At 43.6% G+C, this 72,089-nt stretch overlaps 1 protein-coding gene across 1 annotated transcript; it reads right to left on the reverse strand.

Annotated features, from left to right (window-relative positions):
- Positions 1-34,924: 34,924 nt before the first annotated feature.
- Positions 34,925-35,455, reverse strand: LOC126456527 (uncharacterized). Its single transcript, XM_050092275.1, has one exon. The coding sequence runs from the start codon at positions 35,453-35,455 to the stop codon at positions 34,925-34,927; it is 531 nt and encodes a 176-aa protein (XP_049948232.1).
- Between the last annotated feature and the right edge of the window lie 36,634 nt (positions 35,456-72,089).

Below are 72,089 nucleotides of genomic sequence, written 5' to 3' on the forward strand. Positions count from 1 at the left end.
TCCTTGATATATATATATATATATATATATATATATATATATATATATATATATATATATATATATAATTCAACCTACAGTGCGTGGTGCCCCGTATCGTCGTACCTGCCAGTCTTATGTTTGCATTTAAAACGAATTCACCTCTCTCCAATCTGTAGGTTTTAAATGATTTATTACAGGAGAGAGTTGATGCTGTGCACATTAACGAGTCGTGGGAAAGAGCTAAGAAAAAATATTAAGATCAGTCATCAAAGACTCGCTCTGCACTGTAATGTGGAGAGAATAGGAGGCCCACTGACTTGAACACAGGGGATAAGGTATTTGTTAAGAACTCTGGGGGAGTAAGAAAGGATGCCGAGAAGGTTGCGGTGAAATTGTTGCCTTGCTTTAAGGGGCCGGCTGCAATTTTCAGATCTCTCACTCCATTTACCTCACTAGTGAGGGACCCAGTAACCGAATGTATCTATACAGTTCATATTTCTCAGATAAAACCATATCAACCGAGCGAGGTGGCGCAGTGGTAGCACACTGGACTCGCATTCGGGAGGACGACGGTTCAATCCCGCGTCCGGCCATCCTGATTTAGGTTTTCTGTGATTTCCCTAAATCGCTCCAGGCAAATGCTGGGATGGTTCCTTTGAAAGGGCACGGCCGACTTCCTTCCCCATCCTTCCGTAATCCGATGAGACCGATGACCTCGCAGTTTGGTCTCTTCCCCCAAACAATCCAATCCTAAAACCATGTCGGAGTAGGATAGGCCATTAATTATATAAGTTGTCTTGCATAGTAATTAGTGTTTAAGTATGTTAGAAGGACCTTTGTATCTTTTTTGCGATGATCGAAGTGGTGTACAAAAGTGCTCGACGTTGCTTTGATGTTGTCCGCTAGTTTTGGAGACCTATGACACCTCCCCCAGTCCTCAGAGCTCAGACGTCACAAGACGTCACGCAGCTGCCACACGTTAAAAGCCGCGCTACTCCGCTGCATACGTGTTTGAGCAGCTCGGTGGTGGCGGTGTGACGCGTGCATCGCGACGCAGGCGCCACCGAGCGTACCTACGTAGAACAGAGAGCAGTGCAAGGAATCGGGTTATGAGCAGTCAGCGAGTACGTACCAAGGTCAGAGCTCAGTAGCGGAAGCGGCCGTCGGATTTAACCTGCTGTGTCTCTCACTTGAGTTGGCGTTACTTCCGCGTTACGACGTTTGGGGTCGAATGGCGACCAGCACGGCATTTGGTGAGCCAAGATGGTCGGTTGTATCTTGACGTTGGTTCTGTGTTTACACGGTGTTTTCGTGCGTAGGAGTCGCGACTGGTGCGAGGCGGGCACACCAGACGCGTACGGCGCTGCTTCTGGCGACTCAGCGGAGAGCGATGTAAGTCTGCGGCGCAGCTTAACGTGGAGAGGCCGTGCAATGCACCGTGTTCCACATCAAATGGACCAACAGATGTAATTAGATGGCTACCCGGAAGGCAACAGTGGAGGCAGACAAAGCTAATTCAAATGATAATGCCGAAGGGAAAACTGCAACAATTAGAGAAGCAGTGAATACACAACAGCGGTACGAAGACTTGATGACATTTGTTGAAAATGCATGTGCTGGACTTAAGATGGAACAGGAAAGAAGCAGCGTAATGAAAGTGGAATTAAAGAAGAAATTATCGCAATGGGAGACAGAGCAGGCGTTATTATCTGGCAGGTTGGAACAACTACAAAAGGAAACAAAAGTTATAGAGAAGATTCAGAAAAACCACCGATAACATAACAAGTGCGATGCTAACGATGCCACCTACTAGAGGTGCAACGAAAGGAGCTCCTGCAGCTAAAGTCGCAACAGTGCAAACAATGCAACAAAATACTTTGTTCATGAAAATCAAGACCAAATAAAGAGGCAATGATAGTTCAACAAAAAATAACGACCTCAATAAACCCCAACAAAGAGAAAATTTTATAAGGAAGATCAAGCAAACCAATAGTCACTCTGGAAACAGACACGCAAGGTGACACCGAAAAGATCATGAACAACAAAAAGGTGCAAGAGACACTGATGTGTGAACAGTCTAAGAAAAAGAGAGCTCTAATGATACTGTACGACATCCCAGAGGACACAGATGCAGAGCCATTAAAAGACACAATATACACTCCTGGAAATTGAAATAAGAACACCGTGAATTCATTGTCCCAGGAAGGGGAAACTTTATTGACACATTCCTGGGGTCAGATACATCACATGATCACACTGACAGAACCACAGGCACATAGACACAGGCAACAGAGCATGCACAATGTCGGCACTAGTACAGTGTATATCCACCTTTCGCAGCAATGCAGGCTGCTATTCTCCCATGGAGACGATCGTAGAGATGCTCGATATAGTCCTGTGGAACGGCTTGCCATGCCATTTCCACCTGGCGCCTCAGTTGGACCAGCGTTCGTGCTGGACGTGCAGACCGCGTGAGACGACGCTTCATCCAGTCCCAAACATGCTCAATGGGGGACAGATCCGGAGATCTTGCTGGCCAGGGTAGTTGACTTACACCTTCTAGAGCACGTTGGGTGGCACGGGATACATGCGGACGTGCATTGTCCTGTTGGAACAGCAAGTTCCCTTCCCGGTCTAGGAATGGTAGAACGATGGGTTCGATGACGGTTTGGATGTACCGTGCACTATTCAGTGTCCCCTCGACGATCACCAGTGGTGTACGGCCAGTGTAGGAGATCGCTCCCCACACCATGATGCCGGGTGTTGGCCCTGTGTGCCTCGGTCGTATGCAGTTCTGATTGTGGCGCTCACCTGCACGGCGCCAAACACGCATACGACCATCATTGGCACCAAGGCAGAAGCGACTCTCATCGCTGAAGACGACACGTCTCCATTCGTCCCTCCATTCACGCCTGTCGCGACACCACTGGAGGCGGGCTGCACGATGTTGGGGCGTGAGCGGAAGACGGCCTAACGGTGTGCAGGACCGTAGCCCAGCTTCATGGAGACGGTTGCGAATGGTCCTCGCCGATACCCCAGGAGCAACAGTGTCCCTAATTTGCTGGGAAGTGGCGGTGCGGTCCCCTACGGCACTGCGTAGGATCCTACGGTCTTGGCGTGCATCCGCGCGTCGCTGCGGTCCGGTCCCAGGTCGACGGGCACGTGCACCTTCCGCCGACCACTGGCGACAACATCGATGTACTGTGGAGACCTCACGCCCCACGTGTTGAGCAATTCGGCGGTACGTCCACCCGGCCTCCCGCATGCCCACTATACGCCCTCGCTCAAAGTCCGTCAACTGCACATACGGTTCACGTCCACGCTGTCGCGGCATGCTACCAGTGTTAAAGACTGCGATGGAGCTCCGTATGCCACGGCAAACTGGCTGACACTGACGGCGGCGGTGCACAAATGCTGCGCAGCTAGCGCCATTCGACGGCCAACACCGCGGTTCCTGGTGTGTCCGCTGTGCCGTGCGTGTGATCATTGCTTTACAGCCCTCTCGCAGTGTCCGGAGCAAGTATGGTGGGTCTTACACACCGATGTCAATGTGTTCTTTTTTCCATTTCCAGGAGTGTATATATGCAGAACTTAAAGATGAACTGGCTAAGGAGAGCTTCGAAAGCGATTCAGGACAGGAGCAATGGGAAGAAAAGTGGTCCATCAAATTATTGAAGTGAGCCCTGAGATTAGAACAGCTCTCATGAAGCGACCAAATTATATTTTGGGTTTCGTTCGGTTGCTGTGAAAGACTGTCTAGTAGCGAGGTGGTGCGTTCAGTGCCAAGACCTTGGTCATTTGGCAAAACATTGTGTTGAACAGGCAGTAATTTGTGGAAGTAGTGGGGATGAAGGCCATATCATAACAGACTGCAATAAAATCAAACAAGAGGCAGTGTGTGTGTCAGGTAAAAATAGGGGTAAAAAGTCCACGGAGAACAGCGATGAATGTCACACAGATCAAACCCTCCTTACAAGGCAGATGTTAAGCGCGAATTTTGGGCAGGTGTCTCATAACATTAGAGAGCAATGAGGACACTAATGACACCATGACGTGCCGTCTACGTAAGAAACATTAATCACCATCGAGGATGAGGAGGGATGCCGAAAGAGCGAGGAATTTCTGGCAAAATGTGAGGAGTAAGTACCATAGAAAAGAGCGTGCAACACAGACCGTAGAGCATCATACACTTACGAGAAAGCAGGAAAGAAGTTTTTGGCGTAAACTCAGAACTATGTGCTATAACAGAGAAACTAGATCAGAAGCGGATGTAGGAGTGACATGAAACAGGGGATCAGGATTTGATGGTACAAATTTGACAGTTCTACGTAGAATGCGACAGCACACTTTCTGAGGAATACACAGCGCTGCCTAATGGACCATTGCAGGACGTGAATCTACAACAAAAATGGTACAAGACTCAAGGCCAGTTCGTACAGGAAAAGAAAACAACTGTTATCAACAGGCAGACAATAAAACACAGACCGGAACAGATACGTGACAGATATGTGAAAGCATAGAGAACGTTATGCAATACATAGACCGGAAGAGCCGATAACGCTTACTACAGCGATAAGACGTCTAGTAAGGTATGAGTATATTACTTTTTCTGGACGTGATTTCGTAGATAAAAATGAATCATTCTCCTTATTTACGTTGTACAAGCACTTTGTGGTGCCATTTCGTCGCATAGCATGGGATTACAGGCGGGTAGGGCAAGATTATAACACTAATTTGTGTGGAAATGGTAACCGGAAGGGAGAGTTACAGCTTGCTGTCCATGTACTTTCAGTTTAGAGATGAGATCGACAAATATCTGCTAACACTAAAGGACATTAGTCACCTATGACGAACTAAGCCCTTGTGTACTCCACTGATGCAAATTGGAAGTCAGTATTGTGTCACAGCCACCTGACTGATGACTGGAATGACATTAAGTGACCACTATATTGTATACTATATCATCACTGGGAGGAAAATCCAAGGCGCCACAGAAAACGTGCACATAAGGCCCAAATACAACATAAGGACGCTAACTGGGAAGAAGGGTGTTTCAGTGTCCGGGAAGTCCATCGCTGGGTGATAATGCAGATGTTAAATACCAAGAATTGACAGTGGTTATACATAGAGCAATGGACGCACCGATACCTGTGAGCAGAGGTCATTCTAAAGGAGAAGCATGCATCTGGAACGAGGCGCTGCAGAAATGTGAAATAAAAAGATCCATGAAGCTATACCAGAGCAGCATGACCCAAGAAGAGAGAGTCCGAAGATTGCATAGATACAGGTATTTTAAACAACGTTTTAAGGAAGAGTTGTGGAAAACGAAACTGGAACGATGGAAGCATTTCGTGAAGGCTAACTTATAAACTGATCCCTGGTGTGTACCATATAAAATAGCCTACGAGAAAATACGATCACCAACAGTCTTATTCAAGCTCTAAAGGAATGATGGCATGGTGACAGAAAGTGGGGAACAGTGAGCTGCCCCGCTAATGGAAGCACTATTTCCAGAAGAAGGCGAGCCAGATAATCAGCGAAAGGCGAGACATAATTAGCGTACGTTACGAAAACTGTTATGGTAAGAATACAGAAGCAATACACTTCGCACAAGACGTAATTGTGTAAATAATTTTAACACTGAAAAAGAAAAAAAGACCCCAGGACCTGACGGGCTCCCTGTCGAAGTAATACAAGCATTACGTGGCCAGTTAGACAGTAACTTGCGCGAACTGTACAACGAACGTCTGTTGCAAGAAAGGACCCCCGCACCGTGGGAGAACGTTGAAGTGCTAATAATTAGAACTTTGAAATGATAATATTTAGTAAAAGGCAATAAAGGATCCAGTGATACCCAATTACTACAGACCGATTTGTCCTTTGTACGTTCTCAGCAAGATATTGAAAAACTATTATGCAAAAGATTACAAGATCATAGACTTCTACACGGGATGAGAGGAAAGTCAACCGAAGACGCAATTACACTCCTGGAAATGGAAAAAAGAACACATTGACACCGGTGTGTCAGACCCACCATACTTGCTCCGGACACTGCGAGAGGGCTGTACAAGCAATGATCACACGCACGGCACAGCGGACACACCAGGAACCGCGCTGTTGGCCGTCGAATGGCGCTAGCTGAGCAGCATTTGTGCACCGCCGCCATCAGTGTCAGCCAGTTTGCCGTGGCATACGGAGCTCCATCGCAGTCTTTAACACTGGTAGCATGCCGCGACAGCGTGGACGTGAACCGTATGTGCAGTTGACGGACTTTGAGCGAGGGCGTATAGTGGGCATGCGGGAGGCCGGGTGGACGTACCGCCGAACTGCTCAACACGTGGGGCGTGAGGTCTCCACAGTACATCGATGTTGTCGCCAGTGGTCGGCGGAAGGTGCACGTGCCCGTCGACCTGGGACCGGACCGCAGCGACGCACGGATGCACGCCAAGACCGTAGGATCCTACGCAGTGCCGTAGGGGACCGCACCGCCACTTCCCAGCAAATTAGGGACACTGTTGCTCCTGGGGTATCGGCGAGGACCATTCGCAACCGTCTCCATGAAGCTGGGCTGCGGTCCCGCGCACCGTTAGGCCGTCTTCCGCTCACGCCCCAACATCGTGCAGCCCGCCTCCAGTGGTGTCGCGACAGGCGTGAATGGAGGGACGAATGGAAACGTGTCGTCTTCAGCGATGAGAGTCGCTTCTGCCTTGGTGCCAATGATGGTCGTATGCGTGTTTGGCGCCGTGCAGGTGAGCGCCACAATCAGGACTGCATACGACCGAGGCACACAGGGCCAACACCCGGCATCATGGTGTGGGGAGCGATCTCCTACACTGGCCGTACACCACTGGTGATCGTCGAGGGGACACTGAATAGTGCACGGTAGAAGGTGTAAGTCAACTACCCTGGCCAGCAAGATCTCCGGATCTGTCCCCCATTGAGCATGTTTGGGACTGGATGAAGCGTCGTCTCACGCGGTCTGCACGTCCAGCACGAACGCTGGTCCAACCGAGGCGCCAGGTGGAAATGGCATGGCAAGCCGTTCCACAGGACTACATCCAGCATCTCTACGATCGTCTCCATGGGAGAATAGCAGCCTGCATTGCTGCGAAAGGTGGATATACACTGTACTAGTGCCAACATTGTGCATGCTCTGTTGCCTGTGTCTATGTGCCTGTGGTTCTGTCAGTGTGATCATGTGATGTATCTGACCCCAGGAATGTGTCAATAAAGTTTCCCCTTCCTGGGACAATGAATTCACGGTGTTCTTATTTCAATTTCCAGGAGTGTAATAAGCTCATTTCGCTGGCAACAGACTCTCACTCAAGGTACGCTAGAGCGATGATGGTTGATGTTGCTGGTGCTTTCAATAACCTATTGTGGCCGTCTTTCTTTGGTCGCCGTAGGGATTTGAAGTGGCCCTTCTTTAACATGCCCAGGAAATATACGACTACAATAACACTAACAAAAGGCTATCGCAGGGATTAGTTTGTGGTCCAGGATTTTGGGATGAAGCACTGGAGCCCATGCTACAGGAGTTACATGGCAGTGGTAACATAAGCGGACTGGTAGCATTTGTAGATGCGCTAATCGTTGTAAGTGATGACTCCAGAAAAATTGTAGAACACAAGATAATGTGGCGCTCTACGAACTTGAGCGCTGGTGTCAAAGTGTTAAATTGTCACTAGCACCTCACAAAACAACGTACCTTCTGCTGAAAGAGAACTTAGTAAGCAGCCCTAAAATAAAATTAAATGATGTAACGATTAGGAGAAGCGTAGTAACGAGATGTCTAGGGTTTTTCTGGACGAACGTCGTAACTTTACGCATCATAAAGAGGAAGCAGGCATAAAAGCTACGAACGTGATGAATAAAATTATAAGCACCTCAAATAGGCAATTTGGGCTTCCCTTAAAAACAATCAGAGCATGACACGAATCTATATTTGCATCAGTCAAAGGTAATGGAGCGAGCGTTTGGGCTCATAGATTGCAGCTAGTGAAGCCAGCCTCATTAGTAAGAACTCAACAAGGAGTGCTACTAAGATTAATGGCCGCCTCCTGCACTACCCCGAATGATGCATTTTAGTAATTGTAGGAATATGCCTACTGGACTTGGAAATTATGAAAAGGGAGCCTTTTACTGGTTAAAAAAAAGGCAATCAATGGAACTACGAAGGGTGCTTGGCACTGAGGCCAGTTCTAAAAAGGCAATAAAAGATTGTATATTACCACTGTGACAAAATGAGTGTAACTCTTCAGGAGAATACACGAATTTCTCCCTGACACCTGGGAGATTTCTTAACCCACTGAGTGGATTGACTGGCCATGGCTCATAAGCTACGAATATACACAAAATCAGAGGACAGATGAATGGTAGCTGCGTCTGCAGCACTGTGGACACACCAGAACACACATTGTGGGTCTGCGCATTCGATGAAGATGCAACGGGTAATGGACGTCAGGTATCAAGGATGTTGGATCCGAAAGCAGCATCAAGGATCGAGTCGATTTGGCGCATCTTGGACGATACTGCAGCCACAGTATCCAGGAAGTCCGAGGAAGACTTCACGAGGCAATCAACCATGTCATCATGCTGCCATGTAGGTGGACGATATACTCTGCAGATGGAGAGAAGATAACTGAGGTCGGCGACCACCGAATGAAATAGTACCCCAAAAAGCTACATTGCGCTGGTGCAAGTGATCATGGAAGTGTGGACTTTTAAGACGTTACAGTGAGGGTAAATTACTTGCTATAGTAGAAACGCTGCTGAAATGCTGCCCGACGCCGAAGGAATCCAGCAGACGATGGCTGTTGACCGGGGTAGAATGAAAGCGAGCCCAGTAGCAGAAACAGCCATCTACAAGTTACATGCACCAAAATAAATGAACAAACATAGAACAGATTCTGTAGTGGGGTAAATCGTTATAGGTTTTATTGTAGTTTGTAGTAGCAGAAGCAGTTCTAGTATTTTAAAAATTAAGTATCAGAAATAGTTTGTACATAATTCATTACTACACAAGAACGTGTGATTTGTACGGGCAATTTTAGGTTCTCATGTAATAGGCTGTAATTATGAAGAATAAATAAATAAATAAAGTTTGGATTACGATTCAAAAACGGTAGTTTCCGGGAGACGGGCTGCCCCACACACATTATCCATTCTCCGATGAATGTCTACGGTATTTGCCCTTCGATACCCAAGAAAAGAATAATGGCACTGGTCTTATTTGGACGCGTTTGGTATTATTGTTAACATAGTTCGCTTTTCCACATCTACCCCACGCCCCTCGGAAAGACAGGAATGCGACACTAATCCGTCGCCTACATGTCGGTGCTCATACACCCGCATCGGAGACGCGCTGCTTTGCACGTGTACTGCAGCCAGGCTCGCAAACGGAAACTTCTTTGTCACCCCTTATAATTCTGTAGATCTTCTTTTCTAGGTAATGATACTAACACAATCCCAAGAATTTATTAAAGAGCCGCCTACGTATTACTTCTTCATCGCATGGCAGATTATGTAAGTACGCCAAAACGTGAGGCTTGGGACACGTTAATACAGAAAAAAAAAAAACGATTTGTTAGCGCAAAAGTGGTTAGCTACCTTTGTACCTGTAATTTTCTTTGAGTCAACCGTGTTCTAGTTTGATGTCCCGCCACGAATTCCTCTCCTGCGCCATCTTTTTCATCTCAGAGGAGCACTTGCGACCTACCTCCTCAATTATTTGCTAGGTGTATTCCAATCTTTCTTACGAAAGACGACAAAGAATGGTAAGAGGATATGGAACGGTTAAAAGTTAATTAACTGTATACCTTAAAATTTGCTGACGACACAGGTAAGGAAAAATGAAATGAAATTATCTTGTGGCATTGTTGGCCGGGAGGTTGCTTCCAGGGAAGTTCGGCTGCCGGCTATCAAGTCTTATTTCGGGTGACGCCACACTAGGCGATATGCGCGTCGCTGATGATGACATGAGTTTGAGGACAACACTACACACAGTCCACGGGCGGAGAAAATCTCCAACCCGGCCGCGAATCGAACCTGGGCCCGCTGCATAGTAGGCAAGCACATTACCACTTTTTTTTAGATCTCATTTTGTTCGGTATTGTTTGTTGCATTTGTTCCCTGTGTACGTTCTATGACAACCGTTCAAGTTCATCGTTGAACAGTTCATTCAGTTTTTCTGTTATTACAGAGGGCAGTTAATTCTCTGACCGAACACGCTGAGCTACCGTGACGGAACCCAGCTAATCAGGCGCATAGAGCGAAGGAGAACGAAGAGAAGTGCATAAAACGGTAGGAAGAACATAAACAAGTTAGCAAGGATATATTACGCAGAAAATTAAACATCTTTAACTAATTAGAAAGAAACTAAACTCAGATGTCAAACGTTTAGCCGAGTAAAAAAGCAAAGCCCAGAGTTTCACAGGTAAAGGCAATTTATTACAAGAATGCTTAGAAAAAGGCACCTATACAGAGTGTCCCACGGGGAGCGGGCAATATTAAAGGGTAAGACAGGAATGATCATTCGAAGCAAAAAAGTCTAGTAAACAATTGCTGCAAAGTGTACGCTATGAGAGCTATTAGCACTTGTTCATGTTCGCTACTGTGAAATACCTTTCTACTACTGGACGAGTGCTCTTAGCAGTAGCTGTTCGCGTATGGACATTACAATAGATGTGTACCAGACTTTTTTTTCCTCAATAGCGCTTCCCGAAATATAGAAATCAAAGAGCTTGCAGTAGGAGAGATTTGTTTCAAAATATCGAAGATGAATTAGTTTTATATCCAATGTTTACTAAACATTATTGCTTCCAACGATCGTTTCAGTCATATCTCTGGATACTGACCATTCCTCCTGGTACATCCTGTACAAGGTGATCAAAATGGGATTTGTGAAGAGATTTGGCTGTATTGCAGCATTGTGTGATTCGGAAACATGTACTATTGGCTACACGTGACAACAGATTGAAGTATTTGCAGTGTACTGCTAGTGGCGCTAGGTACTACCGAGGACCCGATCTTCTACTACGGACGCTGAAATCAGCTTATTATGAGTTGAGCGACGGTGTAAAACCAGTTGATAACCACTTGTATAACCGTACTGAGTCGGTATGGCATTAATTTAGTCTTCTAATTTCTCACAAAATACTAATAAACCAAGATTCTCATCCAGAGCGGTCGTATTACTGTATTAAGCTCTATTAATGGTGATTAAAGTTCTACCTGTGCTGCTACAGGAACATGACACCGCTCACATAATTCATCTTCAAATTGCAAATGAAACCGTTTTGGAATTATTTTCATCAAGTTTCAATAGACATCGATCGTCCGTTAGCCTTATTGTTTCAACAGGACATGAACACTGCCCAATAGCATTAATCCTCGCATGGTGTCTGGGATCTTTTTAGAACCCAAGGCTCGTTTAGCTGCAAAGAAACAGTTTTAATGTGGATATAGACTTTTAATCCACCGGATATGTTTTTAAGGCCTTTTTAAAATATTATTCATTGTATAACAGTCCTTAGTACAATAATTTGTAATTCTTGCAGTGGGTTCAGAAGGTACCCCAGGTATACAGTTATGCGATTTTCAGTGTTATACTGCAACTTCATTACGAAAATAAAAGCTTGGCGGCAATGCATCTTCTAAACCGACATTTATATGTCCATTTTTGTAAACAATTTGTAGAAAATACAAACATATGCATTGTTATGACAAATTCACAATTAGGAATTGCGTTTTGTTGAAGTAGGACGTAGTGTTATATTTCGTTATGGATGATGAGACACGTTTTGAAAGGAGCGATGCTATCGAGCAGGCTTTAGCTTTAGATAATGAATCAATTTTATGAAATGAGGATGAGAATGATGCTGAGGTAGATGCGATTGAGGAAGATATACAGGTCGGAGATGAAATTGATGTGAATGAATGTCATGAAGATGATAATGATATTCAGCAAACTAGTGCTCCAGACTTGTATCTAGAAGTTGACAGATAACATATGAAATAGCACCGCCTGACGTGCGCAAGCAGGGTTAAAGGAATTTAGTACGTGATACAGCACGTATTTCACGTCATCTTGGACCGCAGTTAAACATAACGGGAGATTGTCTAAGAATTTTTACTGTTAATCTGATGCAGAGTGTAACAGTAATGTATACCAGTAACCTTGTACATGACAGTGAAATCCTATACCCATATCTTGATCGCTGTATTGAGCTTGACTCTATAGAATTGCAGACATTATTTGGTCTACTAATAACAACTAGCTTACACAAGGCGCGTGAGAAACCTTTGGATCAGTTTTGGTTGGATGAATCTTGGTTACCTGTTTTCCCAACCACAATGAACTGTCCAAGGTTAATTAATTACAGTATTGTTATCTAGTGTGAGGTACATGAACATCTTGTATTAAAATAATTTTAGGATTTAGTTCGTTTAGTCCCTAACACAACTCCCACGCACTTCCCTCTTGATGGCAATTCTCAGCCGCACTCTGCAGGGGCAGTGAAGACGCTCCTGGAGCCTTTACGATGAGAAGTGTTCGATCACCCACAACACAGCCTTAATTGGCTAGTTTTGAGTATCATCTCTGTTAACATGAAACGCTGAATACGAAGACAACACTTGGGCGTAGGCTAAGCGTTACAGACCAGCGTAGAGAATTTTCGGAAAGCACAGGCGACTGCCTTCTGTGACGATGGTGTTGGAAATTTCGTACAACGCTCCAACAAATGTCTAAGTGGGATCGACGACTATGTAGAGAAGTATCTGAAAAGTGTAGCTAATTCTTGCAAATAAAACGTTTCTGGTTTTCACTGTGGTTTTCATTTAGCGACTGATAAGAACTTACTTTCTGGACCACCCTCGTATTTTTCACTTGATTTTTCATGTCGGTTATATGAAGTGATTTCCAAATATTTTCCCTAAATTCGATTTCCCTGATTATTTACTTGTTATATAAACGCATTAGTGTGACTGTCGCTTTGCAAGCATTCTGTGATCGCACAATGCAATATACAACCTTGGGCTGTTCTAATTGATACATAGCACGATTTTCTTATGATATTTTACATCGAAGATAGCGTCCACTATTCTAAAAATTACGTATTCCTTTCCTTGCATGTTCTTTTCCGCAATTTGCAAAGACTCTGTAATTGGTTCTGTGGAAGTATATATGTTTAATGTATCATATTTTGTGGTTGTTATTATTACGGAACGGGGTTCACAACCACAGAAAAATTTCAGTCTCCAAGCGATATGCCTGCTCTTTGCCTTTATGTTCTTTAAGCAAGTGTAAACTGATCAGGTAACTTTCATTGACCTTTTTTTTAGTTAGACTGGGTTCGTAAATTAACTGCGTGGTTCATAAATTTCTATGCGGTTGGGCATAGCTTTCCAAATCAAGACATGTTAAGATTTAATTGCACTAGTAATCCATCTCTGAATCGAGCAATCCGCTTACATGGTAAAGGAGAATAAATTACACCAACGACCACATACTATATGTGTAATGCAGAGACTACACGAAAGACAAAATAATGTGAATGAGAAGCGAAAAAGAAGCGGTGAACCATTAGGATACTTCTCCGTCACGCGACTTGTTGAACGTCTTTAAGCAGGGTGTCAACGAGATTCATTGATTCATGTATGACAAACCATTACAACAGAAAAATACGCATCATTCATATTCTCTCATGCATTAAAACGGCACCACTTGGCTTCAGTATCTTTATACGTCGTTTGTCGGCACTTCAGTACATTTGTCTCAAGAGTGGGAACAGTTGGGCCTTTGCTAAGGCAATTTCCTCTTAACTTCTGGTACCGTATTTTTAGACATGTTACTTTAGATTTCATTTAAAGGACACAGTTAATACGAGGGTTGCTCTGAAAATAGTGCACCGCATTCTTTTCCTTCAACAATTCTTTATTGAACATAGTGAGAATTACACACAGGAAAGTATGATGTTTTATCTACACACCCTATTTTTACACGTCATCTCCATACCGTTCTGTGGCCTTCCTCCAGGGCAAAACAAGGGCGTGTTTGCCCTGTCAGTACCAATCCTTCTCCTGGTGGCGGAGCCAGTGCTTCGGTGCGTGAATCACCTCCTCATCGTCCTCCTTCAATGGCCGAAACAAGTGGAAGTCCGAGGGGGCTCGATGCAACATGTCAGGTGAGACAGCCGTGGATGGTCTCCCCGACGTATGCAAATCGTGGAGCTGGAACTCCGAAGGACCGCCTTCTGATGACCTCGCCCTCTGTTCCCAGCGACTTACTTCTGTCGACACCAGATGCTCCACAGACTCTGCACAAGCTTTTGTTAATATTCCCCACAGTTTCTTTCTCTGCAGTGAGAAATTAAATGACGACGCGTTGCTTGTAGCGCACATCACCTACAGACGCCATTTTGAAACAGTCCTGCAGCTACGTTGTCAGTAAGAAGTGACGGAAACTTGGCGAACTCACTCAGAAGACTTAAAATAATACATACATAACGTTTCGCACTTGTAGCATTGTTTTCGGCTGAGAAAAAAATGATGCGGTGCATTACTTTCTGGGCAATCCTCGTAAAATGTCGAACTCCATATACCAATCCACAAGTATGAGCATACGTCAACCTATTTTCATATTCATTATATCCGCGACGTTCGTCCCGAGAGGATCAGCAACTGTATTGATTTTTAAAACCATTCTCATTTATCCTTCAGTCTCAGTTGCACATTTTTAATTACATGACATGTTTCGATTACCCTGGATCATCTTTAAACTTAAGTATTTGCGTCAGCAACGCGTCTTCATTGCGTCAGAACCTCATACGTAAATAGTGGAGTACTGAGTAGTATTATGAGGTTCTGACACAAAGAAGACAGATTTATGACTCAATTACTTACATCTGGAGATGATCCAGCGTTGTCGAAACCTGTCATGTAATTAAAAATGTGCAACAGAGACTGAGAAATAAATGGGAATTGTTTTAAATTTACGACTTAATAGTCCCCAAGAGAGCATGGATAAAAGATTGACGGATATTCCTATGTCACTGAAAATCACGTCCTGGGTGTCCTAATCTGACAAGACAGTACCCACAATATATTCAGGCGTTGACCAGGTCCTAATAAAATAGAAACTGACCTGAAAATTTCCAGTCGGAATCGAGATACCAAAACATAAAATTTCTTTTCCTGCTGGTAATCTTTCTTATCCAACACAGTTGGAATTCCTAGCTATACGTATTGTGGTATCGTACAAAGTTCGCTGCGCCACACCGCAGTCGGCAACGCGCATCGATACCACGGTCATTAGTGATGTCTTGCTGGAGTCCACAACTACGAATAGGAGAGACTGAAGAAGACACGCCCACGGTCTCAGCACGGTAGGGACCTCGCTTGAAGATCAGTATAGAGCCTAACATGAAAACGTTCTGCCCCATTTCGTGACCTCAGCTGATGCGGTATCATTATCACCATCACCATCGTCGTGAACGTCATCATCAAGTAGGACTGAAGAGTTATTCAAGTCTCAGGTGAAAATTTACTTTTGTAAATGTTGAACATATATTTCAAGAGAACTGTTGTTGATTAGTGCATCAAAAAATGGTTCAAATGGCTCTAAGCACTATGGGACTTAACATCTGCGGTCATCGGTCCCCTAGACTTAGAACTACTTAGACCTAACTAACCTAAGGACATCACACACATCCATGCCCGAGGCAGGATTCGAACCTGCGACCGTAGCAGCAGCGCAGTTCCGGACTGAAGCGCCTAGAAATGCTCCGCTACAGCGGCCGGCGATTAGTGCATCAACTGATGCTATAATTGTCGGTGACAGCGGTAAATGATCAAGCACTCCTATGGCAAAGCATTGTATCAAGTTAAGTGAAGCTTTTTATTCATAGTATTTCATATATTGTAGTCCAAAGAGCGATCTCCGAGATAAATCAAAGAATCCACAGTTGGGACATGATGACTCTAGTCCTGTGTGGTCATAACACACATAAAATTATAGAACGACATGGGAGTTTTACAAAAATCTCATATTTGGACTAAAAACAAAAAAAGGAAAAAAGATATATGTTGCAGTCCACGGAAATATAGACAACTAAAGCACATTAACTGATCAATACTAATAATGCTAGAAAGGCACCAAAGAGTGGAAAAATTGTCAATCATGAGCGAAAGAACTAATCCGGAAGAGATGGCGTTTATAATTCAATAGGTGCGATTCACTGTTAACGAGAAAGATTAAACAACGAGGCGAGTGAGTGAGAGAAAGATTGATGGGTAACGGTTCTAAGGCAGCAGAATATTTTGGTGGTTACCTGAGCGGCAGCGTAGCTCATTTCGAGGCCAGGTGGTGATAACCAGCTGCCACAGCCATCGTTAAATTGGCAGGTGGGTTATCATGACTCACAAATAATAAATCGTAATAAACGCTCTGATGAACCACAAAGTTATGTCTGTGTGCTTAATGCAGCGTTGGTCTAGCTTTGTAACGCAATATAGTAGCGATTTTGCGTGGCATGGATGCAACAAGTGGTTGTGCAGGTCATGCAGTTACCCCAAATTCCAGGCCGGTGATTTGTGGGACAGCCAATACCGTCACTGCGCGATAGCGATGGAAATGTTATCGATCATGGTGCCACTAAAGTGGAGTTACTAAATACAGTTTTCCGTAATTCCTTCACGAAAGAAGACGAAGTAAATATTCCAGAATTCGAAACCAGAACAGCTGTTAGCGTGAGTGACATAAAAGAAGATATCTTAGGTGTTGCGAAACAACTCAAATCACTTAAGAAAGGCAAGTCTTCCGGTCCAGATGGTATACCAATCAGGTGCTTTCACAGTATGCAGATACAATAGCGCCTTTCTCAGCAATCTCATACTACCGCTTACTTGACGAAAGATCTGTTTCTAAAGACTGGAAAGTAGCACAGACCACACCAATATTCAAGAAAGAAAATAGGAGTAACCCATTGAATTACAGACCCATATCACTGACCTCCATTTGCAGTAGGATTTTGGAGCATATACTCTACTCGAACATATGAATCACCTTGAAGAAAAGGACTTATCGGTACATAACCAACTCGGATTCAGAAAAAATCGTTCTTGTGCAACACAGCTAGCTCATTATTCCCATGAAGTAATGATTGCTGTCGACAAGGGATCTCAGATCGATTCCATATTACTGGATTTGCAGAAGGCTTTTGATACCGTTCCTCACAAGCGACTATTAATAAAAATTGCGTGCATATGGAGTATAGTCTCAGCTGTGTGACTGGATTCGTGATTTCCTCTCAGAGAGGTCACAGTTCGTAGTGATAGACGGTAAATCATCGAGTAGAACAGAAGTGATATCTGGCGTTCCGCGAGGTATTGTCATAGGCCCTCTGCTGTTCCTTCTTTATATAAATGATCTAGGTGATAATCTGAGCAGCCCCCTTAGAATGTTTTCAGAAGACTCTGTAATTTACCGTCTAGTAAAATCATCAGACGATCAATTCCAATTACAAAATTATCTAGAGAGAATTTCTGTATGATGCGAAAAGTGGCAACTTTGAAAAGAACACATAGATAATATTGTGTGGAAGGCGAAACCAAGACTGCGCTTTGTTGGCAGAACATTTAGAAGATGCGACAAACCCACTAAAGAGACAGCCTACATTACACTTGTCCGTCCTCTGCTGGAATATTGCTGCGTGGTATAGGATCCTTACCAGGTAGGATCGACAGAGGACATCGAAAAAGTGCAAAGAAAGGCAGCTCATTTCGTGTTATCGCGCAATACGGGTGAGAGTGTCACTGATATGATAAGCGAGTTGGGGTGGCAGTGACTGAAACAAAGACGGTTTTCTTTGCGGAGAGATCTATTTACGAAATTTCAATCACCAACTTTCTCTTCCGAATGCGAGAATATTTTGTTAGCACCCACCTACGTAGGGAGAAATGGTCATCATAATAAAATATGAGAAATCAGAGCTCGAACGGAAAGATTTAGGTGTTCCTTTCTCCCACGCGCCATTCGAGAATGGAATGGTAGAGAAGTAGTATGAAAATTGTTCGATGTACCCTCTACCAGGCTCTTAAGTGTGAATTGCAGAGTAACCATGTAGATGTAGATGCAGAGCTGGATCCCGATTCCGCCCGAGATACGTTCCATTTGGGTTCAGATTCGGCGAATATGGTGGCCAAAATACCGAAGTGATTTCTGTGGTATCATAGATCGATACCACTCTCACCGGTGTCTCACAGTTGGTAACGGAAACGCACGATTGTGACAGATGCCAAGAACAGTCGCATGCGGATCCGGTGGGTCCAGTGATGCGCGCGGGCTGCGCAACGCATCGCGCAGCTCCGACTATCGGGCAGCTCCGACTACGAGCGCCCTTTGCTGCCGCGTTAGAGGATGGCCGGCGCCAGCTACACGCCCCAGTCTCAGTTACTGCCTTCGGCAGCCTTCAGTCTTAGCCTTCGAAAGTTTGTTCATGCATAAGCAGCAGGAGCCTCACACTGCACATAACTCTTTAGTTTGCTGCTTGTAATAGCTGGATTTTATTGCCGTTTGTTTTATTGTACAGTTTTTCATACCGTTTGGAGAAAGCTGCAGGTTGAGTTAAGATTCCTGTTCACTGTATTTCTGTGTCTCCTAATCATTTCTGCGCCTGTCCAGTTTCCCTACGACGACAGCTGCTGCATCACATTGTAGTCCATCTCTTTATCGCTGCGTAGGAAGTAGTAGACAACAATTTCCCTATCTTGCTTCTCAAAGCACTGCAGTATGATTCCGGCCATATGACACGATCAGTTACCCTTCTGGAAGATGCCATTATTGTCGGTGAAGACATCAAGCATGAAGGGATGCAGTTGCTCCTCACTTGTCAGTAATATTCACCTAGTCCACAGCTGTCATGGCGCTTTCCGTTACAGCCACAGGTCCCGTTGAAACTCAGCTGAATGTCCTCCACAACACAGTCCAATACATATCCACCGCCCTATGACCGTGGCGCTGTGCGTGTTTCTAGCAGCGGTTCGGATAATTGATGGCGTATCCGGACGTGACCAACGACCTTGTGTAACAAGCAACTTGATTCATGCGACCAGGCAACATGTTCCCATTGATCTACGGTCCAATCTCGATGGACCTGTGTGCACTACGAGGGTAATCCCAAAAGTAAGGTCTCCTATTTTTTTATCAGTACATAGACCTTAGACCTGTTTATTTCTGCCATGCGGGATTAGCCGAGCGGTCTAGGGCGCTGCAGTCATGGACTGTGCGGCTGGTCCCGGCGGAGGTTCGAGTCCTCCCTCGGGGATGGGTGTGTGTGTTTGTCCTTAGGATTATTTAGGTTATGTAGCGTGTAAGCTTAGGGACTGATGGATTTTTGCAGTTAATTCCCATAAGATTTCACACACATTTGAACATTTTTGTTTATTTCTACATTAGTTTACATCAGTTTACAGCTTGAACATTTAGCTATTTTTCGACATAGTCACAATTTCTGTCGATGCATTTTTGTAGACGTTGTGGCAGTTTTTGTATGCTCGTGTCATACCAGCTCGCCGCCATCCTATTCAGAAAGTTATGGACCTCTTCTTTCACCTAGTCGTCGGAACTGAATCGCTTTCCGGCCAAATGTTCTTTTAACCTAGGGAACAGGTGATAGTCACTGGGCGCCAAGTCAGGACAATAGGGTGGGTGGGTGATTATGTTCCACTGAAACTGTTGCAGGAGAGCAACGGTTTCCCCAGCGATGTGTGGGCGAGCGTTGCCATGTACGCCCTTGCTCAACATTCCTCTTCTCCGGTTCTGAATTGCCGATTTGAGTTTTTTCAGAGTCTCACGGTACCTGTCAGCGTTAACTGTGGTCCCAGCGATTCAGCTTCGACGACAGGTGAAAGAAGAGGTTCATAACTTTCTCAACAGCAAGGCGGCGAGCTGGTATGACATGCGCGTACAAAGACTGCCACAGCGTCTACAAAAATGAATCGACAGAAATGGTGATGATGTCGAAACATAGCTAAATGTTAAAGCTGTAAACTGATGTAAACTATTATAGAAATAAACAGGTCTATGTAGGCCTACTTATAAAAAATAGGAGACCTTACTTTTGGGATTACCCTTGTACAATTGTGGCTGACAATGCCATTTTGTCACCTGCGGAGCATGTAGCCGTTGTCTGCTGTGGAGAATCAGGTTTAACAATTTGCATCAAATGGTGCTCTCCGAAACATTTGAGCTGCACCAACATTTTAGTCTGTCTTCAGATCTGGCACTGTTTGCCGCTTATCCTGATTTACAGAAAGAGCAAGGTGATGAGGCGTGTACGCCCAGCACTTTGGTCATTACTGTTTTTTGAAAGTCCTTTAACCACTCTCCATAGATGCTGCCGACAGTAGTATATGAATAGTCACCAGCTTCCCTGTTTTCGAGAAGCTCGTTCCTAGACTCCAGGCTACAACAATCTATCCTTCTCCAAAATCACTTGTATCAGTAGATTTCCGTGTTTGCGTCCTGTATCGTTGTTAGAATGATTCCCACTTTCGATGTGTCATAAGCCCACAACGCCCCTGGCCGGAATTCAATCTCGTTGTGGGCCGTGATCACAATTTTTTGAGTCATCACTGTAATTGCTTATCGTATTAGTTGCTTCTCTTTTTCTTCTGAGGCTTCGGTGCTCAGTTAGCACTCTTACCACCATAATGTCTGAACCAGGCCTGTGCGAGATCTGCACACCTAGAGCGCGCTCTCGCTCTGCGAGTGCAGCTGTGTCCGCTCAATACTCTGGCTTCCTCCACCACTGTACTATTCTGGGCCGCTGTGTGAGTGTGACGGCTATATGCTGTATGCTCCACACGCGGGAAACTTTGGAAGACGTGTTTACAACACGCTATTACTGCTAAGAGCGAAAATTGTAGCTTACGATTATAACCAGTATATTATCACGTGTGTACCTGCAGACGCCAAGCCGAGAGGACGCTCCTGTAGTGGTAACAGGAGCATCATCATCAGTTGTCTGACACACAGTAATTTAGTTCTTTTTATGTACTTCTGCGAAGAAGTGAACTATACGTTTGTATTTTACTGTATGGACTAAAGGTTAGCAAATTACTCAAAGTTCTTGTTTTTGCGGAAGTCTTGGCGCCTGTCCTTGTGTAAGGCGGCTTCCCTAGTGTAATTTTCACACCACCAGAAGCTCCACGTCTCGCCACTAAACTTAAATCTCGTGCTAGCACACAGCATATAGCTTAAATCAATGCATCCTAGTTTGCAAACCCATCTCGTGCAGTAGCTTCTGGGTACGCAGAGTTTCTCTATGCAGACTTTCTACACTACTGTTCATTAAAACTGCTACACCAAGAAGAAATGCAGATGATGAACGGGAATTCATTGGACAAATATATTATACTACAACTGACATGTGATTACATTTTCACGCAATTTGGGTGCATAGATCCTGAGAAATCAGTAACCAGAACAACCACCTCTGGCCGTAATAACGGCCTTGATACACCTGAGCATTGAGTTAAACAAAGCTTGGATGGCGTGTACAGATACAGCTGCCCATGCAGCTTCAACACGATACCACAGTTCATCAAGAGTAGTGACTGGCGTATTGTGACGAGCCAGTTGCTCGGCCACCATTGACCAGACGTTTTCAGTTGGTGAGAGATCTGGAGAATGTGCTGGCCAGGGCAGCAGTCGAACATTTTCTGTATCCAGAAAGGACCGTACAGGACCTGCAACATGCGGTCATGAATTATCCTGCTGAAATGTAGGGTTTCGCAGGGATCGAATGAAGGGTAGAGCCACGGGTCGTAACACATCTGAAATATAACGTCCACTGTCCAAAGTGCCGTCAATGCGAACAAGAGGTGACCGAGACGTAGAACCAATGGCACCCCATACCATCATGCCGGGTGATAAGCCAGTATGGCGATGACGAATACACGCTTCCAATGTGCGTTCACCGCCATGTCGCCAAACATGCATGCGACCATCATGATGCTGTAAACAGAACCTGGATTCATCCGAAAAAATGACGTTTTTCCATTCGTGCACCCAGGTTCCTCGTTGAGTACACCATCGCAGGCGCTCCTGTCTGTGATGCAGCGTCAAGGGTAACCGCAGCCATGGTCTCCGAGCTGATAGTCCATGATGCTGCAAACGTCGTCGAACTGTTCGTGCAGATGGTTGTTGTCTTGCAAACGTCCCCATCTGTTGACTCAGGGATCGAGACGTGCCTGCACGATCCGTTCCATCCATGCGGATAAGATGCCTGTCATCTCGACTGCTAGTGATACGAGGCCGTTGGGATCCAGCACGTTCCGTATTACCTCCTGAACCCACCGATTCCATGTTCTGCTAACAATCATTGGATCTCGACCAACGCGAGCTGCAATGTCGCGATACGATGAACCGCAATCGCGATAGGCTAAAATCCGACCTTTATCAAAGTCGGAAACGTGATGGTACGCATTTCTCTTCCTTACACGAGGCATCACAACAACGCTGGTCAACTTCTGTTTGTGTATGAGAAATCGGTTGGAAACATTTCTCATGTCAACACGTTGTAGGTGTCTCCACCGGTGCCAACCTAGTGTGAATGCTCTAAAAAACTGATCATTTGCATATCACAGCATCTTCTTCCTGTAGGTTAAATTTCGCGTCTGTGGCACGTCATCTTCGTGGTGTAGCAATTTTAATGGCCAGTAGTGTACTAACTATAGATCTATCCACTTCAGCAGAGAAATTTATTTTTGCTTAACAGCTTGCCGCCTCATGCTATAGTAAGAAATCTGCAGAGCAGTTTTTAGTGTTTCTTTATTCTCCTCGTTATATCCTGCGTACATTCCAGACTGAGTAGCGCCATTTGAGATGTTATATCTATTTTTACACAGTAAAATATGGCCTAGAGACTGTGCTTGTTGTGAGTGGGCCCAAGGAAAACTGGCTGCTGTCTATAAAACGCTGGAAGCTGCGTTGTCTACGTCGACATGCTTCTGACTAATGTTATGGCTATGTCGAGGCGCTAGTGGCGAGAGCTGCGACACCTTTGTTGTCGTTGGAATCTCCTGGTGACCAGGGTGTCGCTGCATCGTCTGATATGCAACACCTGACCGGTACGTCTTCACTCGAGAGTGGGTGGCAGACAATGGTGGGTTCGCGTGTCACTGGGCGGAAGGTGGAAAAAGGACCAGGTAGCGCGGCTTGCTCCCTACGCCTTAGTAACTGGTACTAGGTGCTACTCGGTGTTGATGATAATTCCGAGCCAGCACGGGATGCCTCTCCTGTTGTGCCAGCGGCCGATTTTCCTGCTGAATCCGGACAAGTGCTGGGTATGCTTTCCATTGGTAGCTCCAAAGTTAGGCGGTTGATGGAACCTCTCAGGGAAGTAGCAGGCAAGGTCGGAAAGAATGCCAGTATGCACTCGGTATGTTTGCCGGGAGGTCTCGTCCGTGATGTGGAGGAGGCAATGCCGGCGGCTATCGACCGCACTGACTGCGTATAGTGGCACATGTCGGCACGAACGACAACTGTCTCTTGGGATCTGAGGGCATCCTCGGCTCCTTTCGACGGATGGCTGATTTGTTGAAGGCAACAAGCATCGCACGAGGGGTGAAGGATAAGCTGTCTATTTGGAGCATCGTACCCAGGGTTGATCACGGTCCTCTGGTTTGAAACAGGCTCAGAAGACTCTGAGACGTATCAAATGCAAATTTCTCGACCTCCGCTATCGGGTGCAAAATTGTACACTACTGGCAATTAAAATTGCTACACCAAGAAGAAATGCAGATGATTAACGGTGAAACCTTCCCGTCTCCTCTATATTTCTTTTGTTACGCAACCTTCGCTTCTACAATAACCTATGAAACCTTCGCTTAGGATTTCTATCTCTTGCTTAATAATAACAAATGAAATCTTCCCTTTGAAATTTATTCTTTCTCAATCTTCGCATACAAATTTAATTGCTGCTTATTAAAAGTGATTTTCTGATTATTTCGACGAAACATAGAATGTGTCGTCGTCGTGGCCATCAGTCGTTATCTGCAATAACCCAAAACTGTTCCTTACCTTTTTTGCTGTAAGTGGATCGTCATCTGACTGCTACATCGAACTGCGACATGAATATACTTACTCTGTTTTACTATACTCTATTAGCTGCTGGTGGGCTGTCATAATAAGTGGCTGTATTTATTACCAAAGCTGACGTTATTCTTTAATAGCAGAGGTAACGTTATTCTTTAAATAATTTGACTGACGTTACGTAATTCATAGTTCAACCTTTTCTTGACAATAATAAAATTTTGCAAAGTTTTACGTTGATGGTTTTTGGGATGGGTTATAATCAGTAAAGCAATATTGCTGGCAAAAGTTAATTATGTTGTGAAGGAAATGATTTTACAAACGTTCAAATGGGACTTACTTTTTACAATACTCTTACAACAACCATTGCGCAAACATTCCCTCAGTGGTCTTGAGTTTCTCAAAAAAATAATTCAATAATATTAATTCCTCTTATAATAATAGTTTGCTGATGTCTCTGTACATCCGTTTATAATCTCTTGTAAATCATAGCTGGTGGCTGGCAGACACACCGCTACTCTCAACCTCTCGCTTCAGACCTGCTACCGACTCGCTTCACATCTCGCTTACTACTGACATCCTACGAACGCTAAAGTGCGGTCTCTCCTGCCGACAATACTTTCTGGTGCAGACAATCCCTGCTACAATTACAAAATGTATCAATGCGCGGTCTTTCCCGCTCTTTTCTTAAAATGTATCCATACGCGGTCTCTCCCGCCCTTTTTAAAATTATATCAATGTGCGGTCTCTCCCGCCAACAATACTTTGGTGCAGACATTCCCTGCCACCACAATTATATCCAACATGACAAATATTAATTATTCCTACTTAATCCTATTAATAAAGTGTAAACATCTTTCATAAATTGTGGTTTGATAATAGACAATAGAAATATACACGTCTTACAACGGGTATTCATTGGACAAATATATTATACTAGAACTGACATATGATTACATTTTCACGCAATTTGGGTGCATAGATACTGAGAAATCAGTACCCAGAACAACCACCTCTGGCCGTAATAGCGGCCTTGATACGCCTGGCATTGAGTCAAACAGACCTTGTACAGGTACAGCTGCCCATGCAGCTTCAACACGATACCACAGTTCATCAAGAGTAGTGACTGGCGTATTGTGACGAGCCAGTTGCTCGGCCACCATTGACCAGACGTTTTCAGTTGGTGAGAGATCTGGAGAATGTGCTGGCCAGGGCAGCAGTCGAACATTTTCTGTATCCAGAAAGGACCGTACAGGACCTGCAACATGCGATCGTGCATTATCCTGGTGAAACGTAGGGTTTCGCAGGGATCGAATGAAGGGTAGAGCCATGGGTCGTAACACATCTGAAATGTAGTTTCCATCGTTCAAAGTGCCGTCAATGCGAACAAGAGGTGACCGAGACGTGTAACCAATGGCACCCCATACCATCACGCCGGCTGATACGCCAGTACGGCGATGACAAATACATGCTTCCAATGTGCATTCACCGCGATGTCGCCAAACACGGATGCGACCATCATCATGCTGTAAACAGAACCTGGATTCATCCGAAAAAATGACGTTTTTCCATTCGTGCACCCAGGTTCGTCGTTGAGTACACCATCGCAGGCGCTCCTGTCTGTGATGCAACGTCAAGGGTAACCGCAGCGATGGTCACCGAGGTGATAGTCCATGCAGATGGTTGTTGTCTTGCAAACGTCCCCATCTGTTGACTCAGGGATCGAGACGTGCCTGCACGATCCGTTCCATCCATGCGGATAAGATGCCTGTCATCTCGACTGCTAGTGATCCGAGGCCATTGGGATCCAGTAGAGCGTTCCGTATTACCCTCCTGAACCCTCCGATTCCATATTCTGCTAACAGTCATTGGATCTCGACCAACGCGAGCAGCAATGTCGCGATACGATGAACCGCAATCGCGATAGGCTAGAATCCGACCTTTATCAAAGTCGGAAACGTGATGGTACGCATTTCTCCTTCTTACGCGAGGCATCACAACAACGTTTCACCAGGCAACGACGGTCAACTGCTTTTTGTATATGAGAATCGGTTGGAAACTTTCCTCATGTCAGCACGTTGTAGGTGTCGCCACCGGCGCCAACCTTGTGTGAATGCTCTGAAAGCTATTCATTTGCATATCACAGCGTCTTCTTCTTGTCGGTTAAGTTTCGCGTCTGTAGCACGTCATCTTCGTGTTGTAGCAATTTTAATGGCCAGTAATGTAGTTACCCCCTTTAAAGGTCTGATGTGCACTACACAACGTTTCACCAGGCAACGACGGTCAACTGCTTTTTGTATATGAGAATCGGTTGGAAACTTTCCTCATGTCAGCACGTTGTAGGTGTCGCCACCGGCGCCAACCTTGTGTGAATGCTCTGAAAGCTATTCATTTGCATATCACAGCGTCTTCTTCTTGTCGGTTAAGTTTCGCGTCTGTAGCACGTCATCTTCGTGTTGTAGCAATTTTAATGGCCAGTAATGTAGTTACCCCCTTTAAAGGTCTGATGTGCACTACACGCAGGAAGCGGCTACTAGCGTAGCAGAGTATTTGTGGCGTGCACGTGGGGCTTTTTTAGTTTATAGATCAAAGACGATTTGCCTGGTAGATTTGCCACAATGTCCTCAGAGAATGTTTGTCGTCTCAGATCAGAGTTAGGAAAGGTTAATATGATGTTAGTAAACTGCAAGAGCATCCAAGGGGAGGTCTCAGATTAAGTATGACATATTGGAGGTTATAATGCACTGACGGTATTAAAATAAGATAGTTGGTTCAAACCGGACATAATGGAAACGACAGCGTAAGTTCAGATCGGAGTATTTATCGTAAAGACAGGGTAGTCACCCATGGTGACGGCTTGTTCATTCATAAAATCTAGCGAGTTAATCGTGAATTCCAATTGTGAATTAATATGAGTGAAGTAAAGTATCAAACATCGGTCAATAATGGTAATCGGATGCTTTTATAGAGCGCCTAGCTCAGGTGCTCTATTGGTAGAGCACTTCTGACAGAACTATCAGAATATCGTTAGTAATTCTCGTGATCATGATGTTGTAATAGGGGGTGATTTCAACATGCCAAGTATAAACTGGGAGTGTCATTTTAGTAAAACTGGTGCCAAAGACAGCGATTTGTGAAACTTTTTCTGGATATCTTGTCCGAAAATTACTTTGAGAAGATAGATAACCAACTCGTGAGCGTAACATCTTAGTTCTCCTGGCAACAAACGTATCTGAACTTATTGAACCAGTTAGCGTAGAGGAAGGTATCAGTGATCATATGCTGTGACAGCGTCTATGACAAGCGGTCTCACAAAAAAATATTACGAAACGTTGGAAGATATTTTTGCTTAGCAAGAGTGACAAGATACAAATTTCAGAGCATCTGAGCAGTCAACATCAAATATTCGATGATGAGGACGAAGATGTGGAAAACAAATGGAAAAACTCAACGTCATCGTGCAAATATACACTAGACGAGTATGTTCCGAGTAAGGTCTTAAGAGATGGGAAAGACCTAACATGGTTTAACTGCCATGTTAGAAAACTTACATAAACAAAGAGAACTTCAACTCAGATTCAAGAGAATTAAAAACCTATCTGACAAACAAAAGCTGAAGTAAGCGAAAATGAGGGTAAGGAGAGCAATGAGAGAAGCGTTCAATGGCTGAAAGTAAAGCTTTGTCGACCAATTTGTGTAAAAACCCTAAGAGATCCTAATCGTATGTAAAATCAGTAAGTGGGTCAAAATCATCTATTCATTCACTCAATGACCATACTGGCACCGGAACGGAAGGTAACAGAGAGAAGGCTGAAATACTGGATTCGGTCTTCCGAAATTGTTTTACCGCGAGCCCTGATTTCAGTCGTCGTACGAACGTTGAAATGACAGATATTGAGACAACCGATCGCAGGATAGAAAAACAACTACAACCGCTTAGTAGTGGAAAGGCGCCAGGACCAGATGAGATACCTATGAGATTCTGCAAAGCTTATGCGAAAGATCTTGCTCCGTTTCTAGCACTAATTTATCGTGTAGATCGCTTGAGCAACGAAGGTTACCTAGCGACAGGAATAAACTGCAGGTCATTTCCTTTTTTAAGAAAGGCCGTAGAACAGATGCACACAATTACAGACCAATAACGTTGACGTCAGTGTGTTGTAAAATTTGTGCTCAAGAATTATGACATTTTTGGAGAATCTCTTCCAAAAAAATGAGCATGGGTTCCGCAAGCAGACATCTTGCGAAACTCATCTCGCTCTGTTCTTCCATGAGATACACAGCACCGCAGACAACGGCGCTCAGGTTGATTCCGTGTTCCTTGACTTCAGGAAGGCATTTGACACCGTCCTGCAACGCCATTTAGTGAAAAAAAAAAACGAGCTTATCGAATATTGGAGCAAATTTTCCACTCGATTCAAAATTTCCTTGAAGATAAAACTCAGCATATTGCTCTTAACGGAAGAAAATCAACAGTCGTAAAGATAACTTCCGGAGTACACCAAGGAAGTGTGATAGGACTGTTACTGTTTACAATACATACAAATGTTCTAACAGAAAGGATCGATTGCTCTATAAGGCCTTTCTCAGATGATGCGGTTATTTATAACAAAGTAGCAGTGCTAGAAGATAGTAACCATTTGCAGAATGACCTCCACAGAAATGATGAATTGTGCAGGCTCTGGCAGTTGGAAACCGTATCTACCGCAACGTATGTAGGAGTGAGTGGAATGACCAAATAAACCAAATAATGGGATAAGCAGATGCTAGACTCAGATTCATAGGAAGAATCTTAAGGAAATGTAAATCCTCGAAGTATGTTCGTCCGATTCTTTTGTTCATCTGTCTGGGATCCCTACCAGGTAGGACTGACAGACAGGTAGAGAGCGACAAGTTTTGTCAAGCGATCGTTTAGCCGGCACGGCAGGGTCACTGAGGTGCTTAACATACTCCATTGGCAGACGTTACAAGAGGGGTGTTGTGCATGATGGAGAGATTTACTATTGAAATTTTGACAGAGCACTGACAGGAAGAGTCAGACAACATATTATTGTCCGTCCCTGGTAGATGAGTGGTCAGCGCGACGGAATGTCAAACCTAACGGCCTGGGTTCGATTCCCGGCTGGGTCGGAGATTTTCTCCGCTCAGCTACTGGGTGTTGTGTTTTCCCTTATCGTCATCATTTCATCCACATCGACACGCAAGTCGCCGAAGTGGCGTCAACTCGAAAGACTTGCACCAGGCGAACGGTCTACCCGACGGGAGGCCCTAGCCACAGGGCATTTCCATTTCCAACATACGTATCGTGTGCTGACCATGAGGAGAAAATTCGGGAAATTAGAGCCACTACAGAGGCTTACTGACAATCATTCTTCCCACGCGCTATTCGCGAGTGGAATAGGGTTGGAAGACTCATTTAGTGGTACAGAAAGTACCCTCCCCCACACACCATTAAGTTGCTTGCGGAGTTTGGTGCAGGTGTAGATATGTTTATTTTCAACTTATGATTGCTCTGCCAAAACCACAACTTTTATTACTTGATTAAAGAAATACGTTAGATAGTGGTAAGTTCGTGAGAAGACAGCTTTTTTATACAGAAATTTATAAATTTATACGCATTTATATTGTATACAATGTAATATATCTGGAATTCGTGATACAGTCAGACACACAGAGTTAGGAAGATTAAAAACTGTCACACCTCAACGTTAGCGCGATATTTAAATTTCATAACAGAAAAAGAAGTTCACACAAGTGTGTTGGACCAAATATTGAAATAACTTTCGCGGTTTGTATGTGCAGTCGAGGATATTGCTCCTGGGGTCATATTTTATAAAAGCCTTGTAAAGACCTGGATTGGACAAATATATCGTTCAGGTATTTGTTACACTATACGGCTATCAGCTCAAGTTGGCAGCAGTGAAAACGCGAGAACGATCTGACAATCATGATGAAATGTTCCAAGTACTAAAACGTAGTCAGCCATGTCTGGTCCACAAATGACTGTCTTTCATTATGGGAAATGTTCCATATCATCAACTTGCAGCTGATTTTTCCATAGGATTGCTTCTTGTTTAATGTTATCAATCGTACCATCTACATGTCACCAAATAATTCTCCCCCTTGCATTGAGACACTTGATGAATTCATATAATACGTGGTCCTTTTCACCACTCTACCTACCCTTAACTCAGTTTTTTCTCTGATGACCGCTTTCACTTGAGCCAGAATTCAGTCATTCGTCAGAAGACAAGTGCGTCACACCGTCTTTCTGGTGGATGTTGTAATGGCGACTTAGTGTTTATCCAGCCCATGGTTGTGCGATGTGATATTAAACACTTCGAAAGGCCTTTAAACGATACAAAAAGTAAGGCAATTCCCATTCGGCGTTGAACGATGAGACTACTCGACCTTTTATTTTTTAGGCAAATGTGTAGTCGCCCTAATATTTCTAATGCAGAAGATAAATCTAACACAAGTTGTATCGCCATCAAAGTTCTTGGCGTCTGACAGGGTGGAAGCTTTACTCAAACGGCGTCTGGCTGGAGCCTTCATTTTTCTCTTCCTTCTTACCCCTCATCTCCATTCCCCGCAGCGCTAGGAGTGCTAGGTAGGACAGCCGGAGCGCTATTTGGCCAGGCCTGGACTAAATTGGGGCCCTTTGGTTTGCCTACGGACTACAGCGATAATGTAACGGCATTGTGCCTTTAAAGACTGAATGTCTCTCAGTCATACTTCAAGAACGCTACCTACGGAAAAATTGACGACTGTCGAAAGTGGAAGTAGTTTTTTGTAAGCAGCCAGTAATCTTTGCAGCAAGCTGTGAATCCACCACTGTGATTTGTTAACTTGCTGGGTTCTTCCTACTTTCTTACTGCCAGTTTCAAATGGTTCATACGGCTCTGAGCACTATGGGGCTCAACTGCTGAGGTCATTAGACCCCTAGAACTTAGAACTAGTTAAACCTAACTAACCTAAGGACATCGCAAACATCCATGCCCGAGGCAGGATTCGAACCTGCGACCGTAGCGGTCTTGCGGTTCCAGACTGCAGCGCCTTTAACCGCACGGCCACTTCGGCCGGCACTGCCAGTTTCATCTTGCACGTTGAGAACTGTGCTTGAAAGCTGGATTTATTTTCCCACACTTCTTACTGAAAATTTTGTAGTGTATTAATGCAAATACTCACTGAGTTCAAACATCTGGTGAAATTATTGGTGTACCTTGCGACCACGTTTATGTTATAATCATCTTTGTCTTGGGAAAATCTATAGATAAATATCCAGCGATCACAGACCCAGCGATCAAAGGCCCTGCAGACCACGCGCTGCTTCCACAAACTGACTCGTGTTTTGTTCCCGGTTCCTCCAAGTGTCTTCATCCCCAGGGCTGCTAGGTCCTTCGCCAGGTCGTCCGTCCAGCGCTGCATTGGTCGTCCAATGGGACGTTTGGTGTTTAGTTTGCCCTCTAGTGCCACCTTCGCCTGTCTTCCGTCTGGCATATGGGCTACATGGCCCACCCAATGTATTCTTTTGCTCTTTATCTTCTGTAGGATATTTGGCTGTCGCATCATAAGGTAGATACCCTCATTTTTCCTCCTCCTCCATTCTCCGTTATCTAAAGCTGGTCCCCATATCTTCTCTTCTTTCAAATATTAATAGTTTTTTCCTTTTCTCGCTTAGTCATGCTCCATGTTTCTGAACGGTACATTACTGCTGGCCATATCACTGTGTTGTAGATTGCGAGCTAACATCCCATAGATGTTCGGGCTCACATACGGTTCCTCTTCGTCGAAATGTCTTGGCTCAAACTCGTCTGGGGGTTGAACCACACGTGTCGCATTACAGGCATTAATTAGACACTTGTGACCCTTTGGTTAAATTGTCTGGCTGATGGCAAGTTTGCGAAATACACAGTTAGTATAACATATAACAACCGTAATAATAATATCGGGAATTAAATTAACGACCCATAAATGATGTAGGCCGCACAGTTCCGATTTGGTTAAAATAATGTTTATTCAGAAAGAAAACTAAAAGCGAAAATTGTCGTATTTAGAATTACTATTACACTTGAGCGCATATCCATTTGACACAGTTCGATCATTCGCAATCTCATTGCGAAACAAATCCGATACTCCACCTCCATATTTGCACGAAAAGTTAGAGTTTACTCCAGGCGTGCTCACCGCTCAGAGGCTAAGTCCCGCGATGCCACACAACTCGAAATTTTCTAAGTCGTTTCACTTCCTAGCTGCTTAAAGACCGACTGTCCGCTATCGCCTCTCATTCCGAACTGTACCCTTTGGTGTCTCCAGCCGAACTGTACTCTTTGGTGTCTAGACCAGAACTGCCCTCTGCCCGTCTCCGATCGCGTTTTCCGCACGCTGAACATCTTCGCTCAACTGGCTAGTGCAGTTCTCTTTCCTGAAGCCGTCCATCTGATTGGGTGCAGCTTATTCTACATTACTTTACGTTTTAACTTATTGAAATAATCAAAGCTTGACCACTTTCTCGTTCTAAATAAAGTAACAATAATATCCATTACATAATAAACGTTAAATTCTTGTACATAAAACCAATACAATTTCCTTCTTAACTTTGAATGTCACGGCCAGTAGCCTTGCACCAATGTGCTTTCTGATAAATTAGTAAGAACAAAAGTAACTATTGTGCTCTAAACTTAACAACAAATATTCTATTACGAAATGATTCAACAAGGTGTCACACTGTCGTTGTTCAATGTGTTTTGTGTGGAGGAAATGATGATCTGATGCTTAACTGAAAATACTGGAAATTTAAATTTACTATATCTTTCAAACAAATAAAGTCACAGAGTTGATATTTACAACGTTACGATTCTATATGAAATGTCGATCGTTAAGATCGATCAAAGAGTTCAGATTTTAGCATTCAGGTCTTTGTTACAAAATTTGTTAATTTCACTTTAACAGTGAATCCTAAACTAGTATAGATATGATCAATATTCAAGTTTTATTGGGATCACCTAAAATTTTATGGAGGATGGCAGATTAAAATTGATGTAGCTTGATTCCCTGCACTACTACAGAATTAAATAGTTTTCATAAATGTTTCCTCTATGGCCGATCTTAGGTCCGCCATATTTAACATTGCTACGTCTCCTTTGCTACAAAAGCCTTCTACTGGGTTTCTCTATGACGTAAGTTCTCGTCTGTCTCACTCGCGCACTACAGCGCTTAGGTCGGTCTCAATAGACAACAGACACCTCTCAGTTTCCCCATCTCGTGGTGAATCTGCGCTCTTTGTGGCATCTGGTCCTGGACGACAGGGTTCGTTTCACAATTCCTGAAGGCAGACTCTTTCAGCCATAAACTTAAAAGAGAACGAAATGCTCGTTGTCTCAGAAGATTTTCATCTTAGCGTTCACTGAGATCGATTTAGAGCCGAGCGTCTCTCTGAGGAAATGCATGCATTTCTTTCCCACTGCTATTCTTTCCTTGATGTCCATTTTTACGTTGTTGTCCACGGTAAACCAAGATCCCAAGTACTGGAACTGGTGTACTCTCTTGAACCTCTTGCTGTCTATCTCAAGAAATTCTTCCTATCCTTGTCTTCTTCCTAATTGCATGAACTCTGTTTTTTCTTGATTCACTTTGAGCCCTACCTTCTGTGGATAATTGTCCATTTTATGATACATTCCTTTCAACTCGTACTTTGATTCACTTAGTAGTACTATGTCATCTGCATATGCGAGACAATTGAAGTTACCGTCCACCTGTTCTCCAGACCACTCCAGTTGCCTACAGTCTTTCATTACTTTCTCTAAGATGACATTGAACAGTACACATGAGAGAGCATCCCCTTGTCTGAGGCCTGTCACAATCTCGAATGTTTCTGTTGTGGCTCCTCGGAAACGTACTGCTGCCTTTGACCCTTCCATACAAGCTTGCACCATTCTTACTAGCTTCTCAGGGATTCTGAAGTCACCCATTGCATTGTATAAGCTATTCCTGTGGATGCTGTCATATGCACGATGAAGATCGACGAACAGGCTGTAGATATCTTTATCTTATTCCCCGTGTTTTCCAAACAATTGTCTTAGTGTGAATATTTGATCTAGTGTCGAACGGTTTAATCGAAAGCCAGCTTCACTAGAAGAAGGGATCGGTTGGTAGGACATGTTCTGCAGCATCAAGGGATCAACAGTTTAGTATTGGAGGACAGCATGGAGGGTAAAAATCATAGAGGAAGACCAAGAGATGAATACACTGAGCAGATTAAGAAGGGTGTAGGTTGCAGTAGGTGCTGGGAGATGAAGCTTGCTCAGGATAGAATAGCATGGAGAGCTGCATCAAACCAGTCTCTGGACTGAAGACCACAACAACAACAACAACAGTGATGGACAGTACCTTATACGTTACATTCAACAAGCTGATCCCTCTGTAGTTACCACATTCCATTTTGCTTCCCTTCTTGTATACTGGGCGTATTATAGCCAACTTCCATTCTTCTGGCAGTGTCTCCTTCTCTCATATCAACTGGATCAGTTTATGTATATCTAAGCGTAAGCTCTCACCTCCCTCCTTGATTAATTCTGATATTATTCTGTCCTCCCCTGGGGCTTTGTTGTTTCTGAGTCCTTTGCTTGCGATCTTCACGTCTTCTTCACTAACTTCCCATTCTTCATCTTGCCTTTCCTCCGTAGTGTCTGCAAATAACATCTCATCTGGGTCTGGGGGACTCAAACGTTCTGAGAAGTATTCTTTCCATCTTTCTACAATTCTTTGCTTGTCATTTAACAAGTTAGCACTCTTATCTCTAATGAAAAATGTTGGGCTCTGAAATTAACGTCTCCCATTTTCTGTTTATTGGAAGAATTGCCTTGCATTCTTGATTTGGCTCTCTGCCTCAACTTGTTCTAGCAAACTGGTTGGATATATTCTCTTCTCTGCTCTTAGGATTCGCTTTGTCTCCCTTCTGACGTTGATAAAATGTTCCCTTTTCTGCTGATTCTCCCTGTCAGCTAGCCACTTCTTCCTCACCTTCCCTCTCTTTTCTGTAGCCTTCTGGCATGTCTCGTTTAACCATTTTCTCTTCTTCATCATCTTCTTTCTTCCCAATATATCCTCCGCTACACTTAATACCATGGACTTTATTTCTTTCCACTTTTCCTCCACGTTCTCTATTGCTTCCAGGGTCTCTAGGACCTCATTACGGTTTTTGATTTCTATAGCATATTGTTCTTTAATGGAACTTTCTCGTAGTTTCTCAGCATTCAATGCAGGCTCTAGTGTCCCCTTGCTCTTATGCATGTACGTGAACATGAGTTTAAGCCTGCACACAATGAGGAAGTGGTCTGACGCACAGTGGGCTCCTCTGTAGGACTTGACGTCCATGACTCTATGGCTATAACGCTGGTCCACCAAGATGTGATCTATCTGGTTGGTGGTTCTTCAATCCGGTGAACACTATGTTCCCTTATGTATTCTCTTGTGTTCGACTTGCTTCGAACTTAATCTCAGGTTCTTTGAGATAGCTAAGTTGATCATCCTCTGACCATTCTCACCGATCTCATCATGCAAACTGTGCCTTCCTATAGTTCGTATGTAGAATTCTTCTTTTCCTGCTTTTCCACTAAAATCTCCCAGCACTACCCTGGTATTCCTAGTTAGTGTGCTCTCAATTGTTTGATCTAGTTGCTGAAAGAATTCTTCCTTTTCCTCATCTGTTTTATCCTCAGTCGGGGCATGAACATTGATGAATGTGATGTCTGACACTTGGTTTCCAACTACTACGTAGGATATTCTCTTGGGAACAGCTTTTAATTCCTTAACCGAATTGGTGCTTTGTTGTGTATTACAAAAGCAGTGCCGAATTCGTGTTTACCTACACATCCACCGTAGAATAGTGTGCATCCATCCTCTTTGCGACTTCCCTCTCCTAGCCATCTTGTCTCTTGTACCACCACCAGGTCCAGTTTATATCGGTTAATTTCTGACACCATAGTCTGGATGGTTCCTGGTCTATAAAGGCTCTGAACATTCCAAGATCCGAACTTAAAATTTCTAAATTGTATATCGTTTTTCCTTTGCAGTTTTCGTATTCCATTGTGTCTATCTACGTCCGATGCAAGTTTGTGTTTCGTAACAAAGAGTTTTTTTTTACAGGATTGGGTTGTTAGCCCAATGCCCAACCCTCCTTTATCAGGGCTCGGGACCGGCAGTGGCTGTTACAAGGCAACTTACCGCAGGTGGAGTTCTTGGGAACGTACTTATAATTAATACTCAAATACAGCGTAGTTATAATTAAACTTACACTACTTTAAAAAGTTTCCATGAAAAACGAGCGTACGACAGTCAGACTTGTGGATATATCGGAAGAGAAGTAACGAAAAAAGCGTTGAAAGAAACACATTTTACTTTCCACATGAAATTGTCGCATCTGGCATTTGTTAATTGCGTGCCATGTTCACTTTCCACGCTGCAAATGTTGCTCAATGTGACGACCAACTGCATCCACGGCAGTCGGGAAATGCTCTAGAGACACCATTCGACACTTGTTTGCAGCACTTTTCGAATGGTGGTCCATGGAAGGTTCCGGTGTTGTGACATGGCTCTTGCACTGCTTCAAAACCACACTTTGTATCCAGCACTGTCAGCCATGGCAACAGTAACTTCAACAATTTGTTGCGCAATTTGCCGTCGGCCTCTCCCAGAGCAGTTCGCAAATCACCAGTTAATCCAACTTCCGAATCACGTTCTTCAACTCTGGTATGGAAAGAGGACCTCTCCATATTCCTTTAATGCGTCGACGCTCCTGAGGAGCAGGTGCACCATTGCCATTGCTTTCATGAAACAGCTTCGTGAGTCCTGCTCATCTTTTCCACACATAAATTGACTCCCGGCAGCAGTAATACATATTGATACTTGTGTTTCAGCCCTAGATCGCCGTACCATTACCGCCGCCTAGCGGCAAATCGAGACACTAACAGTACAAACAAAGGAATTCCGGCAGCGCACAGTCTCAACATTATTCCTATAAAAATGGGTACCTCTACGGTAAAGTTTTCTGTCTACCGCGGCTCAAGTAGTGAAAGTTTAATTATAACCACCCAGTACAAGCACTGAAAAACTAATCATTGCTTCGAATTCATTTTCAACATAGTTCACAACCTGGAGACTTACATAATTCACTTCTGTAGCTCGTTTTATGCTATATGTGCTAAAAACTTGAAAATGTGGCATCACACTTTGGTATTCTGATTTAACGTATTTGGATGGTGCATATGTTCGTAGTTTTCTTTCCATAAGTCTAAAAAACACAGCATATACACATAACAGAAACGTTACTCATTAGCATTATATCCGACTTCACTATTTACAACAGTCTGCCAACGCTAGGCTTAATTTTTGATTCCGAGACTGTAGAAATCACGTGTTTTCGAGGCGAAGAACTCTCGAGCCATGTTCGGCGCGTATTTTCAGCCGGAAATGAAGTTCTCTGGAGGTTTTTCGATAGAGAGCGTAGAAGGTGAAAACCTGAGGGCGAAATATGAGGTGAATAAAGCGGGTACGGAACAACATCTCAACCTAACTCCTGTATAGCGTTTTTTGTCAATGTAAAAGAAGACTGGCGCTATTGTAGAGTAGTATCACTTCGCACCGTCTTCCTGGTCGTTGTTCTTGGACTGTTTCTATGAGGCGTCTCAGTTGTTGACAATAAAGGTCAGCAGTGATGGTTACTGCTCGGGGAAGCGGTTTATAGTACACCACACTTTCGGTATTCCACCAGATACATAACATTATCTTTTGTGAGTGCGCGCAGGTCTTTGTACAGTGAGTTTCTGCTTTGTTTGGGTTCAACAATTCATTTCTTTTCCTTACGTTAGCTTAAGGATACCATTTCTCGTCAGCTGTAACGATACAGGAGACGAATGGTCGGGTAAGCAGAGATGCACGTACGGGAAACCGCAGGTTTTTGTGATATTGGCTTAGAGCATGCGGTATCCCTACACCCGATTTTTGAACATTCACCATTGCATGGAAATGTCGCTTGACGGTGGAATGATCACTGTTCATCGCATCTGCCAGTTCTCGAGCACACTGACGTGGACCATTGTGGATTAATGTGTTTAAACGATATTCATCAAGCCTCGAAGGTCTATATATACACTCCTGGAAATGGAAAAAAGAACACATTGACACCGGTGTGTCAGACCCACCATACTTGCTCCGGACACTGCGAGAGGGCTGTACAAGCAATGATCACACGCACGGCACAGCGGACACACCAGGAACCGCGCTGTTGGCCGTCGAATGGCGCTAGCTGCGCAGCATTTGTGCACCGCCGCCGTCAGTGTCAGCCAGTTTGCCGTGGCATACGGAGCTCCATCGCAGTCTTTAACACTGGTAGCATGCCGCGACAGCGTGGACGTGCAGTTGACGGACTTTGAGCGAGGGCGTATAGTGGGCATGCGGGAGGCCGGGTGGACGTACCGCCGAATTGCTCAACACGTGGGGCGTGAGGTCTCCACAGTACATCGATGTTGTCGCCAGTGGTCGGCGGAAGGTGCACGTGCCCGTCGACCTGGGACCGGACCGCAGCGACGCACGGATGCGCGCCAAGACCGTAGGATCCTACGCAGTGCCGTAGGGGACCGCACCGCCACTTCCCAGCAAATTAGGGACACTGTTGCTCCTGGGGTATCGGCGAGGACCATTCGCAACCGTCTCCATGAAGCTGGGCTACGGTCCCGCACACCGTTAGGCCGTCTTCCGCTCACGCCCCAACATCGTGCAGCCCACCTCCAGTGGTGTCGCGATAGGCGTGAATGGAGGGACGAATGGAGACGTGTCGTCTTCAGCGATGAGAGTCGCTTCTGCCTTGGTGCCAATGATGGTCGTATGCGTGTTTGGCGCCGTGCAGGTGAGCGCCACAATCAGGACTGCATACGACCGAGGCACACAGGGCCAACACCCGGCATCATGGTGTGGGGAGCGATCTCCTACACTGGCCGTACACCACTGGTGATCGTCGAGGGGACACTGAATAGTGCACGGTACATCCAAACCGTCATCGAACCCATCGTTCTACCTTTCCTAGACCGGCAAGGGAACTTGCTGTTCCAACAGGACAATGCACGTCCGCATGTATCCCGTGCCACCCAACGTGCTCTAGAAGGTGGAAGTCAACTACCCTGGCCAGCAAGATCTCCGGATCTGTCCCCCATTGAGCATGTTTGGGACTGGATGAAGCGTCGTCTCACGCGGTCTGCACGTCCAGCACGAACGCTGGTCCAACTGAGGCGCCAGGTGGAAATGGCATGGCAAGCCGTTCCACAGGACTACATCCAGCATCTCTACGATCGTCTCCATGGGAGAATAGCAGCCTGCATTGCTGCGGAAGGTGGATATACACTGTACTAGTGCCGACATTGTGCATGCTCTGTTGCCTGTGTCTATGTGCCTGTGGTTCTGTCAGTGTGATCATGTGATGTATCTGACCCCAGGAATGTGTCAATAAAGTTTCCCCTTCCTGGGACAATGAATTCACGGTGTTCTTATTTCAATTTCCAGGAGTGTAGTTAAGGCTCACCGGCCATTTGACCATCTTTTCTTGTGCAGATGCACAAACAGTGCCCGAACTCTTACGGAAATCGGCAACAAGCCGCGAGTAATGAATATAATGGGTAGGGGCACTATGAATATAGTGCGGGACAATAAGTTGACAATGTGGGTCTCACGGGAGGCGTCCCAGAGATAAGTCCCTGCAATCGCACTATCCTCTGTGTCCTCGGTGGCTCAGATGGATGCCGGTACAGTAGCTCAGCGTGTTCGGTCAGAGGGTTTAGCTACCCTCTGTGATAAAAAATTGAGCAAACGGATCAACAAACAACCCGCACGGGTGTCGTCGGACGTCCGCCACGAACAAATTCAACGAACAATGTAGAAAAAAAAAAAAAAAGACGGACAGAGTAGAGCGTCTGCCATGTAAGCAGGAGATCCCGGGTTCGAGTCCCGGTCGGGGCACACGTTTTCAACTGTCCCCCTGGACTTATATGAACGCCTGTGTGCAGCTAGGGGTATTAATTTCGTTGTAATTCCTCGAAGGTCTTCCTGCACATGGGGAGTAACCAATGTCAAAACGATCCAAAGCGAGAAAACCATTTTTTTTTTGCCCAACTTTAATGATATTTCCCGCTTTTTCAGTAAGAGAATTGATATTAGTTTTTGATCCTATACTTTCGCCATCTACAAAAAGACAAAATTTACAATTTCGTAAAATGGAACGTTTAATAGCGGCTAGCGCTAGCGGTACACCATGCCTGTGTAATTCAAGTTCTCGTTGTCTATTGCTATGCGATCGAGAAGGAATTGAAACATCGTGTTTTCAGTAAATCAGATAAAAGAAAAATTATGGAATTACTGTGTCTGCGGAGTCCATTAGGATGTTCATTGCCTAAATCTGCAAACGTTTTATTACCATTTGCGCTTCAAGCCAGTTATGAGATTTGTGGCTTCGAGGCTACAGAAGATCCTTTTTTTAGTGACCGCTAATGAAGTGTTACAAGTTTGCTCCACAAGCAGTACAAAGACTGCGGCAGAGATGTAACGCGGGTTATAACATTTAATGAACTGAAGATACTAACACAGGTGGAAAGAGGGTGAGAGAGTCGTAAAACAGCGTATCTCAATGTGTTATAGGACCCAATAAGCACGAAACGTCAGTGACCCACGAAAGGGTCAGCGGCGCCTGATAGTCGTCTTGGAGTCGGTGGAAAAAGCCTGCCGAACAGGCATCGAAGTACGTACTTCATGGCTTTTTCGCGTGACGATAAATTACGGCCGTTCTCTGACACGACCGCAATATCGAACATGCCTTATAGAAGAACAACCCGTGAAGTGGTGGATCGCCTCCTATATAGATAGCGTTCTGTTCAGTGATGGGTTTCTCACGGCAGACTAATAAGCAATACCGCCCAGGTTGATCGCGACGTGCGAGGGACGCTGCGTTGTTCGCTGCTTTCAATTGATTGTCCGCGGTCTTCATTCACTCCCTCGCCTGCGGTACAAAGTTACTACGCTGAAGGCGTTCGTTTTATAGTTACACTTGAAAATCATATATATTGATTCTGAGTGCAGCACTAAATTTATGTACTGTAGTTTGCGTTTTCTTTGCCGGCAGGTATGGATTGTCAGAGGAGTAATAATTCGATTCGGATTTCAGTCTGTTTCTATGAGCTTAAACCGCTGAATAGCCGGCCGGTGTATTCGTTGAGACGGTAACGAGCCTTCCCCCGGTAACATCACCCGGTAGCTTGGTAACAGTGAGTTCAATCTCCTTCATCGGGTTTTGGCAGAATTAGCAATGTGGGTAGAGTACACTCTTTCTAGGAGGTTAGAATCTATTCTAATAGGCCAAATACTACACTCTGTTTCCTCAGTTATTGGAATAACGAGACACGTTTTACGAATATATGAGATGAAGAAAGAAACGTTGTACTACATACTCAAGAACATTCATGGTGACACTGAAAAGCAAGATTACTAAGATATCTCTGCGTTCCCCTACAATTTTTACCGTCTAGTACCATGAAGGTACTGATGCCTTGAAAAATGTCCTCTTTTCCTGTCCCTCCCTCTTGTCATTGTTTTCCTCTTATTATTTTCTTCGCCGATTCTGCAGAGAATCTAATCTTTTTGTGCCATATCAGTCCACCTAATTTTCGACTTTTATCTGTAGCACCACATCTCAAATACTTCCATTCCCTTGAGTGCTGGTTTTACCACGGTCCACGTTTCACTACCATACAATGCTGTGCTCAAGACGTACGTCCTCAGGAATTTCTTCCTCAACCTAAGGCCTATGTTTGAGGCCAGAAGACTCTTCTCGGCCAGGAATGTCCTCTTTGGCTGCGCTAGTCTGCTTTCTATGTCGTTGCTCCGTGCGTCATGGGTTATTTTGCGTCCAAGGTAGCAGAATTACTTTACTCCACCTACTTCGTGACCAACCATTTTGATGTTAACTCGTTTCTGCTTCTTCTCATTAGATTTGTCACTATTCAGTTTACTCTCACAATCCATATTCCGTACTCATTAGACCATTCTATTCCACAGTTTCTATAATTCTTCATCACTTTCATTCAGAATAGCAGTGCCATCAGCGAATCTTATCATTGATATCTTGTCACCCTGAATCCCATTCTTGAACTTTTCTTTTATTTCTGTCATTGCTTTTAGAGAACTAGAATGAAGAGCACGGGCGATAGACTGCGTCCATATCTTGCACCCTTCTTAATCAGAGCGCTTTGTTCTTTATTTTCCAATATTATAACTCCATCGGTGGTTCTTTTATATATTGTATATCACTCGTTTTTCCCTGTAACTTAGTAGTATTTTTCACAGAACTTCGAACATCTTGCATGATTTAACATCGTCGGATGCTTTTTCAAAATCGACAAGTGCTACGAGCGTATCTTTTCTTCAATCTTGCTTCCATTTCCAAGCGCAGCGTCAGGACTACCTTTCCTAAAGTCAAATTCGTCGTCATTCAACCAATTCTCAGCTTTATTTTCCATTATTCTTCACATTATTCTTATCAGCAGGTGGAATGCATGAGTCGTTAAGCTCATTGTGCGACAGTTTTCGGTGTTATCTGTCCTTGCTGTCTTCGAAATTCTGTGCATGATATTTTTCCCAAAATCTAATGGGACCTTGCCAATATCATAGATTCTGTACAACAGCTTGAGTAATCGTTTGGTTGGTATTTTCCTCCAAGATTTTAGAAGTTCTAATGGAATGTTATGTATTCCTTCAGCTTTATTTGATTTCGATTCTTCCAGAGATCTTCTAAATTCTGACTATTACTGGACACCTACGTCATTCCTATCCACTACAGTTTCTTCTTCGATCGTAAGTCCTCAGATAAGTCCCCCCCCCCCCCCCCCCACAATCATAGAAGACTTCTCTTATCCGCTTTCTCCTCTGCTTTTAATAGTGGCATTCCCACTGGACTCTTAATGTTATCACCCTAGCTTTTAATTTTACCGAAGGTTGTTTTGACTTTTCTGTATATCTTTTCTTCTCATGATCATTCCTTTTTGGATTTCTTGATACTTGTCCTGTATCCACTTCGGCTTGGTTTCTGCGCACTTCCTGTTTATTTCATTGCTAAGTGATTTATATTGCTGAATTCCCGCCTTTACCTGAAGATTTTTGTTGTCCTTCCTCTCTTCTGCTACCCAAGGTTTTTAGAGAAGTCCACTCCTTATCAAGTAAACTGACATTCCTTCCAGCAGTACCCATATCCTTGGCGAACTTCAAATGCGCCTCGTCATTCCTCAGTAACTTCCACATTGACGCTCTGCGAGGATTCTCTTAAACTTCCGTCTACTCTTCATCATTATTAAATTAATGATCTGAGTCTGTATCTGCTCCTGGGTATGTCTTCCATTCCAATATCTGATTTTGGAATCTCCGATTGACCATGATGTGATCTAGCTGGAATCTTCCCTTTGTAGCGTTATGTGTATGTAGGCGAGCTAATCGGTCGCCTAGAACTGGTACAAGGTCAGATGAATTTGTCGTATGGTTTAAAGCCTGCGGTCTCAGGTCTCAAGGCTCACCGCGTTGATGCTGGCTTCCAACTAGGTGAGCCATACAAGGGAGTCCACGTACAAGGTCTAGCAGCTAAGGACTGGATGTGGATAAATCACAGTTCAGGAAATATTGGCGACAGACAGTCGCTTAGGAGGACGGACAATGCTCCAAACAATCTCAAAGATGACTAAGTAACAGCCTTTTGAAATTAAGCAATAACTGACATGAAATATCAGCGCATACCTGAATACATTTGAGATCTAAGAAAATGAGCTGCATCCAGTGACACAACAGTACCTCAATATCTTATGACTACAGAGACTAATATTGCACGGTGAATAAACATTTACACAATGAAGCTCTGAATTAACAACTATTAATCGCTTCACACGATTTCGCCAAAACAATGTCTCACGTGATAGCATTGCACTATAGCTATCATCGCTGAAAGCCACACATCTGTATGTATTTTATATTTTGACTTGTGGCGTCTTCTATAAACTTTTTGCTTTGCAGATATTTATCAGAACATCGTATTCTCCACATATACACAGCAAAAGAAGACAGCATCAATGCCTCATACTTTTCTACATCTACATTTATACTCCGCAAAGCACCCAACGGTGTGTGGCGGAGGGCACTTTACGTGCCACTGTCATTACCTCCCTTTCCTGTTCCAGCCGCGTATGGTTCGCGGGAAGAACGACTGCCGGAAAGCCTCCGTGCGCGCTCAAAACTCTCTAATTTTACATTCGTGATCTCCTCGGGAGAAGCAATATATTCGATACCTCATCCAGAACGGCACCCTCTCGATACCTGGACAGCAAGCTACATCGCGATGCAGAGCGCCTCTCTTGCAGAGTCTGCCCCTTGAGTTTGCTAAACATCTCCGTAACGCTATCACGCTTACCAAATAACCCTGTGACGAAACGCGCCGCTCTTCTTTGGATCTTCTCTATCTCCTCTGTCAAGCTGACCTGGTACGGATCCCACACTGATGAGCAATACTCAAGTATAGGTCGAACGAGTGTTTTGTAAGCCACCTCCTTTGTTGATGGACTACATTTTCTAAGGACTCTCCCAATGAATCTCAACCTGGCACCCGCCTTACCAACAATTAATTTTATATGATCATTCCACTTCAAATCGTTCTGCACGCATACTCCCAGATATTTTACAGAAGTAACTGCTACCAGTGTTTGTTCCGCTAACTGTTGTGATACATGTGTGTTTATTAAATGAAAAGTTTACTGTATTTCCAGTAACTTCACTTAAATGATGACTGCAAGTGCAGTTAAAAATGTGCTAATTTAAAAGTTTGCATATGGTAGCGGACACCACAACTGAACAGAGAGCCAAAAGACACTTCTCTCAGGCAGGCCTAAACAATTGGTTAAGCAATATCTAAGGACAATCCGTAACATTTAACATGGGCGCAATTCCGCAAGAATACTGGCTCATTTATTTATGGGTAACCCTTTATCTATAATCATTGTGTATGGTCTGAGGGTGGCACCATGTTTATAAAATTTCTTTTCCTGTTTTTGGTTGGGATGGCCTTCAGGCAGTGGAGAAGCAGACAGTAGCAGAACACTATGGGAGTCAAGTAGAGACTGGGACTTTTCGAATGAAGAGCGAAAGGGGGGGGGGGTGGGGGAGGGGGGGTGTTGGACTTTATCTCAAGTTCCTGAATAAGGCAGACCTGCCTGAAGTAGCGTGCGTGATTCAGCCATAAGGGTATTTGATTCTGGTCAGTCATTGTCCACTACCGTACTTTCACATCTGAATGGACTTATATTTCGAGATATTTTTATAAGCTCCAGAGTAGAACTAATTTTTTCTATCTGATTGATGGAACTGAGAACAAATACAATATAAGGTCTATTCGTTTCATCACGTGTGTTAATTGTGAATCATTATGTTCATCTCTGAACAGTTTTGAACTGGTGAATATTTCGTGTACTGTAACTACGTAATGGTTTTAGGGTGTCATGGCTTGTCAATGTCAACAAGTTTCAAACCACATCTGAATTTCCCAGAATGTGCATTGTACAGCATTATATGGTAGGGAAACATGGACTGTGGGAAAACCGGAACAGAAGAGAATCAAAGCATTTTAGATGTGGCGCTACGTATCTTTGATGATTATTTACTTTGGGGATTTTTCTACCATTCTCATAATACTTCAACGTAACTTTACTGCATTTGATATGGATATTTTCTGTCTGTATTTTAACTGAATATTGTAGGAGCACTTTCTGTTTATCTGAAATGTCCTTTCTTGAATAAACGTTATTCAATATAATTCTCTGTCGCCTACACCAACTACAGACGTTAGAATAGAACCCTAGTCATTAAATAGTTCATTAACTTTTATTTTGTGTATTTTGTTAACTCGCAGTCCTATCCAATGCATAGACTATTTGACTGTAGAGTCACAGCTACAAGTTATTTGTTGCACTGAATTAGCTGCGGCGCTTGAGAGTAGATGTGTGCGGCTCAACCCTATGACAACATCGAGCTATTCTTTTTTAAACAGAGCAATGTATAAGCCAAGTACCTAAAGCACGAGTAAGGATACAATTGGTTTGCTCGTATAAGATGCTGTTTGGAAGAACAGCTAGGCCAGTAACACTTAGGTACAATCGCACCGTGTTTCTGAATCTTCTGCAAGTATACCTACTCTTCTAGCGATTCTTTGACAGGGTATTCGCTATTACCATCTCAAACTTATAGGAGAATTCAGTTAATCTTTCTACTGCTTTCTACTGCTTAGACCGTATTCTCGCGTAACCCCTTTCTTCTGTTTCTTCCCCTACAAACGCGATCCAATGCCCCATCAGTATTAAATTATCCATCTCCCTTGACGTACGGGATCGCCCGTTCAATATACTCATATACTTTATCTCTTCATCTTCTGCTTGCGACGTCGGCATGTATACCTAAACTACCCACTACAGTAACGTCGAGTACCGAAACTCACTTACGTCACATTTCCCATTTGAATACACAATTTTTTCGGGTCATAACGAACGCCTAAAATTTCCGATGTAGATTTTGTCTGAACTGAAGATGACATGTAGCATTTTAAGTACAGACGTGAGGCTGAAGTGACTAGACAGTCTCAGAACTCGCTTATTTAAGGTATATTGACGTTCGATTAATTCTCTAGTTTCAACATTTTGTTGACAGGGAACCAGCTACTTGATTAAATTGCTTGCCACGCGGAGTGGCCGTGCGGTTCGAGGCGCCAAAAATTGTTGGTGCAAATGGCTCTGAGCACTATGGGACTTAACTTCTGAGGTCATCAGTCCCCTAGAACTTAGAACTACTTAAACCTAACTAACCTAAGGACATCACACACATCCATAACTGAGGCAGGATTCGAACCTTCGCCATGGCGGTCGCGCGGTTCCAGTCTGTAGCGCCTAGAACCGCTCGGCCACTCCGGCCGGCGCCAAACATGGATTGCGCGGCTCCTCCCGCCGGAGGTTCGAGTCCTCCCTCGGGCATGGGTGTGTTGTTCTTAGCATAAGTTAGTTTAAGTCAAGAGGCCGATGACCTCAGCAGTTTGGTCCCTTACGAATTCAAACACATTTGAACAACTTCCTTAAAGCGTTTATTAACGATCCTGTCATTAGTTGCAGTATTTATATTAGGCGACTAGTTTTGAACGTTACAGGTTCACCTTCAAGCCTGGCCTTCTTTGGCTGCACTGACAGTGCCTCATCTGATTAACGAACATCAAACTGGCAACACATGCTTTATGAATGTTTGCTTCTTTAGGCTAGGCTTGAAAATGAACCTGCAAGGTTCAAAACAAGTCGCCTAATACAAATACTACAACTGTTGACAGGATCGTTGATAAACGCTTTTGGAAGTTCAGTTAATTATTATTAGATTTTTGATTTACTAGATACTGTTGGTTTAGAAGAAACTAATGATTTCTGATTTTAGAGCCCAAGGAGTATCCCCGTTCATCCTGTAATTGTATTCCTCATTCTCAGGATGCTACAAACTTTTTCTTTCTTGTTGTATCATATTTTGCGTATGGGATAGTCAGACGATTCTATCAGAGAAAATAGATCTCCGTTCCCCCGACCTTTGTCGGAGGTCCGTACGTCAGGGCGTTGAGATCGGTAGCATACCGACGTATTGATTTGTAAAGGTCGGCCGTTTTCGGCCACTGTCGGTTGTCACAGGAATGGCCCATTGTCGGCTCCACTGTCATCAGAGCCTAAGCCTAGCATCTTACGACAGTTAGGAATACTGTCATGCCCGTAGGAGTTAGTGTGTTTCCCCAGACTTCATGGAAACATATGTAATCGTTATTGACACTGCAATTGGCTCCTTTTCTCTTTGTATAACAACTGTCTACTACCTTCCAGTATTTATTACTTTTCCGTCCTTTCGCAAGTAAGGCCTCTTCTGTGATGTTGCTATAAACTTCAGAGGTCGCTGAACAAATAATTAATATTGTATATGGGCGAGACACAGACTGAGCTTTCCACATGCGCAAACCTGGCGGAGTATTTTTTTTTTTTTTTTTGGGTGTTCCGTGATTTCCCTAAATCCCTTAAAGCAAATTCTGTGGTGGTTCTCTTGAAAGATCACCATAGTTATGCTTCTCCACCGGTCCCTAAGCAGAGCTTGTGAGTTATATTTAATAGCCTCCTTGCCGACGGGATGATCGTTCCTTTCTTCCTGTCTCAACCTCCTCACTTCAGATTAACACTTACACCCACTTACTCTATTATTTTATTAGATATATCTCAAATATATTGCAACCAGCGGAAAAATACGTCTATCGGACCACAAAAAATGCGAATATTTTCCTGTTTATTTTAGACTCTGTATGAAAAGTGGGGTACCAGCTGCCTCATTATCTCAGCACCTTAAAAAATTTCGCAAAAAATTTCGCATGTGAACATATTCGCGCATTGTTTAACATGCAGCTCACCTCAGACTCCCACAATCTCCCTTGCTGTAATTCACATAAACCTACTAGTCCACCGCTGTGGGTCGCTCATTCGCATCGACTCGCAGTTTTCCTCTCTGACTCACTCATTCAGCTCAACTCACTGTCATTATCTGTTCGTGTCTTTCTGTCATTGTCTTCTGTGTCACAGTGAAAGACCCTTTCGTTCCATCTTACCACTGCAGTCTCCTCTCTCTGACACTGTCTCCCTCTTGCTCTCTCCTACTGCTAATATCCAATTCCTTCCCTCCTGCTGCTCTTGTCTCTTCTCACTGCACTACATCTCTCGTCCTCGTTGTCAGTGTCATATACTTCGTCTCGCGATTTCACTGACTCTCTCTCACTCCCACTTTCTCTTGCTCTTTATTCCTACAACGCACCACCGGGCACTGTCTCCTTCACTCTTTTCCTAGCACTGTACTGTCATTGTCAATTACGTTCCACTGCCTCTGTCTCTCTCTCTCTCTCTCTCTCTCTCTCTCTCTCTCTCTCTCTCTTGCTATCACACTGACATTGTCCCCTCTGCTCTTTCTGTAACCACTGACTACTCTCTTCCAGTATTTATTACTTTTCCGTCTCTCTGCCACTGTCAATGTATTCTTCCCTCTCAGTATAAAAATTCTTGAATATTTGTGAGAAAATTTTGTAAGGTGCTGAAGAAGGTAGAGTGAGGCAGCTGTTACGCTACTTCTCAGTCAGTCTCTTAAATAAACACGAACATACTTGCATTTTTTGTGTTCTCATAGGAGCCTTTTTCCACTGGTTCCTTCTTTTCCATGCTACAGCATGCTATGTAACTCATACGAAAACAAATGTACTGGTCAGTAAAATTCAGATACTTTACTAATGTGAAATTGAAATTAGGCAAAACTTATTTTACATCTCATACTAGATTTTACGTGCGAAAACGTTTCGCATGTGCTTCAGTAGTACAACATTTGACTCCCTGATCATACTGGAGACACTTTATATCATGTTTCTCTACATCTACATCTACATCTACATTGATACTCCGCAAGCCACCCAACGGTGTGTGGCGGAGGGCTACGTTAGCTTATAAACTGTGTTTTCGCCTCATAGTGGATTTTAAATACGTATTTTATGTGTGCATGTACTAGAAATTTGAACTTCTGCATCTCGAAAACGGATAAAGTGTGTAGAAAATGTTCAAATAAGTTCGAGATTGGGATCTAGAAACATAAAAATATCAGCCATTCCTCGGCTTTATTCCGGTCCGCTGGTGACGGCGAAAATACAGTAAAAAATTTCTTTCTGTGGTGTTTCCCGAGAAACCGCCAATTAACTAATGGTGTCTCCGCATATGCCATCAACCCACCATAGACCACATCAAATGCGGAGAGAACCAGCCGATTTGATCCATGCACCTAAGCATGAGGAAGTGTGTAATATTCGTGCTTTGACCGTAAGATGATCCTTCTGTTGGGTATACAAACGGTCCCTAGCCCAAGGGCTATCCAAAACACTTAACTCTACCTTTTTATTACCAATACACTGCGAGATATTTCTCATCTTATCGGTCTACTTAATTTTCAGCAACCTTCTATTACACCACAACGCAAACGCTTTTATTCTCTTATTTTCCAGCTATCCTACTGTGCACGATTTATTTCTATACAATACTGTGCTCCAGACGAACATTCTCAGATATTTCTTCCTCAAATTATGGTAAATATTTATAACAGTAGGAGTTTTAGCGAGGAATGATCTCCTTTCCTGCGCTCGCGTGCCTATCATATACTCTTTGTTTCGTCCTAGACGTGGTATTTTCTTCAAAGGTAGAGGAATGACTTAACTTTCTCTAGTGCGTGGTCCCCAATGTTGATGTTACATTTATCGATAGTCTGATCTCTTCTACTCTTTGTTACTTTCGTCTTTTTTTCATTTAATCTCAGTCTGTATTCCGTGTTCATTAGGGTGTTCATTCCATACAATAGGTCCTACAATTTATCACAACTTTCATTGAAGGCAGCATGTCAACAGCGAATTTTAGTTCTAACTGGAGTCTAGAACGGTTATATTATTTGCTTCATTGCTTCCTCGGTATACAGGTCTAACGTGTGATTTCATATGCCCATTTACCCCATCCTGTATATCAACATTTTAGAAGCGACATTAAGTATATACAGGGTGAATCACTTATAATTTTCAGCGCAATATTGCGGAATTCGAAAGAGCTATTGCTGTGCGGTTTTCACGTAATAGATTGGTAGTCAGGGGCTCGTATTGTTAGCCAACCAACAGATTGTAATAACAGTTAGAACGTGTGTTTTTTAGGAAACATATACCTTTTTTAAATGGAACAGTGGCTATAGACGTTCACAGCCTAAAAGTACGGTAAATTAAAATGTCAGTAGTATTCGTTGCAGGGTTCTAATGCGAATCGTTTACGAGATGTTGTATTTTGAAAATTTTCCACACCAACACTTGTTTGTGCCATTCAAACTGCTTGGTTGCTAGGTACGACGTTGTTGTGTTTGCTTACAGTGTGCTTGTATGTGTCTTGAGTGCACTGAGCATGACAGTCAAAACAGAGGGTCGTGAGTGGACGATGCGATTTACCAATGCAGAAAAAGTCTATATTTTCAAAGTGTGTGGAGAGTGTGGGAAGTATGCAGTTCCTACCTGTACGGTGTATGCGACAAGATATCCCAATAAACGTCAACCACATTGCTAATTATTTATCAATGTGTTCAACCAGTTTCGTGAAACTGGTAGTGTAACACATAGGCAACGTAACAGAAGGAAACGAGGGGGAAATTAACGTTCTTGCTGCTGTTGCAGCTGATCCGCACATTAGCTCCCGCGCAGTCGCACTAGGAAGCGGCATGAGATAGGCAAGACTACTACGCATTGTCCATTGACATACATTCCACCTCTGTCACATCTCTTTCCATCAAGACATCTCTCTCCATCAAGTGACATTCTGATTCTCCCTACTTTTGGTGTATTAATAACAATAGGCATTGTTTCACTTGAAAAAAGTGTATGTTTGCACAAAAAATTCACTTTATAAATGTTATTACAGACTGTTGATTGACTAATAATATAAGCCCCTGATAACCAGTCCGTTCCGTGAAAACCGCACATCAATAGCACTTTCTGCTTCCGCAGTATTTGTGGTGCAAAGTTTCTGGTGAGTCACCCTCTGTTTGTTAGGGTGTGTCCCCCAAGTGACTGGCAGACAAGACGCAATCGCCATATTGAAAATATTAATGTACCGATCTGTGTTAGTACTGTGGCTACATGGTTTACCATCCATTAGTCTGTGGCGCAGTTGTTTATAAAAACAGATACCTAATGACGGTTTTATATGTCTACCTTGCCAGGTTTTTACAGGATCCCATGGCTCCATCAGTCCGCTGTCACTATGCAGAAGCGCTACCGATTCGTTGCTGGTTTACTACTTATTCCTCGTATAAAGCTACTGACGTTAACATATATCGGTAACCGATGTATCACAATAGATTAATTCTGGACAGCTCGCTTTAACAGGTGCATCAAATTTTCTTTTAAAAGTCTGTTTATTTGTAACGAGAACCAAACCGACTTTTTATTTTGACAGTGGATGCCGCTTGGAACTCGTGATGAGCAGTAATTGCTGGGGCTGTCTCCACCGACACGTTAAAAAGTAATCGCAAACACCATTTGAAGTTCAAGAGAAAAGAGCATGTCGCCTTTTTGGAGAGACACCTCTGACGAATTCCGCATAAAATATACAGATTGGAGCAAAATGCCTGACAGATGACAGAACCTTAGTTCAAGTACCATACTGAATTGGATCCTCGACAGAAGGAAATGTAATGTAATACCAGTAAATTTGTTGAAAGACCCATTATTTTCTGATTACATACTGTCAATTAATACCAACTATCGTTGCACCTGTCAAAAATTTAGAAATGGGAATCCGGAGCAATTTGAAGTTGGATGATCACATGACACTAGTTGTTTCTGCTAAACACGTCTTGAATATAAAACGTAATGGAACAATTAGAACACTTTTGGCTTAAATTCTGTCATATCAGCAATCATTCTCGTCTTGCATCATCTGGCAATGAAACATAAGAAGACTAAAATATTGTATCCTTCTCCACACATCTTATGGTGACTCTCGAGACGACACCGTGAATTAAGACATTGGTATCCGAGGCATAACTGTATTTTCGCAGTATTATTCCATACGTAAATACTTGCGCTGTCACTATATTAACATCATCGTGGACGTTAAGATGGGGCTTAATTTTCCTTCCTTCTCTTTAGAAAAAGAGGAAGGTCTCTGCTTTTATCAGAGTTTCGCACTTACTTGAGAGGTACTGTGCTACCACGCGTGGTTGAAATTCTGACGGCATGGGCGGCGGAAAAAATTCTAAAAATGATTAGTGCGCTTAACCGGTTTTATCACTCTCTGAGTCACGTACAGGGAATGTGCGGTGTAATGGACAGCAGATGGCTGTCGTCTTACGTACTGTACAGGCTAAAAAGAACATGTACCTGCCGTAGTGTTATTTGGCGCTGATATGCACTGAACGTTACCTATATCGTCATCGCCATGGTAGTATCTGTTCGCCGAGTGCGGTAAAGGTAATACGAACATGAGTCATGACCAATCGAAAAAGATGTTAAGTCTTATGATCGCAAACATCCAGGAAAGAAACTGGTAAACTCGCATCAGTGAAGGAGTCAGATGTTATCTTTTTTCCTGTTCTCGTTGCAACAATTTACACGATAGCCAGGTTACATACACTTATCTTACTAACATTTCCTTTAGTCAACGAATAAATTTGTGTGCCTCTGCTTTGTAGTGTTTCATCATTGACTAAACGTCTGCACCACAAAACTGCATTTCTTTATTTCCAGTCGTTTAGCGGGTGCAACAAACAGCATGCCTGCAAGTGTAATATGAGAACAGGAATACGTTTCAAATGAAGAGCACAAGAAAAATCGGGTAAATAGCCCCTGCCAGTTTTTTGAGAGAGTTGAACTGGAATGTTAGAATTTTCAGAGTTCTGTTGTGAGTGGAGACGAAACATGGGTGGATCATTACACACCCGAGACCAAAGGATAGTCGCCACAGTGGCGACACACCAGTCACCCATCTGCCAAAAAATTCAGTATCACAACTTTGGTCTCAGTGTTTTGGGACCGAAAAGGCATCACTTTTGTCGAAATTCTGCGCGAGGGGAGACCATCATTGCACAAAGATAGCGTGAGACCCCAAGAAATATTCCAAACTATCATCCAAAACAAAAGGAAGGGAATCCTGATGAAAGGAGTGTTCCTGTTGCACAAAAACCAGCGTCTTCACACATCCTTAGGCACCAAGGCGCTCTTGCACTCATTTGTTGGGTTGTTTTGAAACATGCCCCGTATTGCCCTGACTTTGCGCCTTCAGATTGTCATCTCTCCACCTTCCTGAAGGCACACATGAGGGGAATTAAATTTTCAACCAACGAGCGGATGCAGAAAGAAGTTCTGAAGAGAGGCAAGGAAAAGGCGACAGAATTATTCGCGGAGGGCATAAGGACGCTTGTGCCACCTGCATTGAATGGGGCTGCTATTACGTGGAAAAATAGTCAACAAATGAATCAACAATTTGCTGTAATTTTGTTTTCAAACAGACCTTTTGAAAAGAAAATAAAAACATAGTACATTTACTTTCTGAACATGCCTCGTAGACAGGTACGTTAAGCAGTAAATTAGCTTAAAATTGGGATTTTAAATCCCTGTACAGTACGTCTCAGAAAAAGAAGCGGCCCGGGCTGGGAGTTGGTGTGATAGTGCTACACAAAGTATCATCTACCATACAACTATAGGTGGCTTGCGGAGTGTACATTTATCAGCCAGAACATTACGCCCACCGATCTACTATCGATATAAACCTGTCCAGGAGATAGAGAGGAATGACAGCTAGTCAGATACACGCCCGATGCATGCAGTATCAGTGAGCCTGCTCTCCGTTTGTAGAATGGGGAAGGTCCACGATCTGAGTTTGACTGAGTGCCGATTGTGATAACACGGAGGCTCGGCACAAGCATTCCGGAAACTGCAGGACATATCGGGAGTTTGAGGAGTGCTGTGGCGAGTATCTTCAACACGTGGGGAAACCAAGGTGAAACCAAGTGCAGATGTTGTGGCGTTGGACGGACACCCCTCATTACAGACATCTTACTTCGTAGGCTGTACAGATTGGACAAACAGGATCTGAGGCGAATTGTGGCGGAACTAACATCAGACTTTAATGCTGGACAGTAAAAGCGTGGCTGAACAAGCAGTGCATAGTAAACTCCCAACAATGGGCTTCCGCAGGTGACGAGTCATGCATGTTAACACCACGATATCGGCAACTACGACTGAAATGGGCAAGTGACCACCGGCACTGCACGTTGGTGCACTGACAGAACGTTGCATGGTCTGATGAATCCCACTGCCTTCTTCATCAAGCCGATGGGAGGGCGCGAATCTGCCGTCTTCCAGGGAAACACCTCTTGACACCTGTGCTGCTGGACGGGGACAAGTTGGCGGCGACTCGATTATGCTCTGGAAAACGCTCACGTGTGCACCCATAGGTCCACTGGGGCTCGTGCAAGGCACCATGACGGCCAAGGGGTATGGTGCACTGGTTGCAGACCACGTACAACCGTTCATAACGATCGTATTTCCCGACGGCAGCCACATTTTTCCAAGGTAATGCGCCATGTCACAAAGGCAGGAGAGTGACGGAGTAGTTCGAGCAAAACAGTGGCGAATTCCAGCTGATGTGCTGCCCCCCCCCCCCCCACATCACTCGATCTCAGCCCGATAGAACACATTTGGGATGTGACTGAACTTGACGTCAGAGCTCATCGGTCTCCTCCCCGGAATTTACAGGACTAGGTGCGTGTGCAGATGTGCTACCAGCAACCTTTCAAGGCTCCACTGCTTCCATGCCATGACGCGTCGCCACTGATATCCGTACCACAGGTGAACATACGGAGCTATTAGATAGAAGGTCAGACTGTTCTGACTGATAAGTGTAGTTGCAAACGTAGACATCTGTGTAGCAATATTCCATAAAAAGAGTATTTTGCGAGTGACCACATTATGATTTCAGTGATGAAAGAGCCTCTTAGTAAAAGGAGCCCTGAAGTGGCAAATCCGCTTACCACCTCTCTGTAATTCGCATAGTGGTGACGCAGTGATTGCCCAAACTGTCAGGGTGCACCTTACGTAAATAACGCGAAAATCTGACGGCGGCTGGCGGGTAGGGGGAGCCTCCAGTCCACCCCCCGTCTGCTAAATCCCGAATGCGAGGCTCTCGCCAGATGTCCAGTGGGCTGACGTCAGGGCGACTGGCGGGATGCAATTAGTTAGCGGACGGACACTGGCCAGCTCCGTCCGGCATCGAGGAAATTGCATGTGGGCGCGGTCGCACACCCTCGCGCTCCGCCGTGATATCATCCCCTCTGGGTGCGGGCCACCCCCTCTGTCCATTACCTTGCTCTGCTCGGCACGGCTCACCCCAAGGAGACGGCGGGAATTTGCGAGGAGGGCGCCGCTCGCGGCACAGTTATTCAATAACACACTGCGACCCGCAATTTGCGCGTCCGACTCACATACAGTGCCGCTCCGGTGAACTCGCTCTGTACGAGACCGCAATGTAAACGAATCCAGTTCATTAGTGCCTTCTAATCCCGCAGTTAAACTTATAAAACAACGTAACATGGGCGAGAAAAGCCTTTGTACAACTGCTTACATCCGGCTTAGAGCCTTGTGGGGGAAACGATTCTCAGCGGTGTACATCCTGAGCGAATAGAAAAAAATGTTCAGATGTGTGTGAAAACTTATCGGACTTAACTGCTAAGGTTATCAGTCCCTATGCTTACACACTACTTAACCTAAATTATCCTAACACACACACACCCATGCCCGAGGGAGGACTCAAACCTCCGCCGGCACCAGCTGCACAGTCCATAACTGCAGCGCCTAAGACCGCTCGGCTAATCCCTCGCGGCGAGTGAATAGACCGTGTATTTATGCAAGGTGTTGTTACAAATAACCTAATTGAATTTATGTCTGATTATTGCGCCCCAGAAGAACTCGTTTTACTTCCGAATTGTGCGAATTGGGATAAAGTGATTCAGCCCGGTGAAAGTAGCTAAATAGTTTCTTGTTGTATGGCAATGTATAGTTATATCTACTGGTATTTTATCTGTTTTGTAATGTGAAGCTGAACTCTTGATTACAGAAACAGTTAAGCTTGTATTTAAGTTCGTAACTAATGTCTTAATTCTTGAAAAGCGATCAGCAATGTAAAAGCTAATCAGAAATGCAACATTAAACGGCGTACTGCAACGCTCATGACGACAGTACAGTGTGTTCTGTTATATTTAAGAAAGCTTTCCTGTTAGCAACAGTACAAGTAATCTGACTGCGAGAAAAAAATGGCTCTGAGCTCTATGCGACTTAACATCTGAGGTACCCTAGAACTTAGAGCTACTTAAACCTAACTAACCTAAGGACATCATACACATCCATGCCCGAGGCAGGATTCGAACCTGCGACCGTAGCAATCGCGCGGTTTCGGACTGAAGCGCCTAGAACTGCTCAGCCACCGCGGCCGGCTGACTGCGAGAAAAATATGGAATATAAATAACTACAAAAAAATGCCCTGTCTAAAAAGCAAGTCACTGTTGAAATGTTAATTTTATCACTCGTAAATGATAAATAGCCAACCTGTTTGCGTAATGAATAAATGTTGTGCCGTTGCTATCCCCAAATTACTGCGGCTACTGCTTCTATGTTACCTAAAAACTAAAAATGCAAGCTACTAGCAACGTGATGTGCAATGCGTGCCGTAAACTATAGACACATCCACAAAATGTCTGTGTTAATAAATCGCATTGCTGCAGAGATCATTATCAATTAAAGTTCTGTTACTGAGAAACTCGGGAAAGCAAAATTATGTATGTGAAGCTTAAAAAAAGGAGACGAATGCTGATTGATGAAAAAACAATAAAGCAACTCTATTTTAACAAAACTTTACATGACTAAGACAAAATACTTTATTTTCACAAGTCCGTCTTGACCATACAGATTTCTTACACTTTATTACCGGTTTCGGCATACTGCCATCCTCAGATGATTAAAATATTCTGGTGTAACTCATCGTCAAGTTAAACATGTACTCACATGTTTAACTTGACGATGATTTACATCAGAAAATTTTAACCAACTGAGGAGGGCAGTATGCCGAAACCGGCAATAAAGTGTGAGAAATCTGTGTGACCAAAACGGACTTGTGAAAATAAAGTGCCAAAAATGATTACGGACTCATTTACAGACTTCATGTCTTCAATTAACAAAATACTTTAACACTTGAAATATTAAAAATTCACTTTATATTAATATTGGAGAAAACCTGAAAAAATTCTCTTTACTTTCTTACAGATAAGTGTGCTATCCATCTTTGTAGAAAAATCAGTAAAGCACACATTGTCACACTATTACAAAAATCTCCAGTTCTACGTCCCTGACGAAATTAATCACTGCACTTGATGTCTCGGCAAATGCGCTGTTACAGTACCTTTTGAAGTCATCTGAATGAATTTACAAAATATCTCTCAATAAATGAAAAACAAAATAAGAAAATTATTGCCGGCACACAGCACGGCGTACACACATCTTACTCCATCACGTGATACAACTCGATTCCTCCTCTCTCTCTATCCAAGACTGCACTCAACTCACAAGCAAAGGTTCTACTAACAGTTTCTCGCAGCGCAACCTCTTTGGCAGAGATGTTGCCCACTATTACTCAGATGCTAGTCAAGCTTTATTTTTCCGCTCGACATCCAAAATATTAAAAATAATTACAATTTTCTGTATGAAACAAAACCCTTACATTGGTCCACTAAATTATGTAAACAACACACAATTCCGTTATTAATGCCCTACACACTGTAGGATAGACTACAGAAGATTAACACGTTAACCGACTCCTCGGATTATCCGACCATGTGTCCCATTATCAGTCTGCGCTCCGCTTCGAACAGCAAGCCAGCGTCGTCCATCGATTTTGATCCTGTCGCCAATCAGAAGTACGTGCATTTTGGCTGCACCGGTGGAAAAATCGTCACGTCTTTAGGCAAGTTGGTATTTCAGGTGACAATCTTCCTGCTGGCGACGGTGCCGGAAGGAAGTTTGTTGAAAAAAAAAGTATCGGAAAACAAAATAGTAACTGCTCAGTTCTACAATGTTGACAAGACTGGGCCACACTGTAAAATGCTGCCTCAAAAACCCCTTGCCTCAAAGATTGAAACAGCCACTAACGCGTCATTGGCATAGGACAGCGTGACCATTGCACCATGCAGCAACGAAAGTGGTGACGATAAATTAATGTTTGTAATCCCCGTATCTAATAAACAAGGAGCCTTACAAAACGCAAACGTGTCAGCGCTTTTTTTTTTTATACAAAGCTCAATAATGTGATTGGATGAATGGTAATTTCCTTAAAGGACCACCGTTTTTGGAGCATTTGGTTTGTATTGCTAGATAATGCCCAATCCATCCCTCTGAGTCGGAAATTCAATATGGCGACATAAAAGCTATGTCGAATGTAATTTTTTTGCTTAATTTTGATATATTACATCATTTTTCTTTAATTCTCCTCTGATTATCTCACTGGTTCCAGGAGTGACGGTTAATCGAGATCTGACTTTGTAAGTCTGTTCATTTACCCCTGGAATCATCAGCAACTGGGTTATTACTCGTGAAAGTGAGTTAATGTGAGTGTAAGTATGATGTAAAGATACGTTGAGTCGTTTGACAGCTGTCACATTCAATTTTCCCTCGCTGCAAAGCTTCGACCAGCAGCGAACAAGCAACTTTAATTCTTTTAGTCGATGCCCAGTAACTAATGGCGGACGCCGCGAGTTAGGCGTGCGACTGTATCAGACGTTGAGATGCGCAAAACTCACTTTGAAGGTAAAAGTGCACAGACGTTTGTAACATTTCCCTCCGAAAGGCAAATAAAACACATGCAACTGCAGCAGCATTAACGTAAAAGAAAGAGATAGTTTGAGTAAAAGAACAATAATACACTAAAGAAAAAGCTACACTGTAACTTAGTGCCCCGCTTCAAACAATGTTATTTAAGCAGCAAAAGAAAAGAAGAGAAAAGAAAGAAAAATAGTTTTGGAATGAAACAAACTGTTTTGAGTTGAGCTGCCGACTTCTGTTAGTCTTTAACTGGGGATAGTGCACAGGAACCCAGCTTATCTGTTTGTTGGGGGAGAGGCGTGGTGGCGTTTTGAGGTGACAGCGGTGGCTTGTGATGTTACGGACCGAGTTATTACAGCAAATCCTTTTATCGCTTTTCCACTGCGAAGTATGCTGGAGAATTCTCTTCTTGGTTAGGCTAGTTCTCGTTTTAATACTGTATGTACTGTTTATGATAATTTCCGACGCGATATAACTGTTCGTCACGTTTGCATGTGACTACCGTGATCGCGAATAGGCAGTCAATAAATCCATTCTTACATCAGATTGTGAGTTAACGAGCATTGCGCTCTCATTTAAATACATGGCCGAAAGAGTCAGCCTACAGGAATTGTGAAACGAACCCTGTCGTCCAGGACCACGTGCCACAAAGGGCGCAGATTCACCATAAGATGGGGAAATTCTCAGGCGTCTGTTGTCTATTGAGGCCTAAACGCTGTAGCGTGCGAGTGGGACAGACGAGAACCTGCGTCATAAGGAAACCCAGTAAAAGGCTTTTGTGGCTGAGGACATGTAGCAGTGTTAAATATGGTGGACCTAAGATCGCCCATAAAGGGAAGCATTTATGAAAACTATTTAATTCTGTAGTAATGCAGGGAATCAAGCCACAGTAATTTTAATCTGTCATCCTCCATAAAATTTCATGGTGGTTCCAATAAAACTTGAATATTGATCATATCTATAATAGTTTAGGATTTACTGTTAAAGTGAAATTAACATTCAAGCTTCGTACATTCCACGCCCTGACTCATGGAACGTTACCATTTCGTTCATTATTCCATCTTTTTCTAATGGTCACCTCGCCCTTGGCAGTCCCCTCCCGGAATTCGAATGGGGGACTATTCCGGAATATTTTGCCAATGGAGAGATCATCATGACACTTTAAATTAAGGCCGTATGTCCTGTGTATACCCACTATGTGTCTGTAATTCAGTGGTTTCCATAGCCGTCTGCATACTTATACCATTGATCATTGCCTGTTTTTCCGCCTTTAGGGGCAGTTTCCCACCCCAAGGACAAGAGAGTGCCCTGAACCTCTGTCCGCTCCTCCGCCCTCCTTCAAATGGTTCAAATGGCTCTGAGCACTATGGGACTCAACTGCTGTGGTCATAAGTCCCCTAGAACTTAGAACTACTAGAACCTAGCTAACCTAAGGACATCACACACGTCCATGCCCGGGGCAGGATTCGAATCTGCGACTATAGCGGTCGCGAGGTTCCAGACTGAAGCGCCTAGAACCTCTCGGCCATTAAGGCCGGCTGTGCATATGGATATTTCATGGAACGAGCGGTTGTATGCACTGAGGTGACGAAAGTCATGGAACACCTCCTAATGCCGCGCCGGACCTCCTTTTGCGTGGCGTAGAGCAGCAACTCGACGGGGCATAGACTCAACAAGCCGTTGCAAGTTCCCTGCAGAAATATTGAACCATTCTGCCTCTATAGCTGCGATAATTGCGAAAGCGTTGCCGGTGCAGAATTTTGTGTATGAACTGACCTCTCGATTATGTTCCATAAACGTTCGATGGGGTTCATGCAGGGCAATCTGGGTAGCCAAATCATTCGCTGGCATTGACCATAATATTCTTCAAATCACAAACAATTATGGCACGGTCACTTGGCGCATTGTCATCCATAAAAACTCCATTGTTGTTTGGGAACACGAATTCCATGACCGGCTCCAACTGAAGAAGCCGAATATAATCATTTCCACTGAATAGTGCATGGGGGCTTATTTATATATATATGAAATGCAAATACTTTTAATTTTCGTCGCTGTCTGTCCGATTACGAAGTCTCGTAAACGGTTGGCCCTGACTAGTTTTAGTACGCAATCTGACTGCATAGAACAACAACAAAGAATGAAATGAAAATTTCCGTTAACACAATTAATTAATTAAGTCCCCAGCAACTATAAAACGTACGAAACCAAAGCACAAGTGTAACTGTTCTGTGTGTGGAAGTGTGATTCAACGTACACATTTGGCACAGTTCTTCTTCAATAAGACAAGAAATTTTAAATACCATTTATACTGAAGTAATTTAAAAAAATATAAATACTATAAATGCGTAAGGAAACCAGAATTACACTCTAATACAAGAACACAAGCCAGATGCTTTTTGACTGAACCTGTAATGACGCATTATTAAAGACATTGAAATAATAAAAAGAAAAGGGAGTTTTTTTACCTTCATATATATTGACGAAAAGCACTCTGATCATTACAATATCTCCATTCGAACAACATCTGCTGTCTAGCCCATCAAACAACTGCATAAAACATGGAACAAGCACTCCCTACTACAACATGTCAACACCGACTTGACTACTGCCACATCTCGACAAGCACTCTCCACCACGACTTCTCGACAAGAACTGCCAGTGGAGGCGGCGGAATAAAACTCTTTGGCGCAATCTCTGGCGCTGTGGCTCAGTGTAGCCACCTTTCAATAGTCCACGTAAACAAAGCCCACATTCAGCCTGCACAGTGATTTTTTGACATCTAGGGGTCCATAGCTTCGTGGGGTCTGCGTCACACTCGAATCCTGTCTCAACTGTTACCAGCTGAAAACTGGACTCATATAACCATATCATGGTTTTCTAGTTGTCTAGGGACCAACTGATATGGTCTCGAGCCCATCGGAAGCGCTGTAGACGATTTCGTGGTGTTAACACAGGGACTCGTGTCTGTCATCTACTGTCACAGCTCGTCAACGCCTAATTTCGCCTCAATGACCTAACGGATCCGTTGTACGTCCCACATTGATATCTGCGATTGCACTGTTGATTGTCTGTTAGCAACGACAAATCTACGCAAACGTTGCTGCTCTTGGTCATGAATGCCGTCGGCCACTGCATTATCCGTGGTGAGAAGTAATGCCCAAAAACTGGTATTCTCGTCACACTCTTGACACTGTGGATCTCGGAATACAGAATTCCCTAACGATTTCCGAAATGGAATGTCCCATGCCTCTAGCTCCAACTACCATTCCTCGTTCAGTCTGTTAATTGCCGTCGTGCGATCATAATCACGACGCAAACCTTTCCACCCAAATCACCTGATCACAGATAACAGCTCCGCCGAGTGCACTGCCCCTTTATACCTTGTGTACGCGATACTATCGCCATCTGTATACGTCCCATATTGCTATCACATGACTTTTTTTCCCACCTCAGTGTATGATACGTATTTTAATATTTAAACGCTTTCCACATCGCTGGCAACGGGTTCTACACAACGCTGGTGACTACTTTGAAGGTCAGTGACAGGTGCAAACATGTAACTCTTTGTATCCGCTGTGAACAAATAGTTCCTACTATTTAAGTTCCAGCCCTCGTACATAATGTTGTTAGACCCGTTCCTTTGGCATTCTTGCAACATGGAGGTGATGTGTTGTCCCAATAGGATAATGCTTGTCCACACATTACCTGTGAACCTCTGCGAGCTCTGAAAGAAATTCCGCAACTTTCCTGGCCAGCACAGCCTCCGGACTTGTCTCCAGTCGAGCACACCTGGAATATGATGGGACGAGAAGTGACTCGTGCGACTCATACTCAACTACGTGAATACGCCGAGCAAGCGTAGCATAACGTATTCTTGGACAGTATTTGCCAAGTGTATGAACGATGCCAGGGTCAGTGTCTGGATTGCCACCGGTGAAGGCTACATCACGTACTACTATGTGTGTTTCAGCATGTTGGTCGATATATGATACTTCAGAACCAGTTGTGCAATGCGTATATAAATGTAATCATTTCATGTACCCCTTATGTACTGCTGTAACAATAAATCTTTTTTGCCGACAGTATATCTGAGAGGTCACCTTCGTTCTGCCAACGGCCTTGTGAAAGAGGGTGGAGGAACAGCCAGGTGTTCAGGTAATCCCTTTTTGCCCTTGAGGCGGAGAACTGCCCCTAAAAGGCGGAACAATGAGGTAACGATCAACGAAAGTTTCAAGGGTGGACTTAACGTTCAGGGTGAAAGTATATCAATGATATGATTCGCTAATGACATTGCTATCCTCAGTGAAAATGAAGACGAATTACCGGACCTGATGAATGGAATGAGTACGAAAAATGACTTGAGAGTAAACCGAAAAAGGCGAAAGTAATGAAGAGTAGCAGAAATAAGACTAGGGTTGAATTTAACATCAGAATTGGTGCTCAACTAGAAGACGAACTGATGGAATTTTGATACCTTGTAAACAAACAAAGTAACGAATGACAAAGCAAGGGGAACATAAAAAGCCGGCAAAGAGAGCATTCCTGGACGAAATAAGTCTGCCAGTGTGAAAAATGGGTCTTAATTTGAGAAAGAAATTTCTGAGAATACTCGCTTGGAGCACATCATCATAAGTAAGTCATGGACTTTGGAAAAACCGAAAAAGGAGATGATCGAAGCGTTTGGGTTGTGGTGCTACAAAGTTACGTCGTCAATTTGGTGATTGATAAGAAATGTGGCTTTCTGCTGAATCAATGAGGAGGGAAAGATGTGGAAAGCATTGACGAGAAGGAGGTACAGGATAATAAAGTATGTGTTAAGAATAGTTTAAGTAATAGTCTAGGGCGCCGTAGGAAGTAAAAACAGTTTGGGAAGACAGAGCCTGGAACATCTCCACCACATAATTAAGTACGTTGGATTCAGCTGTACTCATAAAAGGAGGAAGATTGATGATCCGAAAACAGACACTTCCTTGGTGTACACCCAAGGTTATGGGTACTTTTACGTTTAAAGTTTCCTCTCCGTTACGCAGCGCATAGTGTGCTCTGTGTTCTAGAAACTCTTCCATCCAATCACGAAGCTCTTCCGATACTCTATACTCTTGCATTTTGTTCACTGGACTTCAGTGCGGAACTGCATCGATCATGTTCTGGAAATTAAAAAAAATCTGGATCAACGTGGGAGCCAGGAAATACTACCTTCCGTGTCTCATCGACGAAGAAAATGGTTCAAATGGCTCTGAGCATTATGGGACTTAACAGCTGAGGTCATCAGTCCCCTAGAACTTAGAACTACTTTAACCTAACTAACCTAAGGACATTACTCACATCCATGCCCGAGACAGGATTCGAACCTGCGACCTTAGCGGTCTCGCGGTTCCAGCCTGACGCGCCTAGAACCGCACGGCCACACAGGCCGGCTCATCGACGAAGAGCCAGCTGGCTTACTTAGTTCGAAGCTGAGACGCCCAGCTTAACCCGCAGGACAGGACAGGTAGTTTAAATTGTGGAAAGAGGCCAAAATAAGGGGCTGTCAGTTAAACTCGAACATACAACTTTATTATTTGATCAAACATTACAAGAGCCGAAAAAAAAAATTTTTAATACACAGCTTTAATCTTTGGGGCTTAATTACTGGATGGAAGCCACTTTAATTTAAAAACGGCTGATGGCCAATAACTTAAAACGCAAGCATGATCAGATATTTAAAAGGCAAGCCTTGTCTTACTACTGTTCTTTATTTATGCTGCAGGCCCAAAGAATCTGAGATTTTCAGAGCAAACAATTTGAATTCAAAATAGGCTGAAAGCCCAACACTTGAGGTTAAACAACATTATTCTTTAAAAAAAAACAAAGGCCTTACGTAAAACAGTTCTGAATTAGACAAAACTCAACCAAAAAAGGAATTTAAAAGGCGAAGCCTTATCTTAAAACGGTTCTTTAGTTGAGGCTGAAGGCCCAAAGAATCAGACACTTCAAGAGCAAGCAAGTTAAATTCAAATCGGCTGAAGGCCTAACACTTAAATCTCCAAAACATTAATTATTTTTTAAATACCGAAGACCTTACGTGAAACAGTTCTTTAATTTAAGCTGAGGTCCTTAAGAGCAAACCAACTCAAACTCAAAATCGGCAGAAGGCCCAACACTCAAAATTCAACAACATTAAAATTTTTAAAATGCCAGAGGCCTTACGTGAAACAGTTCTTTGAACTAGGCTGAAGGCCTTAAGAGCAAAACAATTCAAACTCAAAATCGGCTGAAAGCCCAACACTTAAAATTCAACAACATTAAAATTTTTGAAATGCCAAGGGTCTTACGTGAAAAAGTTCCTTGAACTAGGCTGAAGGCCTTATGGGCCAAACAATTCAAACTCAAAATCGGCTGAAGGCCCAACACATAAAATTGAACGACTTTAAAACCTTTATAATGCCAAAGGTCTTACGTGAATCAGTTCTTTAAATTAGGCTGATGGCCTAAAGAATCTTACACCTCAAGGGCAAAACAAACTTTAAAAAAAATCGGCTAGAAGCCATACAAGGACAAACAACAAGAACAAATCAAAAAAGGCAGTACACCCAAGTGCGCTCAGATGTTCGAGAGTCGGCCTGGAATTCAAACACTATCGCTCGCTTAGGTGAGACAGGCAGTCGGGCCAACCATATACGATCCGAGGACAGCCCAACCGACCGACAGTCAACGGACCCACGGACAAGGTAACTTCCACTTCACCCGACCAGGGCACAACAATGAGTTCAACGGAACAACGTAGAAGATATTGGCGCCCACATCCTATCTTACATGGAGCTGTCAAACTACACACTGTGCTGGACAGCAACAACATGATGAAGAAACTACACTGCCTGAAATTTACGTCAACGGCCAGGGCAGATAACCGGAACGTTAATGGCCACAAGCCAGTAGATTCCGCTGGTGCACTTCAATTCAAATAACAGTAAAACTCCACAGGAGGCTGCCTAGAATTTTACAACTTGAAAACCACGTCGTTACGCGAAGGAATATCCCAACAGCCGACAACGAACTCCAAACGGACACAATGTGAACAGCCTTGACTTGCTGGTAGGTTAAATCAAAACTGAACTTTCGTGTCCAGGGTCGGTGAGCCACGGACCTCGTAGCAATGGGAACAGCCCCTCGCACTACGACACCGCGTAGAGACCGCCGACGGCCCCGGCCAAACTACGTCCCGCAGAGAATTCCTCGCTGCTCCACACCAACCTACCTACTGGTCGCACACCGCCCAGCCGGAAACTATAAGCGCCAGGCCAAAGATAGTTCAAAGTGCGAATATCGATACACACCGCTGCTGCCACCTGCGGAAGGAGATGATAACAGCATAATCGCGATAACCGCGGGAGACTAAACACAGAATTGCAACGAAAGTTTAATCCAGCGCATAGCATGAGCCAGCCACGGCTCAGAAGTCTGTGAAATTCATGTTCATTCCTACAGCAAAGATTTTCTGCCTCCCTGAAGTCTGTAATACGAAGATCTTCCAAAATGGCAGGAGCGTCCATAATAAGGTCCCAGAATTAGCTTATCGAAGGTAAGTGTCGTGATAGTATAGCGAACAAAAAAAAAAAAAGGTTTGAAGTGTAAGTGAACAGCAACGAAATCTTAAATACGGGTTGAAATATTCATAGAAAGGGTAGGTTAGACGCCAGTGTGAAGGCGTATTCATAGCAGTAAATGATTAGATAAAATAAGTATTTCGAATTTTAAATAATGTGGATGAAGTTAGGCATCGAATTTGGGTGAAAATTCGTAATGAGATGTTTTTATACTCCGCCGACGTCAGGGGCAGTAGCGACAGATCGCTTCAGAGAGAACTTGCAGAAGTTCGTCAGTAAGTTCCTTAATCACGGTATTGTAATAATGAGAGACGTTACGAATTTCAGATCGTGGGAGAGTCGTGCGATAAAAACAAGTGACAGAGACAAGGATTTGTGTGACATTATTCTGAATGTCTTGTCCGTAAATCGCTTCGAGCATACAGAGAACCAATTCTCGAAAGTAACGTCTTAGACTTCCTGGAAATAAACAGACCTGAGTTAACACAGACAAGGGCAACAGTGCTCGTAAGATGGTGACGACATCAGTGACTACGAGTCTTATAAGGACTGTTACGAAATGTAGGAAAACATTTTTGCTTAGCTGATGAAACTAGATAGAAATTGTTTTGAGTAGGCAACACCAAATATCAATTGCTGAATCCGAAGACATGCAGCTGAGATTGATGAAAAATTCAACAACATTGTTCAGTACATTGTGACGTTATGAGATGGTTATTGCTTTAACGTCTTACGTTTGTGAATTAATCAGAGGTTATAAAAGGTCTATAAAATATCCATCTACAACTGAACTGGAAAAGTTTTCCGGCAATACATTCCTCTGGATGGCGGAATAGGTGGAAGTTTAAAGAATGGATGTACAAATAGTTCGTATATACCATTCCTTCGTTTCCATATTGGCAACACACCGTTTGCTGGTGCGTTACTCCAATTATTTTCTTTCGTCACCCGCCGTCGGTCTTTCGGATTTGGGATGTCCTTCACGACAATCATCTACGAAATATGTACGATCACATTAGAACCCAGCCACCCACATCTAAACTCGTGATAATGCATGGATTGATGCACTTTATATTCTGACCAACTTGTATAAATTAATATTGACTATATACTACCCAAATAAAAATATTCTGTTGGTGGGATATTCCAGGTTATCCATTTATACGAGAACGCTGGACGTTTCATATTTGAAAAGAAATACAAACAAATCTAATCGCAATCATGTTGGCACCTGAATTAGCATATTGTACAGCATGCATTAACATAAAATATGCAAAATTTAATTAATATCAACATCTATTTGAATTAAACAAAGAACACTTCACTTTTATCACGTTAATTACGTGAGAAAGAGAAAGCGTTCTCGGCTGAACATAAATATGTGTTGATATAAACTGAATTTTGGTTATGCTAACATAAAACACTTCTTAGCGATCTTTTTACAGTGTATCTGCAACATCTATCAGGTATGCTTAATATTTTCGGTTTTGTGTGATGATGACAGGCTGGTATCTCACCGTGGCTACATTTGGCAATGTACAAAGAGCTGTGTTATTTACAGCGCGTGTATTAATATTGTGAATCGTGCAGACGGTGAAAATTCAGATTTAAATAGCCAACAGCTTACAGAATGTACGTTGCTTGTAGCAGTTAGGGCTCTGGGATCTCCAGAAATAGCCTGCAGTGTTTGCGTAAGGCGGCTTCTGCTCTGAGCAAGTGAGGATCAGCAGATGTGCACCGCTGACGTCACAGGCAGACGGCGAGAGCGTTCGCGTACCTGATTCTGTATGGAGGGAGGGAGTCGCGCGCAGACTTCGCGAGCACTGCTAGCCTCTGAAGGCGATATTTTCTGGTTGGTGAAACAGGTTAACTGTGGGGGTGCATAAATATGCAGAAACAAAAGACCAACCACAACTTGAAGAGAGAGTTTCACGTCCCGTCGACAACGATGTAATTAAAGGCAAAACAGAAGGTCACACTGGGCAAGCATTGGGAATGCAAACGGCCATGTTGTTTTCAAAGAAACCTTAGAAAATCCATATTAGCGGTTTAGAGAAATAATGGAAAACCTAAAACTGGATGAACACAAAGAAAATTTAAACCCGATCCTCCTAAATGGCTTAATAACTGCGCCAGATCCTTCTGTCTGTTCGAAAGTAACGAGTTACGCAGACAAAATTTTCCTCTAAGATATCAACAGAAAACACGCTTAGTAACGCCATAGGAGGCAAAGAGACGAGAGATATTGAGGAACTCGACGAAATTACAAACGCAAGAAAAATATTTTATTGGTAGTACTGGATCAACTATAGCTAAAAATTTTGCAGACAATAAATATAATTCATTTTTGAAGAGTTCACTTTCTCTTACGTTTTTGAGGAGCTCCATCACTCGATGCAACTGATTAACTGATTTAGAAATGTTTATTCAACCGACGAGTTAACAATAATTATAATCTGCTCTGTTGCGACAGAATATTTCAGTCTGATACGTACTAGATATAGTGAAATATTAATTAGTAAACAAGGAACGTTTCTATGACGACAGTCGGTGTAAGAAAATAGTGCGTTGATAAGTATCGAAAATCTTAGATATTAATGTTGGTACCTAAGACAAAAGCTACTCGGAGCCCTCTAACACAAGTTGATTTTCTTGTATCTGCACCCTCCTTTCATTTAACTGAAGTTTCATCACGTCTCCTCTTACCTTCCATAAGCTTTTATTTACTCAGCTCTTTGAAAGTTTGTTTTTGCTGTTCAAAAATTTCCGTCCTACTTACTGATCGCTAACCTAACTGCAGTACTGAATGCACTTGTGAGCTTTACGACAATGCGACATTGCGATATTAATGTTCCATGTGATAGAAATTTAAGGTTGAGACTCCACAATGATGAGCGAATCAATATTAATTGTCATACTTCACTCAAAATCGACACCTGAAGGCACAGATGGCGATATTTTGAGTATTAATAAATTGTGGAAAGTACTGACCAATTGTCTTCTTCTTTTTACACCCGTGCATTACGGTTTGCTTAATAATGACCCAAAACACTATAATCACTGCTCACTGCAGGATTAAATTTTTCCTGGTGGCGGCGCGGGTACGTGACTCAGTAAGAAAAGTATATAAGCGGAGAAAAGACGAATTCGGAATCATTTTAGGCATGGTAGGCACTGCAAATGGGGAAATACACTGACATCAGAGACTTTGACAAAGAGCACACTGTTATGGCCTGGTATCTGCGATCGAGCATCTAGGAAAAAACATAGCGTGCTGCTATTATGAGCATATACGAAAAGCGGCTGAAGAGCGGTGAAATCACGCGAATGTGGCAAGGTGTCGGATGTCCACGTCTCACCAGTGAATATGGAGGTCGGAGGCATGACTACTGCCTAAAGTAGGATAGGCGGCCATCCATGGAAGAAATGACGGCAGAGTATAAGGCTGGTGTAGGCCCAAGTGTTTTGGGGCACGTCATTCAGTAGACATTGTTGAACATGGGTCTCCGCCACAACAAACGACCTCTACGTGTTCCCATGTTGACCCAACGGCAACACCAATTACAAACACGTTGGACACAGAATAATCTAGATTGGACCATGAATCAATGGATACGTGTCGGATGACTCCCGTTACTTATTATACCAGGTCGATGTACGTGTCCGCATACGACCTCATTCAGGAGAAGCGCTGCTTGAAACATGCACCACGTCCCGGATGCAGGCCGGTGGTGGCTGTACATTGTTATGGAGACATTCACCTGGGCTTTCGTTGGGTTGGGGTTGGGGTTGTTTGGTTGGCTCTGAGCACTATGGGACTTAACATCTATGGTCATCAGTCCCTAGAACTCAGAACTACTTAAACCTAACTAACCTAAGGACATCACACAACCCCCAGTCATCACGGGGTTTGTTTGGGGAAGGAGACCAGATATCGAGGTCATCGGTCTCATCGGATTAGGGAAGGATGGGGAAGGAAGTCGGCCGTGCCCTTTCAGAGGAACCATCCCGGCATTTGCCTGGAGTGATTTAGGGAAATCACGAAAAACCTAAATCAGGATGGCCGGACGCGGGATGGAACCGTCGCCCTCCCGAATGCGAGTCCAGTGTCTAACCATTGCGCCACCTCGCTCGGTGGGCTTTCGTATCCGTGATAATAATTGAAGGCATCATAACATCTGTGGACTACATGAACATCGTAGCAGACCACTTATACGTTGTCACGCAACTGTTTTTGCCAAAACTCTCCTGTAACCAACACAAAACTGGAGTTAAAAAGACTAATCATATGGGAATAATTAACCCGTATCGACTAGAGCCTCAGATGTTATACGTTAATGAGCAGTACTTGCATACAGTATGTATGGTGCGAAAAGTGGCAGATGACCCTGAACAAAGAAAAGTGTGAAGTTATTCGCGTGAGTACTAAAACAAATCCGCTAAATTTCGATTACGCGATAAGTCACACAAATCTTAAGGCTGTAAATTAAACTAAATACTTAAGGATTACAATTACAAATACCCTAAATGGGAACGATCACATAGATAATGTTGTGGGTAGAGCCAACCAAAGACTGCGTTTCATTGGCAGAACACTTAGAAGGTGCAACAGGTCTACTAAAAGAGACTACTTACACCACGCTTGTCCGCCCTATTCTGGAGTATTGCTGTGCGGTATGGGATCCGCATCGGAAGGTACTGAAGGATTACATCGAAAAAGTACAAAGAATGGGCAGCTCGTTCTGTATTATCGCGAAATAGGGCAGATAGTACCACAGACATGACACGTGAATTGGAGTGGCAATCATTAAAACAAAGGCCTTTTTCGTTCCGACAGGATCTTCTCATGAAATTTCAATCACCAGTTTTC

The sequence above is a fragment of the Schistocerca serialis genome, chromosome 2 (genome assembly GCF_023864345.2).
Source record: "Schistocerca serialis cubense isolate TAMUIC-IGC-003099 chromosome 2, iqSchSeri2.2, whole genome shotgun sequence".
In the NCBI taxonomy this organism is placed as follows: Eukaryota; Metazoa; Arthropoda; class Insecta; order Orthoptera; family Acrididae; genus Schistocerca; species Schistocerca serialis.

Coding starts and splice junctions, on each gene's coding strand:
- LOC126456527 (XM_050092275.1), bottom strand. CDS start 35,455: ATGGACGTCAAGTCCTACAGAGGAGCCCACTGTGCGTCAGACCACTTC.